Genomic DNA, 72,089 nt, shown 5'->3' on the forward strand with positions numbered 1-72,089 from the left:
TAGAGATTGTTTCGACCCCCACATACGTGGCAAACGTCAATTAGTAGGGGTCTCTATTTTATTCGTTTAATCAACAGGGCTAAAGCCCAATTTGCAATGTCATGGATCAATGTACAGGCCCATTAACTTATGTGGCTAAGGCTGAACCTTAGCCACATGGCTTGCCACTAATGTACATTGATTTATGTCCAGATTCGTTTATTATCAAAGAGATAATTATCAGTTGAGAGTTATATTCTATCACAATTACTCAAGCAACAAGATTACTTGAGCTACAAGGACTCTCTACTCTACCTATATAAATACCACATTATTTTTCATAAGGAACTACGTTGAAACTTGATCCCTAGAGAATAGATCTTGGGTACGTAGGCAGCCATTATTTGGTTCAGTTTCATCTCCCTCAACATCAAATTCCTCTGTTTCTTAGTGCGTTCTTTACCATTGCTCTCGTTGTGTTGAAGCAGTTTACTGCCGAAACATAATTGGCGCCGTCTGTGGGGAATTTAGAATTCATTATCACGTGAAACAATCAAGATGGTAAGCACAAGAAGCATACCAAATAGTCGACATATTCCTCCTGCTAATAATACTCGCAACCCTCCAAATTCAAATCGGCCAATGCAAGAACCATTGAACAATCAAGTTGATCCTAGTGGTAGGATCAATTCTCAACATCCGATCAGAAGAAATAAGAACCGCCACCGCCCGCCGTCGCGAAAAGGCCAGACAACCACGGCACCAACCCTAACAGCCTTGCAACAAGAAAATCGACAAGTCAGTAATCCTCCCTGCGGTCCGCCGTCTGTCTATGTCGATCCTTCAGTCGACATAGATATGAACGTGGACACTACTCTCACACCAACTAACGGAAAAGGTGATAGTAACAGCCAATTCACCCCTAATACGGTTGAGCGTGAGTTACGACGAGTCAAAAATTTAAATAGGAACTTGAGAAGGAAGTTGGCAAAGAGGCAAAGGCCGGTGGACGATGCTGCAAATTCAACAACATCAAGGCAACCACGAAGGGATGCAGGCCATTCCAGTGTATGGGACCGTCTTGATGATCCACTTCATCGTCCTTAACAATGTGTTATTTCTCAAGCACAATCAACCAGTGCGTGCTCTAAGAGTAATGACCCTATTACCCGTACTTATGGGGAGAATCGGATTGGCAGGGATAACTACTACCCTAGACATGTCCGATCTCAAAGGGAAGATTTACCTCTGAGAAGCAATTCCGTGGAAGATCGCCGTCCGAGATATGTTCGACATGACCGAAGGCGGGCATCCCGCATAAAGAGCAACCAAACATGGAGAAGCGGTATAATTATACCGACCACCCCGCCAAGGGTGACTACCGCCTAGACAGGCGGGTTACGTGGATAGACAAAGACAATCACCGGTCGGAGTCGATCGTATGCGTGCCAAAGATCTCTAACTCCAATAAGAGATAATGGAAGGTATCCTTCTCCATATGGGCACGACCGGAGACGTCCAGTTGTTCGAGCCAATACTTTAACTCTAACAGAACAACAGTTGAAAGAGTTGATTGCAAAAGAACTTAACGATAGAGAGTCAAGGGATGTAAGAATGAAAAACTTGACAGTCAATGATGGCGTACTTGATAAGTTTTCACTCGACATTCAAGAAGCTTACCACCATCCCGACTTCAAACAACCTGATTTTGAACTTTATGATTAGTCGGAAGGAGATCCTGGCTTGCATGTTCTATCGTTCAAAAATAAGTTGGTGTTATGGGGTGGAGATGATCCGCTCATATGTAAGCTCTTTCCATCAACTCTAAAGGGAGAAAGATTACGCTGGTTTAGTGAGTTGCCTTCAATTCACCAATTCAATGAACTAGAAAATCAGTTTGTTAATCGTTTTCGCCACAATTGCAAGACGCCAAAGGATATCGACTCACTTTTGAACATCAAGCAACAACGTGACAAAAAGTTACGTACTTCTGTTACTATATTCCGGAAGGCAGAAGCACCGCCGCCGCCGCTACCGCAAACGGCGATACAAATGCCTCCAAAAGAAAGCGTCACGGAAGAAAGTATAAGGAAAAAATTCATCCCAGATTGGACCGACCTGATAGGGAAGGCTGACCTCGCAGATTTGCGGAAAATCGCCATCCTAGACAGGTCCGTCCAGACAGGGAAAAAAGGCGTCACGGAAGAAAGTATAAGGAAAAACTTCATCCCAGACTGGACCGACTTGACAGGGAAGGCCGACCTCGCAGATTTGCGGAAAATCGCCATCCTAGACAGGTCCATCCAGATAGGGAAAAAAGGCGTCACGGAAGAAAGTATAATGAAAACCTTCATCCTAGATTGGACCGACCTGGTAGGGAAGGCCGACCCTCGCAGATTTGAGAAAACCGCCATCCCGCATGTGTCCGACTCAGCAGGGATGGAAGGTGTCACGTATAACTAGAGGGAAGACCACAATCCCGCACAAACTACCGACCTAGATAGGTTGGTTACACGCAAAGAAAAGACAATCTCCGGACCCAAAAGTGTGTACCGCTTTAAAATCTCTAACTCTTGTAAGAGGTAATGGCAAGTGTCATCTTCCACATAGGCTCCTCGACGGGGGTGTAAATCATTTAAATCTTCTGGGTGAAATGGATTTCACTCTTCAATACAATTTTTTCCGATCTGCTGGAAAAAATAATGGAGGCTTATATCGATGATATAGTCGTTAAATCGAAGGATACGGGTGATCATCTTTCCGATCTTCAACTTGTTTTCGATAGGCTTAACAAATATAACATGAGACTCAATTCCGCCAAATGTTCTTTTGGCCTCTCTTCTGGAAAATTTCTGGGATACCTCATGACTCGTAGAGGTATTGAGGCTAATCCTGATCAGATACGCGCCGTTATTGATATGCCATCACTAAAAAATAAGAAGACTTTAAAGAGGGCAACAATTTGAAATATTGATTGTGATATGGCATTGCAACAACTGAAGAAATACTTGGTCAGTCCTCCTATATTGACAAGTCCTTCAACGGGTCAACCTAGTGGCATATACCTAGCAGCTACAACTCAAGCTGTTAGTGCTGTTCTTTTCATTGATGATGTCGTACTACTGAAAAAGGACATGCTCTGGCTTCTTTGATAGCTGATTTTCCGATTGATGATTCTCCTATTGACGATTTATTGCGCTAGGAAGAATCTATGGCGATTATCTCCCGCCACTAACCGGGGCTTATTTAAGACCAACATGAAAACGCAATTCCTAATCCCATGACTTATAGATTGTTTACTCAGATGGCTCCCATAGTAAATCTGGGTCTGGAATTGGATGCGTTTTTGTTAAACCCGGCGGAGAAAAGATTGGGAAATCTGTGCGACTTGGCTTTGGCGCTTCAAATAACGAAGCCGAGTATGAGGCTGCCATTTGTGCCTTGAGAACAGCTTTGACACTGGGGGCGCGAAAGTTCCAATTATATACGGATTCTTGCCTTGTTGCCAATCAGTTTGGTGGGTCTTTTTAAGCAAGAGATGAGCGTATGGCGGCTTATCTTAGTTTGATACATAGTCTTGCTCAACAATTTGATAGCATCTCTATCACTCAAAGACCCTGAAATGACTTACGTCATGCAGATTCATTGGCTTATCTCTCCGCCGCCGTTAAAAGCGAAGGGTCAAGACACATCACTTTTGCAGTCATCTTTTCGTCAGTTTACGTTTGAACGTTTTTTACTCTCTCTTAGTTCATTACTATCATTACGAAAAAATCTGACGAAGTTACCACATTTAGCTTTGTTAGTTTACGTTTGAACGTTTTTTACGCTCGTTTAATCATTACTATCGCTACGACAAAATCTGACGAAGTTACTACTTTTAACTTCGCCAGTCTAAGTTTGAACGCGTTTACGCTCGCTTAGTTCGTTACTATTGTTCCGACAAAATCTGACGAGGTTATCACGTTTAGCTTTGTCAGCCTAAGTTTGAATGCTTTTATGCTCGCTTAGCCTAATTTTGCAAAGTTAAGTATGCATTGGGGGCGTTTTTCTCTACGTGGGGGCATCTCGTTCTATTTCATTTCAACTACATAAATCTACAACATTGTTAGTTTTCCGCAGGTATGTTGTCTGACACAACAACAATATTCAATAACAAACCCATCTTTATTTTTATTTTTCATCAAAAGAAGTTTTAGCTCTATGATATTACATTCACACAATTATCTAATCAATTGTCTCTGTCAACTGTCTTACGGTTGTTCGATTAAATCTTTATTTTCTTCTTCGAAATCTGCATTCGCTTCGCTTTTAGCTTTCGGTTAACTATTTTCCGCATCATTATTTTTTCTAAGGCATTGTGCGCTCTTTCTCAACTAAACTTCACGCCTTCTTTAATTCTTCTAATTTACATTAATTGTCGTCTTTTCGTCTAAACTTTTCTCCGTCGACTTTTATGAATATAATTTGCTCGTAATACCGCCGTTTCTCCGTGCGGCGAGAATTCGCATTACGTCACCTTTCTTCGCGAAAACTTTCTCCAGCTTCATTATTTTTTATAAGGCATTAAGTCGAACTTTCTGAACGAAAAACTTTCCGAGTTAAACTGTCTATCAGCTTTATTATTTTTCTAAGGCATTGTGCCGATCTTTCTATGAAAAATTTTCCGAGCAAAAATTTTCGTCAGCTGTCATTATTTTTTCTAAGGCATTGTGCCAATCTTTCTCCGAAAAATTTTTCCGGTTTAAAATTTTCGCCGCCTTCATTATTTTTCTAAGGCATTGTGCCGATCTTTTCTAAAAAATTTTCCGGTTTAAAATTTTTCGTCCGGCGGCCATTATTTTTCTATGGCATTGTGTCGATCTTTCTCTGTGCGTTCTTTACCATTGCTCTCGTTGTGTTGAAGCAGTTTACTGCCGAAACAGAGATGCAATATCTTGGTAAAAGGTAATGAATTTTGAGATGGAATCTATGGATTCTAATCAGATCTGGGAGCTTGTAAAGCCACCCAATGGTGTAAAACCCATTGGATGCAAGTGAGTCTATAAAATGGATGTCAAGACAGCTTTCCTTAATGGAAGTCTTGAGGAAACCATCTATAGATTCATTGAAAAAGGTCAAGAGCATCTTGTTTTGTACAAGAAATTTGATGGAAACGTAGTGGTATTTCTTGTGTTTTATGTAGATGACATCTTACTCATTAGAAATAATGTGAAAGTGTTGTCAGACATAAGGGTATGGTTATCAAAGCAATTTGATATGAAGGACTCAGGAGAAGCAGGTCACATCTTTGGGATCAAAATTATAAGAGATCGCAAGAAAAGGATGTTGTGCTTATCTCAGGCTACCTATATTGATAATGTGTTGACTCGTTCTAACATGCAAAACTCTAAGAAAGGTTTCATGCCTTTCAGGCATGGAGTTCCTCTATCAAAGGATATGTGTCCTAAGACACCAAAAGAGATAGAGGATATGAAAACGGTTCCTTATGCTTCTGCTGTAAGAAGCTTAATGTACGCCATGTTATGCACGAGGCCAGACATCTGCTTTGCCGTTGGCATGGTTAGCAGATATCAGAATAACCCAGGACAAAGGCACTGGACTGCGGTAAAACATATTCTGAAGTACCTAAAAAGGACTAAGGATTATATGTTAGTATACCATGCAGATAGTTTGGTTCCCTTAGGGTATACAGTCCACACTATCGTGAACTCCAAAAGTATTTCCATGAATGTAAAATGGTAAACGTCCACACTATCATGGCTTACTACTTCTCGGTGTGGAGGGTGTGGAAGGGTCAGATAGGGACAAGAGTAAGTATACCTTAGGTTGTGTGTTTACCTTGTGAGGTGGAGCCATAGTATGGAGGAGTGTCAAGCCAAAATGCTTGTTTGACTCCACCATGGAAGCTGAATATGTGGCAGCCAAAGAATCAGTTAGGATCCGGAACTTCCTGTAAGCATGTAAACACATTGAGCACAAGTACCACCTAATAAGAGGAGATGTTACTGTTACCAAGATAGCCTCAGAAGATAACCTAGCTGACCCCTTGACAGGCATGTTGAGGGGATGGGAATCAGATGTTTGGCAGCGTAGCTTTAAGTATAAGTGGGAGATTTGTTAGTAGTATACTAAAAGGCAATGCTTTGAGTATAAGTGGGAGATTGATAGGGTTATATACTAAAAGCATTACTTTTATATTAACTCTAATTCTTTTTATTTTGAATGAGAATCATATAGGCAAATGTTATGCATATTATATATGTTATTAGTTATATGCATGTGTCTCATACTTTATGTTGTAGATGATATGGTGTGAACACATAAAAGTTCATATCATCAGTGCCTTATAAAGTATAAGTAATCGTTCACAATGTAGATGGATTTGGACAAACCATTGGTACGGTTGTAGTATAATCTGGTATTAGTCTATCTTGACTATAGGATTACACTAGTACACTTTGTGTGTATTCAACTGGACCAGGTGAGGTTGTTTCTCTTTATACTGACTATATAAAAGAACAAATGCCTCTGTTATTATGGATGCTTGTCCTCTTAATCTGGATATAATAACATGTACTTATGTACATTGTACATTGCTTTAAATCATCAATGAGTGAGATTCATTTGTGAATCAACAAACTCGATGGATTGGGTAATGACATTGTATGTAAGGTGTGTTGTTGATTATAGAAGGAATCCGTGACCCGTAGGAAGTCGTGTTGATGATGTCCCCTTGGGGAGCTCAAAAAGATTGTCATGTAAACCCTGCAGGTGGATTTATTCCGACATGACAATGAGGTTGAGTGGTACTACTCAAGAACATAAGAAGTTGATTAATGTAGTTGTCAATAACTTGACTTAATCAACGGACATTCGATATCTTAAATACGGGAAGATCAACGAGCATATAATATGGAGCCCATAAACACTGACACGTAATTTGGGATTAGGGCGCTAGTGCAACAATGGCCTTTAGTGGAATAAGCCATTTGTTGATGGACTTGGGCCGTGTGTTCTGGGCAAACATGGGAAGCCCAAGCCCGTCAAGAGGCCTAACCCTAATTTCTCCTCATGGTCCCTGTTGTAGCCTATAAATAGAAACCCTTCTCTCCTGGCCGAAATACACTATTCATCTTGATTAAAAAGAGAGGCAAGAAAAGATAGATCCAAAATCGGTTCTAGCTTTGTGAGAAAGAAAGGGGTTGGTAGATCGTTGCCCACACAACGTCCAATCTATTGAAAGGAATATAACAGAAGATCAAAGGGTTGATTGTTAATTTCATAAAGCTTAGATTCTCAGAGATATCAAGAAGCCTGATTTACAGGTATGTTTTCCAATCCAAAATTGTGAGAACAATTAATTCAGTTGCACGTGGTTTTCACAGTTTGTAGAAATATTCATTCTGAAATAATGGTTCCTACAGTGTTTATGGCAGAGACGCTTCTCAAGGAGGTCAAAAACCCCAAGTCTCACTGCGTGTTTCAAAGTTCACTATGAAGGAATCAGTTGGCAATATCTCAGTGGACAGCCTACAACCTGCTAGGTTCAGCCAAGCCTTCTGACATTGGTAAGGTGATGCTCCATATTCTATGGATTCTTCAAGAGCAGAAGAATAGCTTCTGCATCGTCACCTTCGTTTAGGAGCAACTCTGCAAACCCAGGAGGTGCACCGCTCCTTTACCAGTGTTGGTCACCAAGATAATGCAGCACTGGGGTTTCGAAGCTACAGACACCCTAGTGGAGGTCAAGGACGCTACCACAGGTCCTATCTATGCCTACTGCATCCAGAAATTCTTGCTTCCACCTATAGCCAGAGCCACCGAGCAAGCACGCCCTACTAAGAAAGTGGATTACTTTGCTGAAGATGCCACTCGCTAGTTCACTCAGCCCATGGACAGAATTCACTTCCTCCATGGAAGCTAGAGGATTCTGCATCAATACATCCACCAGCTCAGGTAGACACAGGGAGTTATCATGGCGGAACAGCAGACCCTCAGAGAGGAGCAGTGGCCTTTCCAGCAGAAGCAGCGACGTTTTCAGCACAATGTCACTAGAACACTGCAGAATATTAAAGATGAGCCCCCGCACAGTGATAGACATGCTAAGACCCGATGTCATCAAGGAGAAGGATCTTCTAGACGCCGAGACGAGTCACGCACGGATTCTGACTAGGAATTTCCCTAGTGTTCGTATAGTTGGATATATTTATTTTTATTTTCCTTTCTTACGTGTATAACGTTTAGTGTAAGTTTAATTATATGTTCAATATTATCGGTTTGTTTTCTTGTGGAATTTGGCATATGAGTATAAGGTAATAAAGATACATCATGCCAAAATTTTCCATTTTTCCTTTATGCATTTCACATGTTTTCAAAAATAGAAAAACCCAAAAAGATATTCATAGTAGAATAATTATCCCTAGTACAATAAACTATATATTTCTTGTTCTATATCAAATAACCCACGCCCCAAACTTATTTGGGGGTTGCGTATTTTCATCATGAAGAACAGAATACAGGTGTATCGCAGTTTTTGCTCATGTTTCTATGGTAATCTCTTTCCCTATCTCTTTATAATTTGAGGACAAGGCATATTTCTATTTGAGGGTGGTATAGTAACATTTTGTGAAAACTAGGCAATTTTCTATAATAGATATAATATTATATTTCTTCCTTTATAAAAAAAATTTCGAAAAAGACCAAAAATATTTTTCTGTTTAGTATTAAAAATTCTTGTTTCATTTTTCTACGATGAATAAAAAGTTTAGAAGTCTCATTATAGCAATAGAGTAAGGATTTGTTCTCCGAACTTAGACTAATATACGTACAATAGTTTCTGCATCTTTTCATGAATGACATGCATCAGCATTTCTTTGTATATAGCGGTGAGTTTACAAGACCAAGGTTAGAATAATTAAGTTCCATATCCTGTGAGAATCTAGCAAAAAGCTTCATTTGAATGATTATTGAGTGATGACACAAAGGATGTCCGGATAGAAAGACCACATGTCCATTTGCTTAATCACCACGCCATATCCTAGGAGAGAATTTAGGCCCATTTTTGGATCGATGTAGCCAAATAAATGTTAAAAACCCAAAAACATAGTTTTTCCTCTAGTTACCCCTTTTGAGCTTTCACCATTTTCTAAAAGCCTTTTTATTCTTCACCAAAAATTCCTGAGCCGTTACAACACACAATAAAAAAAAGCTTACTCAGCTGATGAGTTGAGAACTGGATGGATATCAGAAAAATAAAAGAGAAGACATTGTATAAAAATAAATCAGTTAGTTGCTTCGAAAAAAAAAAAAAAAAAAAAAAAAAAAAAAAAATCCAAAACTCTAAAAAAATCGAATCTCCCAAAAGTTCAAAATCAAAAGGAGACGATATCAGAAACAAAAACAAAAAGAAACAAAAGCGAAGTTAGAACTCCCAAAATTCAAAATCATATGGAGTCACAAAACCAATGGGCTAAAAGAATGAATTCAGAAGCAAAGAACAAAACGAGGTTCTTCTCTGGTTACAAGTATCTTGAAGACCCAGTTTCTCAACTTATTAGAATTTTGTTTTTCCCTTCCTTTTTCTTTCTAGACCATCACCCTAGCCCTGTAACTCCTAATAAAAGACCTCTAGCTCAATTACGAATAGGATGGTGTGATAGTAAGTGCTAAGGGTGATCAATCGACCCAATTTCTTTAGACGTCATTTGAGTATATGAGGAATATAAGTGCCCACTTCAGTTTAGAGAACGAACCTTAAGTGAATCTATCAGAGAGTTGTGATTGCAACACATCCCTGTGAGAACCCACCTTAAGGAAGCTTTCCAAAAGTCTCGAAAACGACTCTGCTTTTGCATTTCATTGCTCATATTTTGCGCATTTATCCTTAGATGATTAAATTATTATACATATGTTATTCTAAGTTCAAAGAAGCTTGTCCTTATTCCCTGCTAATAAGATGTATGGACTTCTGAGAATAAATAAGGAAACAAGACCCTTTGTACTAAATAGAAGAAGTTTGTGAGTACCTTCACTGGAAAACTCTCACAAGGCTTAAAGCTCGTCCACTAGGGAATTCCTAGTGGTCTAAGGCAATCGCACTCCGCAAAACAAGATTAGTATAACTTATAATAAATCACTCATTTGTGATTTTATTTTTTTCTCTCATCCTTGCTTGAGGACAAGCAAGATGCTATTTGGGGGTAGTGACCAGCTCCCAAATGTGCATTTTATTACTCTTATATTACTGCATTATAGCCCTTCTTACGCTTAATGAAAAGATAACTCATAGCTTTTATTGTCTTTTTCAGGTTATAGAGAAATTCAGACCACTTATCATAAAAGCTACGTCTTAGCACCAAAAGGAGCCTTAATCACGCTTATTATAAAGACTGGAAGCTGATATAAAAAAGTACTAAAAAAGTCAAAGTCAAAGGTCAAAGGTCAAGGACTTAGAACCAAAGAGCTGAAAGTCAAGTCCCCAACTCAGAAGACCAGAGATAAATATCCTCAACTCAAAGGATGGCTTTCTCTAAAACATATCTTGATCAAGAAGAAATCAAAAAGGTAAAGGAAAAAGCAAAAGCATAAAGGAAAGGGTAAGGTGTCTCAAATGTAATGGAGAAGGGCAAATCAGTTATTTGCATAAAGTAGGGGGTATAAGAACTAAAAGTTAGGGAGAGAGAATGCACTTAGACTTAATCTAGTGTCATGTAGGATTCAATTTCTAGTCTTTTTTTCATTAAAGTTATTTACTTTATTGTTCTTCATTTCAATCTTGTTATTTGCTTTTATATTTCAATCAATCAATCTTCTTTCTTGTTGTTATTTCTTCAATCCATCAATTTATTTCATTGCTTTCAAGTTTATGTTCTTCAATCATTAAAACTACATAAGCTTTTCTTTCAATGTTCTTAATAAACTAGTAAACAACACTTGTCCTAAACTAAAGATCCTACCTTCCTTTCTTCAACTCCCAACCATTCAAACTCTAAACAATCTATGGTGAACCTCACTTCTACTCTTTTGAAGACACTCACAACTTACATAACTTCAATGCACGACATCGAACAGGAGGAAATCTTGGAAAATCACTCTCAGTCCTTGGAAAATCACGCTCTCCTAATGGAGAACCAAACTGTGTTTTCTTCCAATAAGGGGGACATGCAGTTTTAGCTCATCCAACAAATTGATCAACTAAACAGTCTTGTGCATGATCTGTGTCCACATAACCATCATCATTGTCATCCTGGTCCATGAAAAAGAAATAAAAAATAAAAAATAAAAAATAAATAAAAAATAAACTAAAAAAAATTAAGTTTTTCGTTATTTCTTAAGTCGTGTTCTCTAATAATCTAAATCTTTTGTTTTTTGTGCCTTCTTTTGGTTAAGATATGTTTAAGGAGTATGCCTACTAGGTTGTAATAATTCTAGTTGTTATTAATAAATAGTTATTTCAATCAAATTTTAAACTATTGTCTTAAATTTGAACACAAAAGGGGCCTATCTTCTTCCATACTCTTTCATCCATCCCGATAGACTTTATTAGATACTTCTCTTTGTATCACTTTATCCATTAGGCGTGGCAGACAGACTTGATTCCCTTATAGTGGGACCTTCTCGTTGGTTCACGCAACATGACTATTTCATTTTGGATGTTTCCTCACACTGATTGATAGTCTGTCACGACTCCCTGCCTTACCCCTCTATCTACTCCAACTGACCTATCTTCATCAAGCATGGCTACACCAAGAATCATTCCTGAGCAATCCTTCCAAGCTATGACAATGGATTCCAATGCTTATGGCCTTCATTTCCATGAATACATCACCAACATCAGGTGGTCTTCCCTAGTTCTTCAACCTGACCAAACTTATTCTCTAAGTTTGGCTGCATACTTTTATGCCAATATGGGAGACACACAAGCATTTAAACATGCCCAAGGCTTCTTCTTAGATAGGTTCACAATCCAAGTTGGTGGGACACAACATATCTTTTCTGAGCCAACACTTGCACTAACTTTGGATCTTCCCTATCACGAGCCGGCGACAACATGGCCATGCATCAACTAGAACTCTACCTGTTCCTTTTCATGGCCTGCTTTTCGTGGAACATATGATGATGGTCTTGCAATTAAAGAAGAAGGCATTGCACCTGGCAGATGCCCATACACCACTATTCCCTAAGCAAGCATGACCATGAATGTGGGGAATGCAATGTTGTTTATCCTTCCGAACATCATGGGAGATTGGCATTTTTCTACTGCCAATGATGCTACCTGTGTAGTATTTAATGTGCTTGCTCAAGGTTATACATTCTTTGATATCATAAACTATGTTATCACCAATCTAAAAAGAGCTCGCACTGTTCGGCATCAGTATGTACTTTTACCTATAACCGCTTGCCGAATTATGAGGACACATTTCCCACAGTTTTTGGCTACTTTTAACGACTTGGTTAAAGTAGATTCTATGTGCCCTGTGAATAGAATAATTCGTTCATTAAGGGTTCGGCAATGGCGTGATCGTCCTTCACGGTACCTGAGGTACGTTCATTGTTTCCCTGACAACGATGATATGTTGGAACATTTGAACAAATCGGGGGAACAACAATGGAGTACCATTTGTCAAACCATTACCTATTGCTGCGATGCTAAGGAAATACATTTAACTCAAGATGATGAGAGAACATCAATATCTTGTGGTTGGTAAATTTGAGTAGGCCACTGTGTACATATATCTAACTGTATATAGTTGTGTTTAGTGTGCTATTGTTTTTATTTATTTATTTATGTATGATATATTATGTTAGAATAATTTTCTGTTGCAGCTATCTAGCCCTAATTTTGCTCACGGTTCTCAAGTAATTTCTTTCTTTATCTATTCATAATTTGAGGACAAAGCATCATTCTGTTTGGGGGTGGGCTTTAATGTGTGAATTATGAGTAATGACACGGAGGAGTAGTTTTTCCGAATAGAGAAAATCACACATCTACTTACTTGATCATCATTCGAACCCTAGGCGAGAATTTAGGCCTTCTTTGGATCGACATAGCCAAAAATTCATACTTGTTACAAATGTTACCACTAGTCGCCCCACTGAACCTTCCATCAAACCTTTCACTTTCACCAACAATTCCTTACCCATCTATTAACCCCAAATAAAATAAACCCACCTAAATGATTAATATGAGAAATTGGATGAAAAGTGGAAAAATAAAGAGAGAGACTTGTCCCAAAATAAAAATCAGTTTCTAGTTAAAAAAAAAATTGAACTCCCAAAAATCAAATCAAAAGGAGTCCAAGAGTTTAAAAGTTTAAAGTATGGAAACTTATGTAGAAGTAGGAAAAGAAAACAAGAATTTCTCTAGTGTAAATATTTTGAAGACCTTACTCTCTCATACTTGTCATTTTTTTTTATTATTTCTATTTTCTTCTAGACCACTACCTAAGCCCCATAATACCTAATAAATACCTCTTGCTCAATTAGGAGTAGGATGGTGTGATAATAAGTAGTAGATGTGATTGATCGATGTCAGCTCCTCTATTTGTCATTTAGATGTGAGGAAAAGTGTGCCACTGCACACTAGAGTTAGCGAAACATGAGTGGAAAAATTATGAGCGAATTTGTGTTTCGACACATACCTGTGAGAACCTATTTAGGGACGCTCTCCAAAGGATCCATAAACGTCCCTACTTGTTCATTTCAATATAAGGTTCACTGTATGCATGTTCATATGTAGATGTTTTAATTATTTTATGCATATTAACTTGAGTTTCAAAGGAATTAATCCTCATTCCCCGCTAGGGAGATGTATAGATATATCTGAGATTAATTTAGGAAACAAGTTTTTGTTACTGAGTCATTGTAGTATAGATGAAGTTTGTGAGTATCTTCTCTGAAAAACTCTCACGAGGTTATAACTCATCCACTATGGAATTCCTTGTTGTTTAAAGCCTTGTTGCATACTGTCAATGCAACTGCACTCTGCTTTAGGATGACACATTTTTGGCAACTTATCTATTTTAATGTCTCTTCTTTGCTTTAGGACAAGTAAAGTGCTGTTTGGGGGTGGTGTGATAAGCACCCAAAATTGTAATATTAAACACCGTAGAGACATAGCAATTTGGTTAATTATGTGTTTAATAAGCATGAAATAATTAGATGATCGTACTTCTGCATGTTTTCGCAGTTAACGTGAAAATAATGGTTAAACCTGCATTAAAGCATGGGAATAGTGTATATATATGAAGTCTTCCTAATCAACCCATGTGAAGCTCAATAAAGCCGGATTAAAGCCCGGGAACTCAAATAGGACAGAATCAAGTCAGAACAGGATTACGTGCAGAAAAACATCAAACTTCTGAAGCTCATATCTCTTGAACTTGGACTCTGATTTCGCCGAGTAAGTTGGCTAGATGATCAGTGCGACAAGCTCTACCTCAGGTCAGATTTTATAGAAATCGACTTACCACTAGATGCAACACGTGGACCCACTTTGTGGGCCCACAAGAAGGGATGAGTCATCAATCATAGAGCAAGTCAAGACAAAAGTGCAAAATTATTGGCACAAATTGACACCTTGCATGTGATTAAATGCATTATTTTGACTTGTATGCTAAATAGTGCTTAATTTTGGCATGATTTGGTTTTGGAGATAAGATTGTAATAAATGTGAATAAATGGGGGGAGATGCTTTCACGTGGGAAATTAGAGAATGCTCTCATATGTATTGAATTTGGAATTGGGAGAATTCATTCCATTCATGCATGTGTTTTCATTTTTAGGAAAAGCTTGAAGTTATCTTGTAATAGTGTTAATGGTGGAAAGCTTTTGTTCCTTTCAAATAAAATAAATTTTCTTCAAGTAAATCAGGTCTTTCATTCCTCCTCATCATATCTTTTTCTTAACTTAGCATAACATCAATTTGCATAATCATTTCAATCCCATGAACATGAACTAAAACCATCCCAAGGTGGAGGGTTAATGATGCTCATGTGAGGATCAGACTATGTATTCTTATATTCCAAAATCACTACTTAGAAACTTAGGACTCATTCAACATCCTACCCCAAAATGGTAGTGTCCGGCCAAATTAAAAGCCTGGAGCTCGAGATGAACTTGCGTGCGAGACCCAGGTGACACTGGGGCTAGTCGCGTGCGCGAGCTTTGTTGATTTCAGATTCCTCTATTTGACAGGTTGGTGTAGGATAAATCCAGGAGTTAAGATGGTATTTCAGAGATGAAATATCACTTCAACTCCACATGCTAGTACGATGGACTAAGAGATGAGTATATCTTACTAGGGATCGATACTCGAGTCTGTTTACAGGTTTGTCTATGAACCTAAAACGAATTAGAGATGGTAGTACGTGATCATTTTTCTAAAATAAATACATAGTTAGACTTTGCATGAGTAGGACTAATCCTCTATCTTTCTCTCTTACTTTAGTTTTCTCATAAAGTTTTATCTATTACATTAACTTGCATGTTAAGTTATCTTAGGAAATCAAATTAAAAAGATCAACACCCTACTTACTTATTTCTCTAAGGTGCTAAGAGTTCACTTGTAACATCATCCTAGTATTTAGGTTAGAACGAAAACTTTTACTCTAACCATACACACGAAGACACATGAGTAAGGAAAACTTGAGTTTTGGTACGTTAACGGTTTTGAAACTATCATACTTATAAAACCGCCAAAGTGCTAACATCAGTACGCACGGGCATAAAAACTAGTTAATATTAAAGTTTTCACAATGGGTATTTTTCTAGCTCTCATAAAATTTCACGTCATCAACTTTTATTAAAATGTGAATTCCTCTCCTATTGAAAAAAAATTCTAGCACTTCTAATTAAAACGAGAATCGTTCTCCTATTATAATGGGAATTCCTCCCCTATTTAAAAAGAAAAATCTAGCACTTTTAATTAAAATGGAAATCAAACTTTTAAATTAAAATGGGATCCATCCCCCAATTAAAAAATGGGTTTTTAAAATTAAACTTAATTAAAACAATTTGTTGAGAAATTGAAATGGTTTTTTAAGACTCAATTAAAACAATTTGTTAGGAAATTAAAACGGGTTAGTGACGAAAACAGGAATCACAATTTTTAGAAAATTTCTATATGCACATGTCTACTTTCTAGTGTGTATATATATATATATATATTCCCATCCACTAATTTCCATTCTCATTAATTGATCATATCCCATGCAAGCTTTTAAAGCAAGGTTTTTAGAACTTTGACATGTTAGTTTAGTTTTTCATTGGTCATTTTATATAACAATTTAGTGAAATTGTTTATGCAAATCCATTGATCATGTCAAAGATTATAATATATGGTTAGATGTGGTCGGACTATGTATCAACTAATTTTGTGAAATAGTAAAGATGAATAAAAAACACACACGAGTTCTATCACCATAATAATTGGGGTATTTCTCATTATTAGTTTCTTCCACCAGTACTTTTTTTTATTAAAGCTTGTTCAAATAATGTTTTAGTTGTCTATCCTTGATGACTTATACTATTTTAATTTTGAGTTGATTTGTCATGCTTAGATAGCTTCTTATAATGCTTGAAGAATTTGAGGAGTAAAAACTAGCAAAAACCAGTTCATTGGTCAATTTGCTGGGCAAAGATGTAGTGGGTAAAGAGACGTTGAGGTATATTCCCCCAACAATGGTGAATGGCAAACCAGTTATACATGTCAAGAACTTTCAATTTGCACATGTTAATGGAAAATATGAGAACTTGGTGGTTGGGTACTTTATTGGGAAACGCCCTGGTTATGGGTATGTGAAAGAGGTTGTTAACAAGACATGGAGGGTGCAACACAAATTTACAATGCACTCACATGGGGAAACAATGTTCACATTCAAGTTTGATAGTGAGGGGGATAGAAGGAAGGTGTTGGACATTGGGTCATTCCATATTGCTAGCCGATTGTTTGTAATAAGGCCGTGGAAGTTGTTCATTGAATCGGAACTGAAGGAACTGAAAACGACACCAGTGTGGGTAATAATGAAGAAGTGCCCACTGGAGTTGTGGGACAAGGAGGGGTTCAACATGGTAGAGAGTGCCATTGGTATACCAATGTTTGCGGACAAGCTAACAGAAGAGAAAAAGAGGATGGCATATGCGCGAGTGTGCATAGAGGTTGACATTGATTATACATACCCTGAAGGAACTACGGTTGTGGTTGATCAGAAAAAGGCATTTGAGATTAGTTTTGAATATAACTGGAAACCTCCTCAGTGCTAAAAGTGTAAGGTGTTTGGGCACTCGGACTCACAATGCATTAAGCAACAAGAGAAGAGAGGTCATGTGAATCAAAGGAATGAGGTGTGGTTGGAAAAAATAGAAAGAAATCAGACCAAAAAGAATCGGTAGCAGCTAAACAAACAACGAAGAAAGGAACTGAATTAGATGACCAGGGAAAGGAAGCGGCCACTAGGGCTAAGGGCCTAAATGAAACTGAAAAGGGAGAGTGGGCAGTTCTGAGTAGGAAGCATTCTATAAAGCTAAGGCACCATATTTTAGAGGTAAAGGAAAACACTCTGGGGAAGGAAGTAACCCCTTATGATGATGCAGGGAGTGAGGAAGCGCAGGGTCCTCAAACTAAGCAGAAAGGAGAGTAGAGTATGTCGGATACAACCACAGAATGAGATAACAATGAGAAAGGGACACTGAGGGAGGGTGGAACAGAGGGGTCTAGGCCCAAAATGAAAAGTCCAAGTGATCCCAAAGAAAGTCACCAATAGGAAAAAGTGGTACACATACTCAAAAGGCTGGAGACTAGAGGCACAAGCAAGAAAGTAAGCACATGGAGTGGGTCTCAGTTTGTCCCCCTGGCCAATCAAAATTAATTTTATGATTAGTGTGGGCTGTTGGAATATTCGGGGGCTCAACAAGGGATTTAAATAGCATGAGATAAAGGCTATGATTAGGAAGTCAAAACTGAGTATAATGGGTATAGTGGAGACAAGAGTTAAGCAGGAGAATGTGCAAATAGTTAGAAAAGTGTCCTGCCCTGGTTGGGAAGTTGAGCATAACTATGAATATATTAAATTAGGAAGAATATGGTGTTGTTTGAAACCGATGAACTGTATTATGCGACTCATTGAGAAGAATGAACAAAGCATCACCATGGAGACTACTCTGTTGAATGGGAAAATGTTTGTAATCTCAGTAGTTTATGGCTCAACTAATCGAGAGAGAAGGAATGAACTCTAGAGGGTGTTAATTCAGCTATCTTACACTATCCAGAAGCCATGGATTGTCATCGGGGATTTTAACTCAGTATTGAATGCACAAGAGAGAGTGGGAGGAACTGAGAGATAGCCACAACACTTCTCGGATTTGATGCAATGTGTCACAATGAGTGGGCAGATGGACCTGAAACAAACAGGGAAATTCTTAACATGGAACAATAAGCGGGAACAGAGAACATGGAGAAAATTGGACAGAGTGATGGTGAATGATGAATAGGCGAGTGAGTATACAGACACCGAGGCACACTACAAGAGCCCCGGGGCAATTTCGGACCATTCATCTATTGTAGTGGCGTCAACTAAGAGTACAGGGAGCTACAAAAATCCTTCAGGTTCTTCAACTATTGGATACAACAAGAAGGATATACAGAGACCCTACAGGCAGCATGGAACACCCCAGTAGATGGCAACCCAATGTTCACCTTCATGCAGAAATTGAAACACACTAAGGAGGCTTTGATAAAGTGGAATAGAGACAGAGGTCGGGTAGCAACAGAGAAAGTGGAGGCAGAAAAGGCGTTAGCAGAAATTCAGGAGCTGTTACAAGCCCAACCGCTTAACTATGGGTACAGTGTCCAGGAGAAGATTCTAAAGGCTAAGTTTGTCAAAGCAGCGGTCGCTGAGGAGTCAGAGAGCAAATAGAAATCGAGGGATCAGGTGGTGACATTAGGGGACAACAATACGAAGTACTTCTTCAACTCTATCAAAGTGAGAAACATGACAAATAAGATAAATTGTCTCAAGGATGGGCAAGGAAAAGTATATGAAGAACTGGCTGACATTGGAAATGAATGTGTCAAGTATTACAAAAAGATGTACAGTCTGGATTTCCTAGAGACAATGGATTTTACAGATCTGGAAGGCACACAGGTTGAACCACTGGAAGGGAATATTCAGAATATGATGATTCGGGAGGTTACACAGGATGAAATTATTGAGTGCCTGGCTAACATAGAGGATGACAAAGCATCGGCAGTGATGGGTTCTCTACACTATTTTTCAAAGTAGGATGGAGAATAGTGGGGGATGATTTTGTAAAGGCTATAAGGAATTTTTTTTCGATCAGGCAAGATGTTACAGGTAGTGAACGCCACATGCATAACCTTAATACCGAAAGTGATTGCTCCTACTTCTTTAGGGGATTACCGTCCCATTGCATGTTGTAATGTGATCTACAAGTGTATTACTAAGATACTCACATTCAATATGAAAAGCTTTATGCCACAGGTTATATCTCTCAATCAATCCGCGTTTATAGCAGGTCAAAGCATTCAAGACAATGTGCTACTGTCACATGAGTTGTTACATAACTACCATAGAGATAAGGGCCCCCCGAGATGTGCATGGAAGATTGATTTAAGAAAGGCATATGACACTGTCAGATGGGAAGTAGTGAGTTATGCTCTGACTAGAATTGGGGTTCCCCCAGTGTTTTTTAATTGGATACAATGATGCATTGAAACACCGAGCTATAGCATTATGATTAATGGGACACCGTTTGGGTATTTCAGAGGCAGGAGAGGAATCAGGCAAGGGGATCCCATGTCACCATATTTGTTTGTACTGGTTATGGATTTTCTCACCCAACTGATTCACAGAAAAGTAGTACTAGGGAGATACCGACTACATCCCAAGTGCGTTAATCTGGAAGTGACTCATTTAGCATTCGCAGATGACCTTATTACATTTATGAATGGGGACTTGAACACAGTTTATGCACTCAAAGATTTTCTACACAGCTTACGCAAATGCTCGGGGATACAAGTAAATTTTCAAGAAAGCCAAATGTTTTATGATGGAGTAGATGAGAATGTTGTCCTACAAATGGAGGCGCTCATCAATTTTCTGAGAGGAATTCTGCCAGTAAAGTATCTCGGGCTGCCCTTGATAACCACTTGGCTGAGAGCAAGAGACTGTATGTCACTGATAGAGAAAGTAAGATAGAAGATTCAAGCATGGAGAGGGAGAGCATTGTCCTATGCAGGACGGCTTCAACTCCTTAAAGCAGTATTGAATGGCATGAGTGTCTACTGGACAGCTTCTTTCATTCTTCCTCAGAGGACTATAGAAGCTATTAACCAACTCTATTAGAATTTTCCTTTGGAATGGGCCGAAATGTGCCATATCATATGCACTCATTGGGTGGGATACCATATGTTTTCCATATGAAAAAGGGGGCTCAGGATTCGAAGTTTGAAATCACTGAATGTAGCGGAAAATCTGAAACATCTCTGGAAGTTGGTTAGCTCGAGTGACACCTTATGGACTAAGTGGGTAACTAAGAATTTGATCAAAGTGAAGAATTTTTGGCAGCTGAAGATTCCTAATGAGTGCTCCTGGGTTTGGCGAAACTAGCTAAAGCATAGGACAGAGGCCCAACACATAGTCCAACACCAAATTTGAGATGGAAAAGGGACTCAGGTATGGATGGATCCTTGGCACCCAGATGGTATCTTAAAAGACCAATTTCCACTATCTCTTATACATAACTCAACGTGTAGGCTGAATGCACACATGCGTAATCTTATAGAAGATGGCCAATGGTGCATTCCCATGCACGTCAGAAATCATATGCTAGACATTACTGCTTTCATAGAAGAGGAAATCAAGGTTGGGCATGGGTCTGATCGAGTGATATGGACAGCCACCCAGAGAGGGGACTACAAACTCTTAGAGACATATGATAGTATAAGAGCAATCAAAACCCCAGTATCTTGGCATTATTTGGTTTGGTTCTTGAACCGGATACCGTGACACTCCTTCCTAGCCTGGCTCACATTCTAGGGAGGGCTGAAGACAACTAGCAAGTTGAAAGAGTTGGGGGTAGTAACTGATGACACCTGCGTACTGTGCTAGAGGGAGAGAGAAACTGAAGTCCACATGTTCTTTGAGTGTACTTACACACAGTTCATTTGGCAGCATATATTACAACGTGCAGGCTACAACAAGGCATGAAGTGGGAACTGGTTGGAAGAAGTGGAATGGGTGCTCATGAAAACGAAAGGGAAAGGCATTCAACTGGATGCGCTTCGACTGATGTTTAATGGATTCATTTATCATGTGTGGCAAGAGAGGAATATAAGGATTTTTTAGCACAAAAATCAGATTGCCGTCCAGGTGAGTTTACTGATCATTCATGATGTAGTGACCAAACTCTCTTCTCTCAATACAGTAATGGATGAAGGGCCTGAAAGAGACAGTGTTATGTCAATATGGAATGTTATGGTGGAAGTAAAGCCGAGGATAGCTCGCTATTGCGAATGGGAGAAGCCAAATATGGGATCGTATTGCCTCAATACTGATGGAACACTCTAGGGAGAACAAGGGGGGTGGGCGGCTATGACAAGAGACAGAGAAGGAGTTGTTGTAGTAGCTGCACAGGGGAAATCAGAATATCAGACGATCAACCTCATTGAGTTATAGGGATTGGCCAGAGGATTTCAGCTGGCGGTGGAGAGAGGATGCTTAAATGTTAGAGCCCAGATGGACTCAACAATAGTAACTGCTTATATGAGGGATCAAGCCCATTATCCATGGCTAGCCCATTACCTTATGGGTGAAATCCACCGATTGAAAGCCCAACTTGAGAGTTTCACACTCAAACATGTATTTTGTGAAGCCAACAAATTAGCCGATATATTGGCTAGTAATATCCCGACAACAAGTTATGTAGTAATCACCCCTAGTTCATTTTTTGAAGATGTAAGGAAAATTGTATTCGATGATGCCACGGGAAAAAGATATGTAAGAGTATAAGCTATGTAACCAAGCTAATTTTTTTTTGTAATATTAATAAAACAGGGGTAAGGGACCTCTCAACAACCCTGCTTGCCTTTCAAAAAAAAAATAATAAATAAGAATTTGAGGAGATATTATTTTAAATGTTTTAAATGTGACTAGCGTCCATAAAGTGCATTGTTTTGAAAAATCACTCATAAAACTTGCAATTAGCGTTGGAGTTTATTTGATGAAATTCGCAATATAACAATGATGCGGTGTTTAATTAATATGTGTTTTAAACGTTTGGTTGCAAAAATTTGGAAGTCAAAAATTCGTGATATTATGTTAATAAATATTAATAATAATTGTCATTCTTTACAACATAACAAACATATCTAAACAATTTAGCTACAAAAACATTGAAACCAATTGAATGGTCCACATAGGTACCTTCATTTATTTGTTCTTGGATTGAAATTACCGTTCAAATTTAAAAATACACACACACGCTGACATGACAATTTAAATATTGCCCAAAAAGTATCAAAACAAAGCTTTTGGATTAATTTATTACTAAAAATGTAAGAGTGAGGGACTTAAAGTAAGAGTGAGGACATAAAGTATATAAAAAATAACAAAAATGCAACCGAATTTTCATTCATTTTATTTATTTATTTAGCCGAATTTTTTCAAAATTCGGCAAAAATTTGTATTATTCGTTTCAAAGCAAAAAATCACGAATTATTGCAAATCTTTCAAATATTCGGAAGTATTATACATTTTGCCCTTCAAAAATTTGATTCGCGAATTGCTAACAAGGCTCGGCTCTGACCCTCGTGGACGAAGTGTATAGTGTCAAACGGGTTAGAGAACTGGCGCATAGCACCAGTTGCAAAGTAGTCAACTACAGGTGGAGGAATATCCTCGCGAACGTGCTTAGCATCTTGTGCTACAGGTGGGTGCCACAGACGCTGAACGCAATGCTTGTAGATGGGGAGACAGGTAGTTTTCTTGATAGCTACAAGGTCGTAGGGTAAAGCAAGTAACATGCCCACTCTGCATGATCTTCGTCACGAGATTAGGAAGGGAGCTTGTGGTGCTCCTGGTCGTGACAAGCTGCTCCCAGAGAAAAGTGGTAATGCAAAACCCATCCTTCTTCTCTTGAAGCACCAAAGGATGTGGAGCATCGACCTACTAAAGCCGGATGGTTTTACAGAGCCTATTAGGTTGTAGGCTATCCACTCGGAGACAGCTAACTGGTTCTTCCTTAAGGATTTTTTTCTTCTCATAATGGAGCAAGAATTGTGCCCTCCCTCAATAAGCGTGTCGACAATCAACTCCTCGACACTCGATGGCCAGGACTCTGTTATCCAGGAATGTGAGCTCTCATCGGTATACCGAATACTTAACTAACTCTCTTGCAACTTAGATGAAACATGTTATCTCCAAAGTGGACAAAGATATTTCACTCTTCATCTAGATTTAAACCGCGGTAAAAAGATAGAACCAAATAAGGAGAGTAATGGGCACCATCTAGAAGCACAAGATTCTCCCAACATCTACAATCTCTACCTTGACATGGTGGAACATATCTGAATTGAAGAGAATTGAAAAATTCAATTTGGGTATGATATTTGTAATATGGGCCATTGGCTAAGAGATTTGTTGACATTTTGATGGAGTTGAGATGGGTGGAGTGGTAGAGGGTTGTGGTAGGAACAACTTTTTGTTCTGTGTAGATCGAGGGGCGGGCATAACTGGTTCATGAATTTAATAGCTGATTTTTGTTGGGAAAATGAATAGAGAGGGTGGCCTGGGTAAGCCACGTGTCGGTTTTTGGGTGGTTTAAAATTTTGGCTTGAGCCCATATGAATTTCAGGAATGATGAACATATCCATTTTGCTTTGGAAGGCATAAACTGCTCGGTCCAAATCTGACAAATGAGCTATCAAAAATGATCATCATGAGAAATTTTATCGAATGGTATATGATATCCTCACATCAAAGATTGGATGAAACGAAAGATAATGGATGAACGCCTCAAAGAGCGTGAATGACATGAGATGAAGTGTGAAAGGACCGAATTAGATTGTGGAAACACAAATCTAATCAATAAGAATGGTGGAAGGAAGAAGGAAAAAGGAATGAAAATATTTACAAACCAAAAGAAAATGACAAAACCTAATTAATTTTTTTTGTATTTTTAATTTTTAATACTGTAATTTTAAAAAAAGTTGGAAAAAGTGGGTAGTTTTTTTTAGTAAGATCCCCAAGACTTGGAAAAAGTTTTGAAAACTCGAGTCAATCCCAACTAGATGATTGGATGACCCATTTAAGCTGTTCACGAGAATAAATTGTAAAAACTGAAATTTCATTATGAGGTTGAAGACTGGGGAAAGTTGGTGATTGACAATTCAAGCACCATCATTCCCTTTTTGCATGTCCCTTTCGTTCAAAAGAATTTTTTCCTTGGCTAGGTTTGGTTCTAGGAATATGAATCCAAACCAGTTATTGCATCTCTTCTAGTAGAGTTGGACATAAATCAGAAAAGGTAGGTTTACGTCTCCATTAAGTACTGCTCGATGGAGTCGAATTGTTTGTTTTTTCAGACATTTTAGAGGGTTAGAAAAAGAAGAAAATTTTCAAGATTTAGAAAGGGAGGGAATAAAAAAGAATTTTTGAAAATGTTATTTACAAGGTTGAGTCTTTTAATGTCAGATTCTTGAGACAAAATAGAGAGGTGGATAAAAAAGATTGAAATAAACGTACAATGGTTTCACTTTGGGTTACACTATTGTGTTTAGTTCTCCTTTTCAGAATGCCTCATTTAAAAAAAAATGTCCTGATTAAAATCTATCTCTAGACATATAGAGAGGTTTTTCAAAAAGATAGAATTATACGTAGTCTGATTTCACTTTTGGTTACACCAGTATGTATAATTATCATTTTTTATATCCTCAAGTTTTTGGAAAACAATGTAGAGACATTTTAAATATAACTCATTCCAACATGGTGATTCCTAATAACTAATTTCAAATAAAACCTACTGAGATAATTCCTAGGAAACTTTCGTGTTGGTTCTGGAGCAAACGTAATCCAACCAGACTGTGGCTTTAGTTTTGTGCTTTGGGATTTTACTGCGCAAGACTTAAGAAGTTTTGACCCGTGCAAATAGTGCGGTGATATAGACGACCTTTAATAATGCAAAACTAATCCTCAAATTGCCCTTAGAAAAATAGAGATTGCGTACTTCTAAGGGTTGGTCCGGGTGGAATCCATTGTCGGTGTTTTAGAAATTCACATAACTATGGTGTATCAAGAATATTTCATTACTAGAATGGAGAAAAGCATTTTGAAAAAGAATGGAAAATAAAGAAAAGAAAAAGAGTATCCCCGCTCCTTACAGTAACACTACTTTAACAACGAGAAAAAGTGCTAGATTGGAATGTGTGAGATATACATGGACCAAGGTTTCGGCGTTTACAACCACACACTCCAAACGGAGGGTCCAGTTACCTTAATGATGCATTCCATTGAAATGTTGGAATAGATATGAGAGGGAACGAATACATCATGGAAAAAGAGATTTAATCCTCATAGATAAGATCTTGGAGAAAGATCTCTTCGACATCCGTAGACTGAATCTCATGAAAAGTTTCAGGTGTTAGTACTCTAAGTCGGATCACTGGTAATTTCGAAAGCTATGGTGGTGGTTTTTGGATTTGGTACTGCTTGACCTGGGAATGTTCCTTTTGTGTTCTTTTCTTGAGTTAATAGGTTAATAGATTGTTGGATTGATGCTAAGATTTGCGCTTATTGTTGCATTAAGGATAGCATGACTTTGTTGGTTTTATCTGATGGAGTAGTTGTGGGTGATCCCCTGGAACTAACTCTCGATGATTCTTCGTGGGTAGGTTTTGATAGTTCTGATTGTTGTTAACTAGGACCATGACTCTTTTTTTTTATTGATGTAATTACCTTGTCTTTGTCTATATTTGTTGAAAGTATTTGCTGGTCTAATATGATTTGTGAGACCTGGAGGTGGTTGGGTTTGTTGGGTGTTGGTCCATGTAAAATTTGGATATTGTCTCCATGGTGCATTTGGTATATTAAAGGCAGAAGCTTTTTCTGGTGGATGGGATGATAGATTGTAGAGCAAGGGACAAAATGTATCAATATGGTCTACACTGAAACATAAGTTATATGGGGAAGTATTGATGTTCATGATAGGATGAGTGATAACTGTAAATTGTATAGTCTACCTACGAAATGAACGATGAATTCAAAATGTAAGTAAACTAAAACTATCTTTTACTATCTCAATTATCAAAGCTTCTACTCTCGATGCGAATTGCACTAAGTGGAGTAGGAAGTTCGTTCCACTCCTAGTTCCCTAGCATGGATTGTCTTCTAAGTCTAAGTAAACAGCCTTAAGTCAATGAGAGCTTTACGAAATGTTATGCTAACAAGACGCGTTATTTTAAATAACTAGATATAATAAATAACAAGATAAAATATAAACTAAAGATAATCTACGAAGCTACGGAAATACGATTGTTGACTCTAGATAAAGAAATAGAGGGGAATTAAATCCACCTCGAATCCAACTTAATAACCTAGTATAGATTGTCGTATCTCGATTCTTACGTTTTCCGCGGCAGAATTTCGAGTCTAATCCCTAGTGTTCATGGCATTCCTACCGGATACTAACTAGCATGTGAGGTCGTCCACCCATTCTCATGGCTTAAACACGACCTTCTAGAGTGGAATAGATTCTACTACCAATTCTATACTAACCACTAAGTTTTCATCAAGGCTTCATCAACCCCTCTAATGGAGGTTTAGCCTTGAGTCATCAAACTAACATTTCCCATTGAATCTAAACTAAACATAATGTAAGAAATTGAGATTTACTTAATTAACAATAATGAATCTAATTTAATGGTTTGGAATGGAATAAGAACAAGAATTTAAATTAGATCTAGAATGGAAATGACAAGAACGAAATTGAATAATAACTATTTTATTTATCTAATCAATCAAGAACAATCATTCAAGAATTTAATCTAAAACAAGAATTGTAATGGAACTAAAACTTAATTAATTAATTAAAACTAGATCTAGAATTCTATATATTAATTTAGGTCTAACTAGCTACCATTAACAAAGAATGAAGCTTTTGTTTTTATACATCCAGATCCAAAAATCGTGCATGGGCTTGGAGCCATGTTTGGGGCCACAGAATCAGGCCCAAAACCCAATTCTTTCGGTCCAAAAAGGCCTTTTCAGCTGCAGTTCGCTTCAACAGACTTTTCGTCCACTTCTGCTCCTCTGATTGGGTCAAGGCTTGGACCATTGGAAAGCTCTTTCTGAGCCGGTCGTTTTGACATAAGGTAGGCCCAATTCCGAGGTCTGAATCTAAAGATATGGTCTTCGGAAGTTCTGTTGACTTTGTGCTTTTGTTTACTTTGCGTGGACTTTGACTTTTCATCTTTTGACCAGGCTTTACAAAGGCTTGGTCTTCTTGAATCTTGGCCTTTAATCACCGAACTCCTTAGTAACCAACCATTGCTCATTTATCTCATCAAAGTGACACATTCCTGCACATAATTGACTTTGAAGCCCGAAATACATAAAAAACACGAATCGGTCTTAACTCTTACTTATTACTCACATAATTGGTCTAAAAAGTATGATCGCTAAAGGGTTAAAACTACAGTTTTGGGCTCTTATCAAACCACCCCAAACACCATTTTGCTTGTCCTCAAGCAAAGATGAGAAATTAGAATAAGTGACCAAAAATGGAGTTCTAACTACTCGTTTGATTTGCGATGCGATTGCATTGACCATATGCAACAAGGCCTTAAACCACTAGGAATTCCCTAGTGGGCCGAGTTATAGCCTCGTGAGAGTTTTCGATGAAGGTACTCACAAACTTCATCTATACTACAACGACTAAGAAATAAAACTATTGTTTTCTCATTCATGTCTCAACTATCTATACCTCTCACTAGCAAATACATAAGAATAACCCAAATGTAACCCTAAGCTAATATATGCATAATAATCAATCATCTAAAATAAACATATAACAATGAGTAATACTATGAAATGTAATAGCAGGTCGTTTCTGAAAACTTCGAATAAGCGTCCTTAAGTAGGTCCTCACATAAATGTCAAGACAAAACCACTCGATTTTTCCACTCAAGTTTATTTGCTCCGATTAATGCGGTGGGCACACTTTACCTTACAATCTCAATGACAACAAGGAAGCCGGGTCGATCAAACACACATCGCCACTTACGATCACACTAACCTATTCCTAATTGAGATAGAGGTCTTTATTAGGTGTTGCGGGGATTAGGAGATGGTTTAAGAAGGAAGGAAATGGATATTCAAAAAGGACAAGTCTGAGATAATAGAGTCTTCATATTATGTAACTAGAGAAACCTTGTTATTTACTTTTGCTTCTACACTTTGTTTCCATCCTTAGCCATATTTTTCTTTTTCTTTTCTTTGGCTTTTGACTCCCTTTTATTCTATTTTTGGAGTTTTGATTTATTTCTATTTTTTTTCTTTTTCTTTGGATGGAAACTTCTTTTCTTTATTTCCTGAAGCAACTAACTAATTTTTATTTACACAGGTTTTTCTCTTTTTCTTTCTTCCTCATTCTATTCTCAGACTTATTCTAAAATGGGTAGGTTGATTTATTCTTTTTTTTTTTTTTTTTTTTTTTTTTTTGTAACAGGGTAAAGGAATTGTGGTTTATGGAAGGCTAAAGGAAGGCTCAGAGGAGCGACTAGCGGAAAATAATTCATAGGTTTGAATTTCTGGCTATATCGATCCAAAGAGGGCCTAAATTCTCGCTTAGGATATGGCATAGTGATCAAGCAAGTGGACGTGTGATTTCTCTATCCGGATTTTACTTCTCCCTTGTGTCATTTCTCAAATGTTTATTTCATATAAGGCTTTAGGCTATATTCTCACACAGGATTTGTAGAATAAGTACTCTAGCCTAGATTTTGAAACTTTCTTGCTAACAATCATAGATACACATGTAATAAATTTATAGATAGATGCAAAGATTATTACCTACATATTAACCTAAGTTTCTAACAATTATTCGATGCAAAAGCTATGTGAGACTTCTAAATTGTTAAGAGCATAGAGAAAGAAAACAATACCAATATTCCTAAGTGTATAGCATACTTTTTATTTATATTTTTGAATTTTTGAAATTTTAACTAGAAAACAAGTGCATATTATACATATCTATATCCTAACAGATGTCTTAATTACACGTGTTTCTATGCCCCCCAAATAAGAAGCATGCTTTGTCCTCAAAGCATTTAAATAAAAGGGTAGGAAAAATACCATTGAAGCGTGAATTTCGGGAACATCCGCAAAACAAAGTTAAAACATACAAATATAGTAATAAAAAAAGACGAACTCTATAAGAGTTCCACCCATTATGGGGTTAACGAGAATTAAATTGCTTGGGACATAAGCGGACACTAACTTAACTAAAAACTTACCTGCACCCCAGCATTTACTTGTCATCCTCCTCTTCTATATGAGGTTATTTCGCATCCCTGCCATGCCATAACAACTTGCCACGCGTCTTCCGTGGGTGTATCATCAACTAGTGCTAACCTCTCTACAGTGTTATTTGGTCCGATGGGGTGTAAGGGGCAACCAAATGTGGTTGAACCTGCCATCCCCGCCAAGTCATGGCTCGGAATGATCTTACCACCACGATTGGTGGGTCTCATGATTTCGACCCTTTCCCAATCTGTGTAATCGCGGTACGAGAATATGGGTAGGCAAGCGCCGCATAACGCGCAAACCAAGACAGGCATAAGAAGGTACTTATGCCTCAAGGTATGGCCTCGCCGCAGAGTAGCAACTAAAACTTCGGGGAATGTCATACCGACGACGTCCCTCAGCCTAAAGCAAAGGAAAACGTCGCCCGGCGATATTATTGGCGTATAAACCGCCGTTCCCCTAGAATGTTCATCATGATGAACAACATGGTTGTGCCTACATTCATGCAATAGGCTACTCGAGGCGATGTTATATTGGTCTTGGTCCATGATCTGAAACATCCCCTCCCCCATAATACTCATGGAAATAGGCATATTCATATAGGTATGAGTTATCTGTCATATATCCCCACGTGTGCATAGGGTCAGGTAATGGCAACCCCGAAACCAAAGCTATCAATTGCTTACTGAATTTCATAGTCGTGCCATCAATAGCAAGGGAAAATTTTTGTTCTCCTTCTTGGGTACAATAAAAAGTAATATTATTATAGAAGAATTCAGTTAGCTTAGGTGAAAAAGAGTCGTCATCACTCACCAGAAGATGCCGCCATCCTAACTGCACGATCCGCTCGCGGAACGATGCTCCATAGGTATCGGTTCCCATCAAGTCTTCAAATGACTGTTCGGGAATCACTATAGGAGGTGTCATCTCAAAACTACTCGTAGAACAATTTTGCGAAAAACCTGGAAGAAACCTCAGAAAATCGAATTTCGTGCTTACGGGAGGAGGAGGCTGGCGGCGCCGTATATAGGAAGAAGTCGCTCTTAGGTTTTGGAATTGTTGTGTTTGGCTGGTCGCGCTCTGCTTGAAGCTTGGCGCCGGGCTTCTGAGATTTTTCGATTTACAGTGTTTTAGGGCGAAGTCGCTCTGCTTGGGCGTGGCGCTCGACAAAAAATTTATGGAAGTGTATATAGAAAGCGCGAAGCGCTTCGTAAGTCGTAGCGTAAAAGCTTGTGTTTACAAGAAAAACAAGTTGAAAAAGCTTGGAGTGAAAGGTGAGAGATGATTGTGGGGTGTAGTGTGGGTTGTGAGTGTAGAATGATGGAAGTTTAAATAGGTTCTGGGTTTCCAAAACGAATCGGCAAGTTGCCAAATTGTTTTAAAGGCAATTTCGGAAATAGAAAACTGCCAAACCCGAAAACGGAAACTAACCATAGTTTTGATTTCCTAACAACCCTGGTATCTTTTAAACTTGGTTTAGAATAGTAACTTCTAAACTCTCCTACATATCATGCTACAACTACAAAAAATCATAGATATGCCGATATCGGCCTAATTTCCAACTTTGACTCCAAGACATCCTTACGAAAGATGATCAAAATAAATTATATTAAAATAATATGAAATCCAAGCAATCTAAAACAAACAACTTAATATTTAAATCTAACTACTAAAAATAAAATTCCACTAACAAAACAATAAAACAATGAAATAACAGGGACAACAGTGATGGTGAACACCTAGGCGTGTGAAGAAGATGGTCCCCGAGATGGAGATCGCTACGTGGTGAAGAATGGCTTGAGCCATCCGGCTGGCGGCGACGACGCTCATGCCTCTCGGACTTCGGTGAGGCGGACTCATCCACGAAAGTGGCATCGTCGCCGTAGCATCTCTATCCTGAACAAGCGCTGTGCTTCCATCTCAGTCTTGAGTACTGCATACTGGGCTTGGTGATTCTGGTGGATAATCTCCAAGTTAGACAAGATATCTTCCTGACCCCTTTCGAGCATTTCAACTCTCGTCTGAAAGTTCGTTTGCTTATTTCAAATTACAATTTGTCTATGTCGGATATCTTCACAGATACGATAACTGCATCGCAAACCAGTTTGCAGCATTATCATTCGTTCTAAATTAGAAGTATGACTATCGAAATTATCCTCAACCAACCATGTCATATCTTCGCCTTCATTATTCGACTCAACTTTATTCTCTGCAGACAACGGCCAAGTCTCTTGGATGCATTCCTTATAAATACTTGCATTAGAATGCAATTTGATCTTAATAGGAGCAGATTTAGCGACAGCTCTAAATGAGAGCATAATCTTAGTGATCAATATGGGAAGAGGCGTCATGCTCTTTCCCACTCCTCTAATCACATTCAAAATTACATCGAGGATGCAGAAATTACACTCATTCGTTTGCAAAATCCAGAGAACGTGCAGACACTGAAGTCCGATGTCGCTGACTTTGTCTTTGCCGAGGACGTTCCTACCAATCCACTGAGCTACAGCCAGTTGATTGGTTCTCAGGGTCGTCTGGCGAACGCAATGAGATATCGTATTGTATTCACCCTCTATGACCGTATCTTTCATCAAAGCAGAGGAACTGCAGTATACTGGGATTCCTGAATGGTCGTATCTAGGTTGGTTACAGGCGTGATTCCTAATAGCTCGACCAACAACCGTCACCGTTACTTCCTCCTCGTTTCTCGCTATCCTAATGAAAATCCTATTTCCCTCCAATTCGTTTCTTATAAAACTGTTCTACCAAATCATAGTGATAGAACTCATCCGCCGAATACCACGATCTGTTCCAATCCCTCGTAATCATATTGGCCGTAAAATGGTGCGAAATGGTCGGCCTCAAAGCGTGTGCTCCGCAACATTCTTCGTCGTGGCGCCATTGAAGTTTCTTAGATAACTAATGGTTTTGTAGCTTTGTGGGGGAGGCGAGTTTGATAGAAAACAACGAGAAAACAATGGTGGTGGCGGTGGTGGTTACGGTGGCAGGTTTGAAAACTTGAATTGGTGGGTGTTTTCTTGGTGGAAACGGTTGGAGATTGTGTTGGTGTTTCACAAAAAAGCGTGGGTGGTCTTTCTATTTTGATGTATTCTATTTTTTTTTTTTTTTTTTATTTTGGTTGCTAGGGTTTGAATTTAAATTTGTGACAAGCGGTTGGAGAAGATGACTCGCGATTGGGTTTTGGAAAGGGGCGGCTGTAGGTTGTAGGTGTGCTGAAGTTGGGCCCAAGCCCATTCGATTTTTCGACTTTCGTCGATTTTAAGCATAACTTCAAACTAAATTTCCCGCCGTTATTGGTCGATTTTTCGAATGAGATATGGAAATGATCAGGAGAGAATTTCCAATCCATTGATCCATAAACTACTCTATTCCGACCGTGGGTGACATATAAGATAGTGGAAAACGCCTCGAAGTGCGTGCATGACGTAAGTTATGCGAACGAATGAACACTAAATTAGATGACGTCAACCCCAATGAACTATACTAATGGACCTAAGCAACGCAAAAGGAAGGTTCGAGCAATCCGGATGCAAGGATCGACTGCCCACCCCCAAACAAATTTTTAAACACAAAATTTGTTTACAACGTGGGTCGTTTAAAGTCAGATTCCCAAGACTTGTTGGATTGCTATGTTTATGAGTTTAGATATATATCTATATCTAAAAATGAAAAAAAACAATTATTATTATTTTTTTTTTTTTATTTATTTATTTTTTTATTTTTTAATAAGCAAAAACATTAAGCAAATAAAGACATAATTCACACCATAGAGAAACATGACTCAAAAATCGAGAAAACATGCAAGAGTGGAAAGCGTGAAATATGTGAACCGTGGACTTAGGATCCGGTACTTCTGACCCACACACTCCATAGGGAGGGGCCGGTTACCTTAATGGTGTACTTACCATTAAATGGAAGTGAAAGGAAGTACACCAATGACAAGGGTCATTCCTCATATATAGGGTCTGTAAAAGGACTTCCTCTATATCGGGACGAAGTTACGTGAAAATGTTTTAATCGTTGACCGTTAACTTGAAAAGGTCTTGTTGTCCTTGGGATTTACCAAGGTAATTGCCCCGTAAGGGGTGACTTGATAACCAGAAAAGGACCGGACCAACGGGTTTTAGTTTCCATGGGAAAATATGTAGCGGGGAGTTGTAAAGCAAAACCTTTTGTCCGACCACAAACTCTTTTTGCGCGAAGATATGCTTATCATGAACACGTTTCATGTTAGCTTTATAATCCTTGGCGAGATCGTAAGAATCGCCACGGATTTCTTCAAGCTCATTTAATTGTAACTGCGTTTGACACCCCTCACATCATCAATATTGAAGTTAAGGCTTTTATAGCCCACAGAGCACGGTGCTCTAATTCAACGGGCAAATGACATGGTTTCCCAAATACAAGTCTAAAGGGAGACATACCTATAGGAGTTTTGAAAGCAGTTCTATACGCCCATAAGGCATCCGATAGGCGCCGACCCGGTCTTTCCTATCGGGGTTTCTTGTTGTTTCTAAAATCTTTTTGATTTCCCTATTAGAAACTTCTACTTGTCCGCTAGTTTGTGGATGATAAGGAGTTGCTACTTTGTGTGTAACTCCATACTTTTTCACTAGGGATGCAACAACTCTGTTGCAAAAATGTGTTCCACCATCACTAATGATGGCTTTAGGAATGCCAAACCGACAGAAAATATATTCTTTAATAAAAAATACCACGGTCTTATGGTCATTGCTCACGCAAGCTAGGGCCTCTATCCATTTAAACCGTAGTCCACGGCAACTAGAATATAAATATAACCGTGGGAAACAGGGAAAGGGCCCATAAAATCAATACCCCAAACATCAAAAATTTCTACTATCAAGATTGGATTTAATGGCATCATATTACGCCGTGATTAAGCCCAAAGTTGTTGGCAACGAATACACGTCTTTGCAATGCACTTGGGCATCCTTAAAAAAGGGTAGGCCAATAAAATCCACATTGAAGAACTTTAGCGGCTGTTTTCATTCCACTAAAGTGGCCCACCACACTCTTTGTCATGGCGAACGATAGGACTTCATTATATTCCCACGGGGAATGCAACGACGAATAATCGATCCCGCGACAATACTTAAAAAGGTAGGGCTCATCGGTAGTATAACTTGACTCACGGCCAAGAACTTCTACGTTCATTTCTTATCCAATTATAAGGCATAACATCAGCCGCTAAATAATTTTACGATGTCCGCATACCATGGTGATGAAAAAATAGCATACGATGCTCATCGGAAAAAGAATCCGGTATGGACTCGGAATCACTACTATCGTCATTTGTAAGTCTAGATAAGTGGTCGGCAACTACGTTTTCGACCCTCTTTTTGTCCTTTATTTCTAATGTGAACTCTTGCGGGAGAAGAATCCATCGGATTAATCTGCTTAGCATCCTTCTTTGCAAGAAGGTACCTAGCGGCTGCATGGTCCGTGTAAACTAAAGTTTTAGAACCAACCAAATAAGGCCGAAATTTATCTAAAGCATAAATGATGACTAAGAATTCTTTTTCAGTAGTTGTATAATTCCGTTGGCGTCGTTTAATGTTTTACTAGCATAATAAATAACAGTGGACTTATTATCTAGTTTACGTCCCAAGACGGCACCAAACCGCATAGTCACTAGCATCACACATGAGTTCGAAAGGTTTAGACCAATCGAGAGGTGTATATAATAGGTGCAAGTGGTTAGAGTGCTTTTAAGGTTTCAAAAGCCTGTTTACAGTTAAAATTAAAATCAAAGATTGCATCCTTCAAAAGCGAGGTTAGTTAAAGGCCTAGCTATTTTCAAAAATCTTTAATGAAACGCCTATAAAACCCCTGCATGGCCTAGAAAGGCTCTAATCTCACCGGACGGTCCAGGTGGTTTAGGTAGGTCGCTATCTTATCTAGTTTGGCTTTATCTACTTCGATGCCATCACTAGATACAATATGACCTAGTACTATGCCCTTTTTGACCATGAAATGACACTTTTCCCAATTTAAAAGCGAGGCTCTTTTCTTCACACCGTGTCAAGACCTTAGGCAAGGTTAGACAAACATGCCAAAAAGGAGTCTCCATAGATAGAAAAATCATCCATGAACACTTCCATAAAGTGCTCTACCATGTCACTAAATATATGAAGCATACATCATTTGGAAGGTACGGGGGCATTACAAAGGCCAAAAGGCATTCGTTTATAGGCATATGTTCGAAGGGACATGTGAAGGTTGTCTTTTCTTGGTCATCAATATCAATAATAATCTGAAAATAGCCAGAGTAGCCATCCAGAAAATAATAAAAGGCATGACCAGCTAGACGTTCTAGCATCTTATCTATAAATGGTAAGGGAAAGTGATCCTTTTGTGTCATAGCATTTAAACGTCTGTAATCAATACAGATTCTCCATTTCATAGGACCTTGAGTGACAACATAGTCACCCTTCCCGTTACGTACCATGGTAACTCCCGATTTCTTAGGAACTACATGAATGGGACTTACCCATTCGCTATCGGAGATTGGGTATATAATACCCGCATCGAGTAATCGCAAGACTTCTTCCCTAACCACCTCTTTCATGGCAGGGTTCAAGCGACGCTGAGGTTCGCGAGAAGTCTTCGCGTTATCCTCCAAATGGATACGATGAGTGCAAACATTGGGGTCGATTCCCTTAATGTCGGCTAGGGACCAACCAATCGCAGACCGATGTTCCCTGATCACCCTTATTAAACATGTCTCTTCATCCTTAGTTAACAGAGAAGATATAATTATCGGGTGACTACCATCCGGATCAAGTTGAATATATTTTAACTCCGGGGGAAGAGGTTTAAGCACTGGTGCGGACGGAATGTCCATTGATGTTTCATAAGTGTCCTTATCTTGCGTAATGAAGACTTGCTTAGGTAGCAAGTCTTCGTAATCAATATATGGAGCAACCGGCGGGTCTACAATTGGTGTGGACTCGGGGATGGTGTTGACTTCCTCTAAGTAGGAGTCATTTACAAAATCTGAAGTTCCAAAAGAAAGGAATTTGTACATATTGTTTTCGTGAAACGTGTTGTTAAAATAATCTTGAGCTAAACTCTCGATCATGCTAACCTCCCCATCTACGCACGGCCGGGTAACTGTTTCATCATTTTAAAACATTTTACCTCGACAGAAAGATGGCCAAAAGATAAGGACATCTTTCCATCGCGACAATTTATAAGCGCATTGGCGGTTGCCAAGAAGGGCGCCCTAAAATGATCGATGAGTCATTAGCGACTTCGTATCGAGGATAACAAAATCAGCAGGATAGTAGAAATCCACGAACCTTAACAAGCACGCGTTTTCCACTACACCTTTAGGATACTTAATTGACATGTCCGCTAATTAACGCGCGTTATTTTTGTAGGTTGCATTTCTGTAGACCTATTTGTTTATACAAGTATCACGGGGAGTAAGTTAACACTTCGCCCCGAGGTCTAATAAAGGCGGTCGTCGTGTGGGAATCTCCTAAGGTGCATTTTCTGATGGGGCGACCGAGGGGGTCCTTGTACTTAACAATTCCATTATTTTCGGATAAAGTTGGGAACCGTTCAGTTAAGGCGCGTCTTTAGGTATGTTGGTCTTACGCCTAGTAGTGCACAACTCTTTAAGAAACTTAGCGTGGTTAGGTAGCTTTTAATAGCTTCGAGAAAAGGAAGGTTTATCGTTAGATTCTTGAAAACGCGTTCCTAATTTCCTCAAAGTTTGTATCCCGGTTAGCATGGCTAATTTTTGAGGAACGGTGGTTTCGCTCTATATTTCGCATATGGCTCTACTTGCGTGTAACCTTGGCTTTCGGTTTCTTTGGTTGTGATTTAACCGGGTACCTCTACCGTGGTAGGCTCCTCGATTTCTATTGCGGTATCTAGTTCGATGTCCGGTGTAGGAGATAATCGATGGGGTAACTATAGGCGTAGTTACTTTTGTTATCAACCACTCTTCCAGAACGGAGAGTGGTGATGGCATTTAGGTCACCTACGATTGTAGTTTCCGTACTAGAATTACCGTTTACCTCAAAGGTGTGTTTTTGTTTTAGGGTTTGGTATTGCTTGTCCTGGAAACACGCCTTTTGGTTGGGCTTTCGCTTGGGATAACTGTTGTATGCCCTGATTTATGGATTGTAAAATCTGTTGGTTTGATTGAGTCATTGTCTAGAAAAGTTGTTGGGTAACTTGTATAAAGGCGTCGATACGATCCGGTTGTGTAGGTGTAGTAGTCACGGGTGGTGTGACTGGAACTATCTCTCGTTGATTATTTATGGGTGGGTTGTGATAGTTATTATTATTAACCGGAACGATACCTCTATTGGTATTATAATTATTATAATTATTCTGACCTTGTGCTTGACCTTGTCGTGGTTGCGCTTGGTTGTTATAATTATTATAATTCCCTTGACCTTGTCCTTGTCCTTGTCTAGGTGGAGCTTGGTTATAATTGTTTGCTTGCCTAACGTTTTGATTATTGTACCCTGGAGGTGTTACTTGTTGATTATTTCTCCAACTGAAGTTGGGATGTTGTCTCCAAGGGGCGTTAGGAATAGGATAGTTATTAATAGAGTAAACATTATCTTGTTCTGGTGGTTGTTGTTCATAAGCTAGAGGACAATAATAATCGTCAGGGTGCTCTGGACTCAAACAGAAATTACATGGGTTGGAGTTTACATTCATGACGGGGATAGGCTTTTGTTGAGCAGAAATAGCCTCTACTTTTTTAGTTAGAGATTCGATTAAATTTTTAAGTTCTGGATCGGTTTTCGTCTCAAACATACCGGCGGCCTTTACTGTTGAAGAAGAACTAGCTGAGCGGGGGATATCATCACTACCCCCCCAATTATTATTCCGTTTAGTTTGGTCTTCTAGAAATTTGTAAGCCTCCGAGGCTCCTTTACTTAGGAAACTACCCCCATTCATTATGTCAAGGACTTCTTTATGGTGGTGTAGAAGACCTTTGAAAAAGGCACGAACTAACGTGTCTTTCGCTAAGTTATGATGTGGACACTCTATAAGGAGATCGGTGAAACGATTCCATGCCTCAGAAAATGATTCATGAGGATTCTGTCGGAAAAAATGAATCTTGGAAAGCATTTCATCCGTCTTTAGGGGTGGGTAAAAATGTTCCATAAACAGCTGAACAAGTTTAGCCCACGAGTCCACAGAATTAGGCGCTTGGGCAGTTAACCAAGACGCCGCCTTATCGGCTAATGTGAAAGGGAATACCCTCAGTTTAATTTGTTCCGCACCTACCGTAGGATGATGGAATGTTGTAAGGACTTGTTCAATCCTACGCATGTGCTGATAAGGTTTTTCATGGTCTAACCCATGAAAAACGGGTAACAAATTAAATATGTTTGGGGGGATTCGAAAATCCCCCACTGGGTCTACTAGAACGATGCACGATTTAGGGCTATCGCTCAAGGCTTTGTAAAAGTCGGAGAGAGGAGTCTCTCTTTCTTGACCATTATGTGTCGTATGGTGGTGTGTGTGATAGTAGTTAGAGGTGTGTGGGTGGTGTACTAGATAGACTTGTTTGTTGTCGTGTAATTACGTTTGTTGTTTTTGTTCGACCAGACCTTAATCTCATGCAAGACTAAGTTGAGCTTAACTAAACATGCAACACTCCAAACAATTCTGATATACTAGTAGAAAACCTCTAACTGGAAATGCGAGGTATGGAAGAAAGGAATACCTGATTGCGTCATTGCTTCGCTTATGAATAGCGTCTTGTTTACGCTTGTTCAGTGTATATAGCAGGTTAGAACACTGAAAAATATGAAAGATCAAAGTTCGAATCAAACCTGTGGAAATCCGGAAATTTTAAATTGGAGGCGCTTCGCAAGGCCAAGAAGCCTTCGGCGCTCGAAAGTAATTTTCAGATTATGTGTTTTTAGTATGGTCGCTTTCGGTGAAGTCGAAGTTCCGGTGTTGTTTGAGCGCTGGTCGCGGTGAAGGCTGGTCGCGTGGTAGGCGAAATTCCAATTAACTTAGCTGGTCGGTCGCGCTCTCTCTCCTTATGCGGCATTCTCCGGTATTTTCTCGCGAATTTGTCACGCTTGAAATGGGCAACCACAGTATGAAACAAACAAGGGTGGGTGGGTTTAATGGGACTTAAAAATGACTACTTCTACAAGGAAAACAATGCTAAAGTGTAACTAAGATGGTAGCGGCGCCATTTGATAACTGTAAATTGTATAGTCTACCTACGAAATGAACGATGAATTCACAACGTAAGTAAACTAAAACTATCTTTTACTATCTCAATTATCAAAGCTTCTACTCTCGATGCGAATTGCACTAAGTGGAGTAGGAAGTTCGTTCCACTCCTAGTTCCCTAGCATGGATTGTCTTCTAAGTCTAAGTAAACAGCCTTAAGTCAATGAGAGCTTTACGAAATGTTATGCTAACAAGACGCGTTATTTTAAATAACTAGATATAATAAATAACAAGATAAAATATAAACTAAAGATAATCTGAAGCTACACGAAATACGATTGTTGACTCTAGATAAAGAAATAGAGGGGAATTAAATCCACCTCGAATCCAACTTAATAACCTAGTATAGATTGTCGTATCTCGATTCTTACGTTTTCACGGCGAGAATTTCGAGTCTAATCCCTAGTGTTCATGGCATTCCTACCGGATACTAACTAGCATGTGAGGTCGTCCACCCATTCTCATGGTGAAACACGACCTTCTAGAGTGGAATAGATTCTACTACCAATTCTATACTAACCACTAAGTTTTCATCAAGGCTTCATCAACCCCTCTAATGGAGGTTTAGCCTTGAGTCATCAAACTAACATTTCCCATTGAATCTAAACTAAACATAATGTAAGAAATTGAGATTTACTTAATTAACAATAATGAATCTAATTTTAATGTTTGGAATGGAATAAGAACAAGAATTTAAATTAGATCTAGAATGGAAATGACAAGAACGAAATTGAATAATAACTATTTTATTTATCTAATCAATCAAGAACAATCATTCAAGAATTTAATCTAAAACAATAATTGTAATGGAACTAAAGCTTAATTAATTAATTAAAACTAGATCTAGAATTCTATATATTAATTTAGGTCTAACTAGCTACCATTAACAAAGAGTGAAGCTTTTGTTTTTATACATCCAGATCCAAAAATCGTGCATGGGCTTGGAGCCATGTTTGGGGCCAGAGAATCAGGCCCAAAACCCAATTCTTTCGGTCCAAAAAGGCCTCTTCAGCTGCAGTTCGCTTCAACAGACTTTTCGTCCACTTCTGCTCCTCTGATTGGGTCAAGGTTTGGACCATTGGAAAGCTCTTTCCGAGCCAGTCGTTTTGACATAAGGTAGGCCCAATTCCGAGGTCTGAGTCTAAAGATATGGTCTTCGGAAGTTCTGTTGACTTTGTGCAACCTTTTTTACTTTTGCGTGGACTTTGACTTTTCATCTTTTGACCTGGGCTTTACAAAGGCTTGGTCTTCTTGAATCTTGGCCTTTAATCACCGAACTCCTTAGTAACCAACCATTGCTCCTTTATCTCATCAAAGTGGCACATTCCTCGCACATAATTGACTTTGAAGCCCGGAATACATAAAACACGAATCGGGCCTTAACTCTTACTTATTACTCACATAATTGGTCTAAAAGTATGACTGCTAAGGGGTTAAAACTACAATTTTGGGCTCTTATCAATGAGTTTATGATCATTTTTTTTTGCTGAGAGGGTATCTACCTTTTTGGTGAGAGATTCAATTAGATTTCTGATTTCAGGATCTAATTTTACCTCAAAAGTTCCATTAGGCTTATGATAAATAGTAAATTCCATTTTTGGTTTTACTTAAGTTCGAGATCTACAGTCTGAAGTCCAAAGTCCAAAGCCCGTTAGTCGTTCCATTAAGCTTATGTTGTTTGTTATGTGTGATCATATGGATTGTATATTAGGAGTATAAAGCCATTAATGAACTGTATAGAGTTTTGTGAAGAAGATGAACAGTTAACAGTAAACATCATTCCAAAAAAAAACTTGTATGCGCAGTTGTTTAATTCTGTTCCGATGGAGATCGTCCCGTTCTAGGATGTCTCTCAAATTTAATCCTTAGTTACCGGATACATTAAACTCTGACATATATAAATTTTAGACAGATCCAACGGTGGAGTTTCTGCCGAGGAACGCATAAGCGTGACTGGTCGTAGTATATACTACGCCAGAAAACTGCACTGCGCAGTCATAGGTTTAGGCATAGATTAAGGATGACCACAAATTGGATCTTCCTCAAATTGGATCTGCATATTTAAAACACACAGTAGTCATACCCATTAATATTGGAGGGAAATCCGACGGTGGGATGTCAGTCGAGGCATTGAAATACGAGACTATTGATTTTGGATAAAGTTGTGAATGAATGGAAAATTGTTAATCTATTGAATGGATTGCTGTTTATGATCATTGTGCATGATTTGCTACTGCTTGAAATTAGTATATTTACATAAAAAGTGTAACCTTGGTTTATTTGAATATAAACATGGTAATTGATTGAGTTTGTGCAAATTGTCACTCTTGGGAGTATGTTATAAGAAATATTGCCTGGAAAGTATTGTTGATTGTGGAAATTTATTTTGTTTTGTATAACATATATACTATATGGATGTGAAATCATTAGAAAAATTATGACACTATTAGAATAAGATGGATATTTCCCATACTCATGATATGATGATTATGCATTCCATCTCCAGGAGATGTGACGTGAATGCGAGTGGATACATTTGATGTCTTGACGCATTCCATCCTTGTGAGATGTGACGTAAATACGGGTTTGGATATATTTTATGATGCATTCCATCCTTGTGAGATGAGACATAAATGCGGATTTGGATATATTTTATGATGCATTCCATCCTTGTGAGATGTGACGTAAATGCGGGATTAAAATTTATAGCAAGGTTCCGTCTTTTAGGGGAGGAACTAAAGGTCTTTTGCCTCACTAAGAGATGTGACGTAAACCTTGGATATGTGGATTCATATGATATTTTATGACGCATTCCATCCTTATGAGCTGTGACGTAAATGCGGGATTAAAATTTATGGCAATGTTCCATCTTTTAGGAGAGGAACTAAATGTCATTTGCCTCACTAAGAGATGTGACGTAAACCTTGGTTATGTGAATTTACATGATATTGGTATTTCACGAGTTCAAAGTGCAGAAATGGGAAATGGTCCTTTAGGAAATATAAAAGATGTCTAAGATAATTTCATAAATCATGGGGGGAGGGGGTCTTAATTAAAAAGTGTATTAGTAATTTATATAATACTTGAGACATTATTTTTATATTTTATTGTTATCATTGAATTAACTCTATTTTTGTAGGAGGGTGGGCTACCTAATCCTTATTGCAGGGATGAAGCCCACTCTAGAATGTTAGGCGCTAAGGTAATGTACTGTATACTTTTTAAAATTATTATTTAGATAGTTGGTTATAATGTTATATTAAATTTTATGTATTATATTAGTATGTGCTACATGGATTGCACGTTAAGAGAAACTAGGTTTCTCTTGTCAGTTGGTGACAAAGGATCGATGTCTCTAACGTAGCCGAATGATATAGACGTGGTATACGTAACTTCATGGCAATAATGTGTATTGTTATGAACTATCATGAGCATTGCATTTAGGGCACTCACACCAGCATTTTTAATGCTGACCCCAATTTGTTTTGCATTCGGGGGTATGTTCCTTATGGAACCTAGACCCTTCGCAGGAACCGCAGCAGTAGTAGCTGTTTGAGTTGGAAAACCGTGGAGCTACAGTTAGAGTAGTTGGCTTTGCTTAGGAGCTGTTTTTCTTTAGAGATTCTACCTTTTTTTATTGTATGTTGGATTTTGAGTTAATAAGTTGAGACGTTCTTGTTTATCTTTATTTCGGTTTGACGTTCCTCGACATATCAGGATGATTGTAATTTGGAGGTTATTAATTTTGGATTTATGCAAGTATTCTTATTCCAATATTTGGTTTTTTTTGTTGGAAAATGCATGTTTATCAGAAAGGTATTATCTCGGTTCACACCTCGGGATTTGTAGGATTTGGATGACGTGGAAATAGAGTAAATATCTATTTGTTGTCGATTCGAATTCTACGAAAAATCAGGGTGTGACAATTTTTTTCTACAGTCCAAATCCATGGTTCATAATCTGTATTATCGTTTAACTTAATCGTGTGTATTTCACCAGCCAATCTCTTTAGTAAGTAAGTTATCACTAGCTTGTAGGCCCGTGCATATACACTTTCTCCTTTGAAAACTTGCTCAAGAATATATACAAATTTCATGACAAAATCGTATTAATTGTGCTTTAAAAACTAGTTTTAAAATGGGAGAGATCCCGTTGTTGTAATTTAGAATTGTAATTCTCATTTTTATTTTTTTAGTAGGAGAAGGATTCCCGTTTTAGTTTAAAATTGCTAGAATTCTCTTTTTTAATAGAGAAAGAAATTCCCGTTTTAATAGACGATGAGATGGAATTTTAAAAAAGCGTATGTCTTAGTTGCATTTCCTAACAAATCATTTTAATTGTGCTTTAAAAACCCCGTGTTTAATTGGGGGAGAGATCCCATGATTCCCATTTTAATAGGAGAAGAATTTCCGTTTTAATTAGAAATTCTAGAATTTCCTTTCCAAATAGAAATAAGGAATTCCCATTTTAATAGGAGTTGGATTCCTGTTTTAAGTTGGTTTCTTAAACTCGTTTTAGGTTGGTGATGTGGAATTTTAAAGAAGCTCGAAAATACCTTGTGTGAGCTTTAATATGAAGATAATGTACGCATGTGCATACACACCACCTCTTTTGAAAACTTGTTTAATGGTCATTACTATACATACTATACATACATAAAATTTCTAATAAATTGTTTCAGTTGGGGGAAAGGATTCCCTTTAGTTGCTAACAAATTGTTTTAATTAAGTTTTAAGAATCCGTCTTTTTATTGGGGAGAGATCCCGTTATAATAGTTGACTTAATTTAGAAGTGTAGTTTCTATTTTAATAAGGAAAACATTCACGTTTTAATTAGAAGTACTAGATTTTTCATTTTCAGTTGGGTGGAATTCCCGTTTTAATTAGAAGTGCAAGAATTTCCCTTTTTAATAGGGAAAGAATTCTCATATTAATAAGAGATGACGTTTAAAAGAGCAAGAAAAATACCTTTTGTACGAGCTTTAATATTAAGATATAGAATTAAAATGGAATTCCAAGAATTGTCTATAATAAGATCATATACAAATTTAGTGTTGTTATTTGGGGAAAGTGTCTGTCACACCCCAAATTTTCAAAAAATTAAAAATAGGAAATTATCCACACCCTATTCCATCTTCTGAAAATCCAGGATAAAACAAAACCCTAATAACCCATTAACAACCACGATATTAAAATATGAGATCAAATTAAAACCAAACGAACAACTCTTAATGTACAAATTCAAGAATTTACTAAACCACTATTACATCTATTTCAAATCAAGACTTATAATTCATAAAACTTATACCAGTAAGACTCCAAGAGTGAATCCCAATCAAGCGTCTTCATCCACTGCATTCCACCATCTATGTTCCCAATAACACACCCACATTGCAAAACAAAGCAAACATGGGTTAGCAAATTGAATTTGCTGGTATGAGTAGACTAACAACAAAATATATATAATAATCTTTCAAATTAATAAATATAACATTACCAACCATTTCAACTTGGAAGACAATATAGTTCTATTTTCCAAAACGGCGTGTAGTTTCTTCCCAAGTAAGATTTCAATCCCAATATACATTTCCAAGATAACTCATAACAGAAATACCACTTATTACATACACATATGATAACTTAATTAAATATTGGTTTGATACACATTACCTTTAAGTCACCACGACGTCTCAGGGTAGGATATTTACGTCCCTGCATAAAAGATTAACAGATCCTACCCTCTTGCTAAAACAGAGTTAGACAGCACTATAAACGGATTTATCTCAACCAGTCAAATTTTCATTCATCATCAAACCTCATTTAAGACATTGAAGTCTAATTAATACAACATAGTTCGTCCCGCATATTCGGGGAATACTACTTATCATACCACCTATATCAAGGGTAGTCATTCACATGACATTATTACGTCATAAAGTTTCCAAGTGCATAACTATATATCTCAGATTATTACAAGTCATTAATGCTTTCATAATAGCATATCATTTTAGAGTCATTCCACAATCACAGAAAAGATCACAAGCATTCAATAATATTATTCCCAGTCACACTTCACATCCATAACCTCACACAAACCACCTCTATATTTCTTTGTAAGAAAGCATATACATCATAATACATAAATATTCATAGGCAATAACTCATTCATACATAAAATCAATATTTCACTTTGCTTATTAATTATCTCGTTGACTCATTTATAAACAGACTCAACCCAACCTTTAGTTCCTACTCCACGATTTGCACTCCACACATTTGCCAAATCATACATACACGTGTGCCTCTCTCCCACCGAGTATCACTATATCACAGTCATCTCTGGGCTTTCCATACACATAATCACAGCCTCTTTGGCCATAAAATTTCAGGTCATTCATGGCACATTCAATAAATACCTTGGGTCATTCCCGCCACATTCAAGGAATACCCATCATAACACTAACGGGCCATTCATGACACATTCAATGAATGCCTTGAGTCATTCCCGCCACATTCAAGGAATACTCAAATCTACATTCCCGTACATTCAAGGAATACGACTAACCCGCAAGGCGAATACCTTAGTTCCTCTCTAGGGCAGTCCAAACTATTGGGTCATTCATGGCACATTCAATGAATACCCATCTATCATATGACATCACAAGTCATAATATCTCATTACCAAATCCTGAGGCGTGGAGAGTTCTAAAGATGTGGGCGACACATTAAAACATTATTATAATTTATAATTATACTAGCATTACTCATGTCAAAACAGACCACACATGCAGAGAGTCATTTTCGCGCGTCAAGGCAAATCAAGCACTTAAATATCATTGAATTTAAACAGACTTATAATCAAACAAATACAATTTACATAACCACACTCATATACACAATATCGTAAACAAATAGTTCATTAGCCCAAATTCAAGTCCACACACACTAATGTCCAAAACAGATCCACATATACTAAAGTCTATATTCATATACAACTTCTATCTCACACATATATATTTATGTAGTCTCAAAACAACTGTAATTTCTAACACAATCACATAATTATTACACAAACTAATATATATATAAAGTGCAGCCACTACACTACACTATATCTATAATAGTGTATATATATATATATATATATATATATATATATATATATATATATATATATATATATATATATATATATATATAGTGTAGTGTAGTGGCTGCACTTTTTGCTCAAAGTGCTTGCATTTATCCAAATCTTTCAAGATTGGAATCAAGCCTTCGTAGTTCTTACCAGTCACATAGTTAATGCTATAATTTTTCTTACATTCATCCAAATGACATGTAACTTAAATATTTAGAAACTAGGGTATGTAGATATACTTTTTCATGTAGAACTCGAAGTCCCAACCTCAGCCCATCTAGAAGAAAACTTAAGTTGAAAACGGTAAAAATCCTAATTTTTCAGCAAACTAGATTTCTGACAGACTATCTTCCAAATGACACAACGCTTTCCACAGGTGTCCAAATGTATCAAGGATTTTTGCGTTGAAAATCTAACACACAGAACTTACTTTCTTATGTCTTACAAAAATACTCAATCTCATTCTAAATGTTCAATAACTAAGCTCGAACACAGTGCACAGAAACTGATTTCTGACGCACTGTTTTCTGCCAGTCAAACTTCCAAACACCATAATTAATTCCACGGGCCTTGGAATGCGGTGAGGCCAATTGGAATAGAAAGCAGACTTCCAAATATTATTTTTTTATGTTTTATAAAAATTCTAACTTAAACTCTAACTAAATTAAAACTGGACTTGAACACAGTGCGTAGAAACTGATTTCTGACGCATTGTTTTCTGTCAACCAAACTTCCAGACATCATATCTACCACCACAGACCTCTGAATGCGACGAGGCCAATTGGGTTGGAAGAAGACACAGAAAACTCACTTTTTCATGTTTTGGTGAGAGTTTGAATCTGACCCTAACTATGTGAAAACTCTATTCCAAACTAAGCACAGACCGGATTTCTGAAATAAGAAAATTCTGACGTGCCAACTTCCGAACACCGTAACCATATCGACAAACCTCGGAATGCAACGAGGTTAATTGGGTTTGAAAGCAGACTTCCAGACCTTACTTTTTTCATGTTTAAAATAAAACTAGTTCAAACTCTAACTAAACCAAAATTGAGCTCGAAATCAGACCAGAACTAAGCTTATACTTTCTGACATCTAAAAGAGAATATCTAAAGTACTGCAAGTCAATTGGTATAAGGATTTAATACCGACTGTACCATCTAGATCGACCCATCCTCATATAATATATACACCAGTAGCCATTGTCAAATATTCCTTATCAAAATCCAACCTTTACTTATTATGTATAAGACATTTAAATGCAATAAAGCCAGGAATAGCTCACATATCACAAAAGGTCAGAAGCCTACAAAGACATGCAGAGAATACCATTATACCTTCTCATATCTAAAAGTCACATTAGAATCAAATAATTACTTGTTATGCCCTTCAACTACTCATGATAATATATCTGCGCCACTAAAAGCAAACAAGGTTTGACAATCATCAATGGATATAACAGACCCCCTTTTTATGAGAAACCAATCTCTAACATATAACAATTGCTCACTTCAATCAGTTGACCAACAATTTAATGAATTCCATATACAATTACCAATCAATACATAGATAACCAAAAGAACGCGTATGCGTCAATATGCGATTTAAGTCTTTGAGCACTTTAATAGATTTAAATCCCATAATTTCAAGTAAAACAATTCAATGGCTTAATTAGTAGAAATCAGTTAACAATCCATTAAAATTGATTTAAAACAAATTAAAATTTAGACTACTCACCGATATCACAAAACTTGAGATTGTATCTACTAGAGAAAACTAGAAAAACCGTCGTGCCAATACTCCTTAGCTTATTCATTCTTCCTCCAACTTTTATCTCTGTCTCTCTCACTCAAGCACTCTCCCGGAGTAAACACTCCTCTTTTTTTCTTGTACATCTCTATCTGTTTTTCTCTTGTATTTCAAAAACCAGAAAAACCAACAAAAAAGGAGAGTTCGGTTGTAACCAAACCCCTCTAACTCTCCCACGTTTTTATCTTATCTTATTTTATCTTTATCCTTTTTTTTTTTCTTTTTAATATTATTATATTTTTTTTTAAATCCTAATAAATAGAGAAAAATAAAGAAAATAAACGGAGTGTTATAGTGTAACTCGTTTGTTTGCAATGTATAAAAGGTATGCAATTGTACGTCCTCTTAGATATTTATGTTTCGACCATGTTTGACTACCATACAAGGAAGAAATTTGATCCCCTTTTTCATCTTGAACTCATGATTTTTTTTCCACCATGAGTAAGCTCCAGCTTTGACTTTAGCAACAAGAAAATTAGTGAAAGGGAAATATTTAGACAGATTTGGTTCATTCGGAGATGATCTTTCAACAAACTTTGGAAACACAATGCTTTGTGTTGAAAGTAAGAGTTTTTGAAACCGAGTCCTCCCAGCATTTATTCCTACTGAGATATGTGCTTTAGTATTACCTAAATCATGTACTCCCTACCCAAAATTAGCCAGGAACTTATCAATCTCATTACAATCTTGTTCAGAAAACGAGTTTGCATATTGTAGATGGGTATAGCAGCAGTTAAACTTTTGATTAAAGTTCTGTGACTAGCTTTAGAAATCAACTTATTTTTCCAATTTCCTAGTTTCTTTGAAATGTTTTTGAGATATCACTTTGATATTATGAATTAGAATATACCCCTCTCGAGCAATCATCAAGTATTCTAGACATGGGTGTCAATAGATCGGTTTGTATTGGATTTTAGAAAACCCATAACCGGACCAATAATATAATAGGGTATCCAAAACGGTGTAGTTTAAGCATGAATAGGCAGCAAATCCCTCTAAGAGCTTATATACTATAAATTGATGTATATTATAAATTTATAAACACAAATAATATAAAATAAAAAGAAATGAAAAGATTACAAGGCATGGACAAATATCAAGCGGAAACGCCCAAACAATATTATTGACAAGTCCCCATATTAATTATTTCTTTTTTCCTAGAAAATTGAGAAGTTGTCTTACTTTGACCCATCAAAAGGTGTCTGACTTGACCCATCGTCCTCAAGCTCTAGAATGAAGATATCCAGTGACCATTGAAATCCACAAAACCACATCCGGTTCACATAACTTTTCAAAAACTCGTAAAACATCTCCCATCTCTCTACACTTGGGAAATAATCTGAAAACAGTAAAATCAATCAATTCCTAAATTACATCAATTCATTTCAGCCACAAAATTTATAAATAAATATGCCAAAATAAATCATAAATAATACTCAAATGCCATTTTATCGAAAGTGGTTGGGAATCATATGGTTCCCAAACCAGTTCACAAACCAATATTTTATTGGAACAAAACTGAAACCGTTTTTTTATGGGTATGGTTTGGGTTGGTTATCACTTGTCACTTATCAGTCACGGTCGTTGCATGTAGAAGAAAGCGCGTAAAATCTTCTCAACAAAATGAAAACAAAGTCAATTCTTACAAATCCAATTTCTTCCAACCAGAATGAAAATTCTTTTCCATATTTACTTCCTTGACCACCACCTGCAAATCGTCCAATACATATCTTTCATTCTCATTTACAAGAGTGGAGGTAGCAGCATCGTTTGCACTTCTTCAAAGGATTACCATATTTTCTGCTTGGAAAGTACGTACACGTATGATCCCACCCCACTCTTAAATGAACATCTTTCTTTAGTGAATCGATTCTGCTTGGATTTTTTTTAATAAGGGCTAAATTATAGCCTTAGGCTGGTTCATTGTCTGAATCCTGATATCCAAATTCCGCTTGTTTTGCTTTCCAAACAGAGCACCAGGTTAGTTAATGAAGAAAGCTTTGTTTATTCTGGTCTTATGTCTACTAGTAGAGAAAATATTATCTCAACCCAGAGCTCAAGTAGTTGAATTCAAATGTGGAACACTACTTATGCACAACGCTTCTGCAGCTGTTTCCATCCTCGTTGCGGTAATGGAGAATTTAAGTGGCCTGATGCGGACCACTGGTTTTGGAATAACGAAAGGGGGCACTGGACCAGATTCGTACTATGGCCTTGGTCAGTGTTATGGAGACCTCAACTTGCTTGATTGTGTACTGTGTTATGCTGAGGCACGTGCTCGTTTACCCGGATGCTTTCCTTACAACTCTGCACGTATCTACCTTGATGGTTGCTTTATACGTCTCGCGAACCATACATTCTATGATGAAATCACAGGTCCAAAAGACAAGACCATATGTGGGAATACAACAACGAAAGACAATAAGTTCCAAGAGTCCGCAAGAAGAGCTTTGCAGGAAGCAGTTACAGCCGCACCAAATAATGAGGGATTTGCAAGGCCTAAAGTGTCGGTGTCAGGATCAAAGAATGAGTCAGCATATGTGCTGGCAAATTGTTGGAAGACACTGAATCCAAGCTCATGTAGAGCATGCTTGGATAATGCATCAGTGTCCCTTACGAAATGTTTGCCGTGGTCAGAAGGGCGACGTCTGAATACAGGGTGCTTCTTACGATACTCGGACAGAGACTTTTTGAATTCAATACAGCGTGGTGGTGGTTCAAAACGTAAGAAATCAAATTTACATCTGTTACAATTTATTACTTTTTTCAATACTGGTAAATAACATTAGAATTACTAAACCAATATCACTTGTCGATAGCTGAATCATGTTGGGTTCTCCGAGTACAGTACACTTTTACTAGAAGAAGTACTATTATATATGCCATTTCCTTATGGGAACTTACTCTTTCAATTGTTCCTATGTGCGATTACCTGATTATGTGTTTGCCTGAATCATTTTGCAGCCAGCAAAGGAGTAGTTATAGCTATTGTTGCGAGTTCTGTTGCTGTTTTCGTAATTGGGGCAGTTATTGGACTTACAATTAGGAAGAATATGATACTACAAAGGAAAAGAAGAGGTAAACACGTATTGATAGTAACTTATACGAATATCAAGGAACTCTATATTATTGCATTACAGCTGTGATTAGTGGATATCATGAGGTTGAGTTTACTTTGAGAAAAGAAAGGGTGGTGAGACAATATTCCTAATGCTGTATTGGAAAGCTTTGGTGCGACAAATAATCTCTATTCAATTCGTTATTTTCTTACTTTATAGGATCAAGTGACATTGTCAAAATGTCAAGAACCTTGAATGACAGTAGCTTGAACTTCAAGTTCTCGACACTTCGGAAGGCCACTGGAAATTTTAATGATTCAAATAAACTTGGCCAAGGAGGATTTGGAATAGTTTACAAGGTAATTTTTCCCAGTTACACACAAATAGATTCCAACTATTGTTATTGTTATCTTTCCACTGAGTTTAACACGATTTCCCATAGGGAGTTTTGGCTGATGGAAGGGAGATTGCAGTGAAAAGGCTATTTGTTAACAACAGACAGAGGGCTTCTGATTTTTATAATGAAGTTAACTTGATAAGCACCGTGGAGCACAAAAATCTTATCAGGTTGTTGGGTTGCAGTTGTTTCGGGCCTGAAAGTCTCCTTGTTTATGAATTCCTACCAAACATGAGTCTCGATCACTTCATATTTGGTAATTCTTCTCATGATTTTTAGTAGATGTTTTAACACGAATAGATCTAGCTAGTGAAAATTTGTTTCTGTCAGTTGACAATGGTTCCTAAGTACGTATATAATCTTAAATTTTTGAGCATTGAACATAAAAGGAGATAGGGTAACTTGTCTGGAAATGAATATTTTAGAGGCCAATATAATAGTTACTTATATTGCTAAGCAAATTGTGCTGCTCCCTGAGCCCGTCTTACTTCTATTTGTTTTCTTGTCATTTTTATCTTTTTTTTTTTGGGTTTCCCATAAACCCGACAGATGCAAACAAGGGTAAAATGTTAAATTGGCAGAGGAGATTTGACATAATCATTGGAGCAGCAGAAGGTTTGGTTTACCTTCATGAGAACAAAAAAGTAAGAATCATCCACAGAGATATAAAATCCAGCAACATTCTGTTGGATGCGAAATTCCGGGCTAAAATTGCAGATTTTGGATTGGCGAGGACTTTCCAAGAAGATAAAAGCCACATTAGCACTGTCATTGCAGGAACATTGTAAGTACTGAAGTAGTTATTTACTTTATGGTTTCATGTAAATAGAATGCTAAACATATGGCTTCTTGAAACATTCTTGTCACAATAAAAAGCAAGTGGCGCAATCTAGTGGGAATGTCCTATGCACTCATAGATGGTATATATCAATAGGCATACTAGTTCAATTTGCATTTAACTATAATATCTACAAAGATGCTTTCTAGAAATTAAATGTATGACTTGACCGGCTTTCGCATTTGTTCAAATTTGGACAAAATATACGACTAACTTTATTGTTTAAATCTACAGAGGGTATATGGCTCCTGAGTACCTAGCCTATGGTCAATTAACAGAAAAAGCAGATGTCTACAGCTATGGGGTGCTTATACTAGAAACTATTACTGGAAGGCAGATTAATAGAGTAAAAAACAATGAGTTTTCTGATAGCCTTTCTGATAGTCTTGTTATAGCTGTAAGTTTCTAAACTTCATTGCTCCAAAAGATTTGGATTTTGTCACTCCTGTCATTCACTCATTATTTGAAAACCTATTTATTTTTGTTTATATTTTTTTTATGCCATTTGATTGTGATAGGCATGGAAGCACTTCCAACAAGGAACAACAGAGCAAATCATCGATCCAAATTTGGGCAATAGTAATAGCGGCTACATAAAGAATGATATTTTGACGGCGTTGCATGTCGGACTTCTCTGCACACAAGAGGTTCCTTCATTGCGACCATTCATGTCAACGGTTCTAAAAATGTTGTCAAAGAGGGACGAACCACTTCCTGCACCCAGCAATCCTCCTTTCATTGATGAAAAGACCATGGAAGTTAATGACAATTTTGAATATTCATCGCACCCATTCAATGCCTCATTTCGTCCCTCAGTTGCTACTATGTCTCACAGTGCCTTCTATCCGAGATAAGATCAGAGATATGAATTTTGTCCATTTTTCAGTTGTACATGAGATGTAGCTACGTCCTTATATCGTCTTCTGTTGGAGGACAGCTTCATGAACCTCTTGTCCCATAGCAAAAAGAAAGAGGCAAAGACAAAGGGGCAATTGTATAGTAGTGTATAGTCTAGCATAAGAGGTTTCAGAGATTGCGATTAAAAGAAATTCATACAACCGAAAGAATGCACCATGCTTGCATGTGTTATAATTTTTTAATACTTCCTATTTCATGGAATTTGTTAGCAAATGAGCATGTGCACTCTGTAATCTGTATGTAAAGAATCAGGCTTTGGTTGTAGCAAAAATATTGAGTTTTCTTTTTTCTATGAATACATGAGAGCTACTTTAAGCAGTAACATACACGAAAAAATAAATTAAAGAAATTGTAGAGATGAGTTCTCTCGCGTATCCTTTATATAAGCTCCATTAGATTTAAGGAATACAACCCAAGAGTCTCAAGTTACAATTTAATTACATAGGTATACTAATGCCTCGGGGTTAGGAATACAAACAATCCTTCTGGTGGGCATCCACATGCAAACACAGTATAAGGGACATCTCACTAGTCACATGATGTGCACAAGATTCACATGCAACAACTTCTCCAATATAATGCGACCCACAGACATACGAGCGTCCGTCACACTCGCAAACAACTCCGAGCACTCGCTATATCAGAAAACTCGCATACTCAACAACTCAATGACTCATCACTCGATTCCATCTCGTGGCGTCATCACATGCCACTGTCATTATTACTATCTTTATCCTTCAGCCCCCTTTCTGCCGTAAGACATGCACCATTACAGCCATCCACTATCATTACGGAAAACACTATCATTATACCATCATTATACCCTATGCCCACTCAGATAAACCTAAACGCCTACTATCCACGTGTTTCTCATAGACACATGCCTCTCATCTTGACCGTACATCTATACTCATCAGTACACATGTCGCATCAGATGCACACTCTCAATGACTATAAAAGCCACCCTCTAAGAGCTATGTGTGGCTTGATTGCAATCTCACTAACACAGTGTTGGATATGTAGGCATCTTCTGACTCATGAAGAGCAGCCATTAATACCAAACAAAACCATTCCCTCTTTATTATCCCAACTTAAAAGCTAAGAATTAAGTCTTAACATTTGGTGTAAATTTAGACATTTACATTTGGTGTCGTATGTGTTTGATTCCTTGAGAATCTGACAACTCACTCAACTTTATCCCTACCAATCCCCTCCCTCCGTCCCCCCCCCGCCACCATCACAGTTGAACTTGTCGATCAATTATGATTACTACAGGAACAATACGATGCCTTTAAGGTGACTCACCCAGATTCACCCGCCAATGGTTCTGAAGCAGACAATTAGGCTGAAGCTGCCATTTTAGCTGCTGCCCCATGTCTCCCCACCATCACTGATTTGCATGGGAGCAAAGATATATCTCAGGTCGTCATGCACACCCTCCAAAAATTTGATGATTCTCCCCTTACCGAAGAGATCCAAGAGACTGTTGCCTCCTTACATTTCTAACAACCAAAGTTCATGATGTACGATGACTCTACTTGCCCTTTTGAGCACATCAAGAGTTTCCTCTAGCATTTGACAATGTACACGCACCTAGATGGGCTACTGTGCCGACTTTTCCCCTCCACCTTCAAAGGACTAGCTCTTAAATGGTTTTTTGACCTGCCTGCCACCTCCATCGCTAGCTTCTCTACCTTCAAAACCCTTTTTGACTAGGAATTTTATCATAATCGCCCCAAACAACCCACAATGGCCACCATTATAAAAACCCAGCATTGACCCTTTGAACCACACGAATCTTACCTCCAACGCTTCAAGAAAGTTGTTCTATCACTCGACCACTCCGCCCCGAGTCGGTCAGCATCATTGCCTTCTGGAATGGCCTCACCCCCACTTTTCCACTCAGCCGTTATTTGCTACAAGGCGTCCTAACCACTTTAAGTGCTCTGTATAAAAAAGTGGACCTCGACCCAAACACCCCTGGGACCCTGACAGTGATCTTTATCCCAGTCAGCCCCCACGCTCTTCACCAGCTCCTCGCACCCAGCCTCACGTGTACACACCTCTTAACCGTCCCTTGTCCCACATTTACAATCATTTCAAGAACGCCTACTGGTTCAAACCTGGTGTTCAACTTATCTGAGAAATTCCTGATCGCCCCTACTGTCAATTCCACGACATTTGTTCCCATCCCACCGACCAATGTCGCGGCCTGAAGAATTACATCTAGTACTTGATTGACCAAGGCAAGCTAGCTGAATTTGTTGATTACCCACAACACCCACTTGAGCAACTATTACTAGCCAATCGCCCCCGTCCGTGCTCCCTGGTCCATCAACACAATCCTGTCCCCACTCGTTGCCGCTCTCAGTCACCAAGGTGACGACACTCACTACCTCTTGCCTCAGCTATTCAACAAAATCACCTGCCTGTTCCTCTGACCCATGCAGATAACGACTGCGTCATCGACACCATCAGCTAAGCAGAAAAATCCACTCCAGCTTACTTTCACCGAGATAAACGCCATCAAATAGGCGACAAGAATCACTACTACAATCTCACTCACACTCAAACTTCCATAGTCCCTCCCATCAAAGGACTCAGCCAAGCCATCCTCTACTTCACCGATGACGACCTCAACAAAGTCTACACCCCCCACAACGATGCACTCGTTGTTCAATTGTGCATTAAAGGTGTTAGTGTCCACTGCATTCTTGTCGACCCTGGCATCTTCTCCGACATCCTTTATTATAGCACCTTTTAGAAACTTGGTTTACCCGACTCTGTGCTCATCCCAACAGGTGGCCCCATCTATGGATTCAACGGCCTACGTACCGACCCCAAAGGTGACGTCTTACTGTCCGTTTCTATCGTCGACCAAACAGGATATTGCTAGGGTTATATACTAAAAGCATTACTTTTGTATTAACTCTAATTCTTTATATTTTAAATGAGAATCATATGAGCAAATATTATGCATATTATATATGTTATTAGTTATATGCATGTGTCTAATACTTTATGTTGTAGATGATATGGTGTGAACACACATAAGATCATATCATCAGTATCTTATAAAGTATAAGTAATCGTTCACAACCTAGATGGATTTAGACAAACTATTGGTACGGTTGTAGTATAATTTGGTATTAGTCTATCTTAACTATAGGATTACACTAGTACACTTTGTGTGTAACAGGACCAAGTGAGGTTGTTTCTTTTTATACTGACTATATAAGAGAACAAACGCTTCTGTTATTATAGATGCTTGTCCTCTTAATCCGGATATAATAACGGGCACTTACGTGCATTGTATATTGCTTTAAATCATCAATGAGTGAGATTTATTTGTGAATCAACAAACCCGATGGATTGGGTAATGACATTATATGTAAGGTGTGATGTTGATTATAGAAGAAATCCGTGTCCCGCAAGAAGTTGGGCTGATGATGTCCCCTTGAGAAGCTCATAAGGATTGTTATGTAAACCCTGTAGGTGGATTTAATCCGACATGACAATGAGGTTGAGTGGTACTACTCAAGGACATAAGAAGTTGATTAATGTAGTTGTCAATAACTTGACTTAATCAACGGACATTCGATATCTTAAACACGGGGAGATCCACAAGCATATAATATGGAGCCCATAAATGCTAACACGTAATTTGGGATTAGGGCGGTAGTGCAACAATGGCCTTTAGTTGAATAAGCCATTTGTTGACGGACTTGGGTCGTGTGTTCTGGGCGAACATGGGAAGCCCAAGCTTGTCAAGAGGCCCAACCCTAATTTCTCCTCATGGTCCATGTTGTAGCCTATAAATAGAAACCCTTTTTCTATTGGCCGAAATTACTATTCATTTGATTTGAAAAGAGAGGCAAGAAAAGATAGATCCAAAATTGGTTCTAGCTTTGTGAGAAAGAAGGGGGTTGGTAGATCGTTGCCCACACAACGTCCAATCTATTGAAAGAAATACAACAAAAGATCAAGGGGTTGATTGTTGATTCGGATTCATAGCTATTGGATTATCAGAGTTATCAAGAAGCCGGGTTTACAGGTATGTTTTCCATTCCAAAACCGTGAACCCCATTAATTCCGCTGCACGTGGGTTTTCGCGGTTTGTAGAAATTTGCATTTTGAAATAACGGTTCCTATAGATATGAAGTAACCATGAGCACTCACTTCAGTGTCCTCGATATCCCTTCCTCTTACAACACCATTTTAGGGTGTCGCTAGATCCATAGCATGCGCGTTGCTCCCTTTACTTTGCATCAAGTCATTCGTTTCCCTAGTCCCAATGGCATCATGGAACTCCAAGGCGATCAGCTCCAAGCACAACATTGCAACCAAACTGACTCCAGCAGACACTCTGTACCACACGGTGTTTACCCTACTGATTTGGACGAATTCTTTGAATATTTAATTCTGTTGTCTAGAACTTGTCAATCAACAAAAATCTCAAAAATTGCTAATCAATAAAATATTATTAAAATAGCGGTAAGTGAGGTATCGATCCACATCTTGAAATGAATAAATGAGGGAGAAGAGATTTCATAAACCAATAGCTAACTTGGTAATTAATATTTAAACAATTATTGAGAATTTCTAATTTTTTTTTATCTAAACTAAAATAAAAAATAACTTGTAAGGAAATAATAACTAACTAAAACAATTAATTTTCAAAGATCAATTTATCAAAACCCTTGGTAGAAAGTTACTAACTCACCAACAATTCTTGCATTTCATTTTTATACCTCTTGTTAATTTCTCTGAAACTTCACTAAATCTTAAACTCTAGTTCTAGAATTAGTGGAAAATATAACTTTAAGAACATAATAAAACACCTCAATATTAAATTCAATCCTCTATTCTCTTTGACTCCAAATGATGAATTTTTAGGTATTCAATGTCCATAATAAGAAGTACAAAAAATCTCAAAAATCCCTTAATAACTAATAAAGTTGAGTCATCTAAAAGATTTTTAACAAAAAGAATAAACTAACAATGGAAAATGCCTCATATTTTCCACGGTAATAGAAACCATGCACATTTATTCTTAGTGTAAAAATCAATTAAAAAGAGATATCATTGGATTTCATGAAAAACATATATAGTAGAGATTCTAACAAAAAGGACAAAAACAAAATAACAAGAATTTCATGGAGAGCTTTCACTTTCCACCATGGGGTGGAAGCTTAGCCCTCCGATCCATGCTATTAATTAACATGAAAGAATAATTAAACACGAGATATAATGAATATTGAAACCGCCTTTATTGCTTTGATGTTGATCTTTGGAAAATTACATACTCTAGTCTTCCTCACTAATTAAATGAACTAGAACTACAAAGAAAAATTTATACTAATTGAATACTAGAATGGAGATAGAATGGGTGTCCCCTCAATGCCAATTCTCTTCTCTATTTATAGCTTCCACAAACAAGATCTTGGTGCATATAATATCTTCATACAAAATGAAAATAATCTATGGGATATGGGAAGAAAATAAAAGATAAAAGAATTTAGGAAATATAATATGGAAGGGACATTATCAAGGCATGAGAAAGGAATGGAATATAAATTGGTAATCAAATAAAAGATAAAATGGAATGATATGGTTTTGAATTAGGAATGGAGTGATTGACAAGAATATGGAGGATATGGGGGAATATATATGGTGGCAAAAATATAAGGTATTAAGAAATAGTTTGATATAATAAAATCAATTAAGGGAATAAATAATTAATGGAAATGGGGATATTTAATGTGATGAAAATGGTAAGAATATATGGTGGTAGTTGCAAGTATCCTTTCTTAATTGATTTCCTTCCATAATTATCAATTCTCTAACATTTCTTTCATTATTGATATCACAATTTATTCCATGAGCTCTCACTTATTGATTCTTTAAATGATCCTCTTTAGCTTATGGACTCGGGCTTTGATTGGGCTTTGACCAACATCTTTATTTCCTACAAAAATAAATATTAAACCAAATTAATAAAACATATTTTGCATGAGACTTTTCTAAATACATGCCACATATATGCAAATAATCCTTTATGACAAAAAAAATGTTCATAATGCCATGGAATAAAGCAAATATATGGTTTTACGTTACAAATATGCAATTAAGCATGAATAATATTATAAAGTGCCAATAAAACTATATATAATATATACAATTTTAGGCACTTATCAAACACCCCCAAACTTACATTTTGCTAGACCTCGAGCAAAACAAAATAAAACAAAATCCTAACTCAGTTTCGTAGGAATCGCAATTGCACTTGGCTTGTGCAACAAGCCTTTAAACCTCAAGGTTACCCCAAGAGGACGAGTTTTGTCTCGTGAGGGTTTGTAGAGAATATACGTGATAAGAGAAGAAAAGTAGATGCAAAAACAGTGTTTCTACATGCTAAAATCATGCTATCAATAAATATATTATACTTTCAATATATGTTGATATATGGGAGTAATCGTGTTCGATCCACTCTTGTGTGCACGTAATTGAATGTGAATCTAGACTAAACAAACGATTAACTAATGAGAGAGTAATATGAAATATGAAAATAGTAAACTAAGATGCTAAAACAGTGAATGAAATATGAGAGAAAGATATAAAGAGAGTAATAAATCCACCTAATGATTAGTTTCATGCAAGAATCGAATTATTCATTGAAAAATGATCGTCTTTAGGTTTTCATGTAATGATCAAACCTAAAGCCTTAAACCTTATCATCCCTAGCAACAACCTACATCTCTATAATTATTATTACTAGCATGTATGATTATCACAACTAAATCTCTCGACCTAATCATAACAATCCCTAGTTTAATTTATTGTATATTTATTTTGTAAATCATACAATAAATTAAACTCGTTGAAACACATACACAATTAAATAATTATTCTAAGCAATCTATTCCTTATTAGGCTTCATAATCACTCCCTCTAATGGGGGGATTAACCTTATATCATTGGATTAATTAAACTAAAATAATAAAAGAAAGACATAATAAAGTAGGGACAAGATTTAAATTTAACTAAAACTTGTATTGAATGGTTTTAATGGAGGCTACATACAAAACTTAACCCTAAACTACACTAACCTACTCTACACTAAAAAAATGGGAGCTAGAAGAGGAGTGTTAAGTTTAGTCTGAACTCTATTTATATAGGAGAGGGTTAGGGTTGCATTTTCGTGCATGGGCCAAAAAGGGGGACTTTGGGCCTCTAATGTGAGCCCAAATTCCATTAGGTTAAGTCTAAAGAGGCCACAACTGCTAGAAATTACTTCAATATCCTTTTCATCCACTTTTACAGCTCTGATTGGGGTAAAGCCAAATCCATTGGAAAGCCTATTCCAAGCCGGTCGTTTTGACATAAATTAGGCCTAATTCTAAGGCTCAAGTCCAAAGATATGCCCTTTTGAAGTTCTGATGGTTTTTTGTCCTTTTTTTCTACCCAAATTGACTTTGATTTAAATTCCCAATTTTGACTGGGCTTGAAAAGAATTTTTCTTCTTGATTCTTGGGTTTTAAACATAGAACTCTCTCAGCAATCATCTTGACTTGTTTTCCATGAAAAATGACATCTTTAAGCATATAAATAACTTCAAGACCTGAAATACACAAAAACATGTAAACAATACTAACTCTTATTTATTATAAATATAATTGGCCTAAATGTAATACTATTAAGGGATTTAAATTACACTTTTGGGTGTTTATTCATACCCACAAAATTCTTGTGTTCTAAATTAGACTACAAAGACTCAATTATCCAGGTTATCACCATAAATTATCTCTACAAAATCTTTTCATCTCTTTTGGCAATGAACTTCAATTCTCGTGACACCAAAGTTAATAAAAATGCAATAAACTCAAGCATTAAGCAATATAAGCACTCTGCTATGAAAAGATGCAATGTTATGTACGAGTGACTTCACTTCTGGTATCTTTAGAAAGAATCATGAACTTGGGTTTTCACCGGTTGTGTCATAGACACGTATCACTCATATTTATTGTAGTCTAAGTCAAGGTCTCTCTAGTGTGCGAGGGCACACTTATTCCTTACACTCTCAATGGGTAACCAAAGAAGCCGAGGTCGATCATCACATCATCTTCTTACTTTCACACCACACTTAGTCTAGGAAGCTAGAGGTCTTAAATGGGTGTAATGGGGGTTAGGTAGGGGTTCACTAGAAAAGGAATGGATATTTTAAAGAGCTATTATTACTTGAGAGAATAGGGTCTTCACAACTACTTAGAGAAACTTCAAACTTTAGTGTTTCTTCAAATTGTAACTTTCAAGGAGGCCCAAGATTTTGATATATATATATATATATATATATATATATATATATATATATATTTTTTTATTATTATTATTATTTTCTTTTTCTTTTTCTTTTTTTGGTGTGGAGGTGGGCACATTTGCTTGCCATTTTGATTTTTAATTGACTTGTGCCAAGGTCTTGAAACTTTGACTTTTCTGTTAAAGAAGCAACTGACTTTGAGTACACTTTCTTTATTTTCTTCACAATCATCCTAACTCTCAAGTAATAACGTAGGTAGGCTATATTATGGGTTAAAAGATATGGGTTAAGGAGTTTGGTTCACAAGAAAAAAACTTAATAGCAAGATTTAAAAAGGGCTTCTAAGAAAATGATATATATAGGTGGGATATATCAGGCTTAAACGGTCAAAGAAGGTCTAAATTCTACCTAGGTGTCTGTGTGGTGATCTAGCAAGAAGAAGTGTGCATCTCTCTACTTTAAAAAGTTTCATCCATGGTGTCATCACTCAAGAAAAATCACACAATGTAGACTTTTGGCTCAAACTCACAGGTTTTGTCTAGTTAATTCATCTGACTCTTGGATTCCAAAAGTTCATTATTCATGAATGCAATGCAAAATTCATGCACAGATACTCAAGAACTAATGCAAAGTCTATTATACTGTAATTAACTCGGATTTCTAAGAATCAAATCTTAAAATCAAAGTATGTAGCCAAATTGAGACTTCTAAACCTATTTCATCATCGAAAGGGTATCAAATCTTTATTATCATAAGAATCCCATAGTTGAAACCTAGAACACCATTTTTTATTATTAGTTTTATTAGTTTTTTTTAATAATAAAATGAAACCAAAAATCATAAACATCAAAGAGAAATTTTTAAATTTCAATAGCCCCAAACCTAAATGAAACATTGTTCCTAATGTTGAAAACTAAGCCACCAAAATGATAATAATGATGCTAAGGGAAAAATGAACGTGAGCTTGGAAAGAGAGAAATTAAAACATTTTACATTGTTTGATGCTTATTTACTAATCACATTTCCTGCCAATAAAATAAAAATGAAAGCACAAGGAAATGTAACTATCCTACAATGACTATATATACAAGTGCACCCCCAAACCTAGAGTTTGGAATAGGTACAAAACTTTAGGTTGCCTCCCAAAAAGTGCTAAGGTTTACGACGTTAGCCCGACGCAGTGATGGTCAAAGAGATGATCAATCCTAATAGACAGGATCTTCCAAAAGTACTTCCTCTACTTCTGGGGAACGTAACTCCAAAAATGGTTTCAAACGTTGACCATTGACTTTAAAAGTACTACCATCTTTTGGGTTCTAAACTGTGATTGCTCTATAAGGAGTGTCATGTGTGACTATGAAAGGACCAGACCAACGAGTTTTCAATTTCCCAGGGAACAAATGAAGACATGAATTATAAAGTAACACTTTTTAACCAACAAAAAAAATCCTTCCTCATGATTTGGTTATCGTGCACCCTCTTCATATTAGCTTTGTACTTTTTAGAAAGGTCATATGCATCATTCCTAAGCTCCTTAGGTTCATTCAATTGCAACTTCCTATGGTCACCAGCCTTGACAAGGTCAAAATTGAGGTATTTTTACGGCCCAATAGGCTTTATACTCTAACTTTACAAGCAAATGACAAGGCTTATCAAAGACTAGGTGATAAAGTGACATACAAATGGGTGTTTTGAAAGTAGTTCTATAGGCCCAAAGTGAATCAGGGAGTCTTAAACTCCAATCCTTCCTATCTAGTCGAACTGCCTATCCAAGGATTTGCTCAATTTCCCAATTGGAGACCTTAGCTTGGCCATTGGTCTGGGGGTGGTAAGGTATGGCAACCTAGTTAGCAACCTGATAAACGTAAAAACTTTAGTGTTACCTACTCTTAACTAGTTATGCTATGAATAAGTAAAACTAAATGCAGTTTACACTATTGATCAAAGTTCTACTCTAGTGAATCAGAATATAATTGGAGTAGAGAATTAATTATATATAAGAGTGATGCCTTAGTCCTCTTTATATAGAAGAGGGCTAGGTCTACAAATTTGTTCATGGGCTTTGGAGCCATGTTTTGGGCCATAAAATCGAGCCCAAAACTTGATTACTTCGGTCCAAAAGGGGTTTCTCTGCTGGAAATTACTGCAACAGCCTTTTTGTCCAATTTTTCTCCTCTGATTGGGTCAAGGCTTAAACCATTAGAAAGATTTTTACGAGTCGGTCGTTTTGACATATGGTAGGCCCAATTCTAAGGTCTGAGTCCAAAGATACAGCCTTCGAAAGTTCTGCTAACTTTTATGCACTATTTCTGTCCGCGTTGACTTTGACTTTTCATCTTTGACCAGGCTTTAAAAAAGCTTTTTCTCCTTGAATCTTGCCCTTTAATCATAAAATTTCTTAGCAACCAACATTTGCCCCTTTATCTCGCAAAAGAGAAATATTTCTGCACATAATTGACTCCAATGCCTGAAATACATAAAAACACTTAAACAGCACAAACTCTTATTTATTAATCACATAATTGGTCAAAAAACAATATTGTTAAGGGGTTAAAACTATAGTTTTGGGCTCTTATCAAACCACCCCCAAACAGCATTTTGCTTGTCCTCAAGCAAATATGAGAAATTAAAATAAGTGACCAAAAATGGAGTTCTAACTAATTTTGTTTCGCTGAGTGCGATTGCATTGACCATATGCAACAAGGCCTTAAACCACTAGGAATTCCCTAATGGATGAGTTATAGCCTCGTGAGAGTTTTTAGTGAAGGTACTCACAAATTTCATCTATACTACAATGACTAAGAAATATAACTACTGTTTCCTTGTTTATTCTCAGATATCTATACATCTCACTAGCAATGAATACAGAATAATCAAGCCGAAACCTAAGCTAATATATGCATAATAATCAATCATCTATGAATAAATATATATATAATGAACTATGCTATGAAATGCAATAACAGGTCCGTTTATGAAACTTTGGAATAGCGTCCTTAAGTAGGTCCTCACATAAATGTCAAGACAAAAACCATTATGATTTTTCCACTCAAGTTTATTTGCTCACTCCAGTGTACAGTGGGCACACTTTAGCTTACAATCTCAATGACACACAAAGAAACCGAAGTCGATCAAACACATCTACCACTTACTATTACATTAACCTATTCCTAATTGAACTAGAGGTCTTTATTAGGTGTTGCAAGGATTAGGATATGGTTTAAGAAGGAAGGAAATGGATGTTAAAAAAAAAAAGTTTGAGATGATAGAGTCTTCTTATTATGTAACTAAAGAAAACCTTGTTCTTTACTTTGCTTCTACACTTTGTTTCCATCCTTAGCCATTTTTTTTTCTTTTGGCTTTTGACTCATTTGATTCTATTTTTGGAGTTCTAACTCTTTATTTTCTTTTATCTTTTTCTTTTATTTTCTTTGGATGGAAACTTTCTTTTCTTATTTGAAGCAACTAACAAATTCTTGGTTTTAAAGGTCTTTCTCTTTCCTATTCTTCATTTCAACTCTATTCTCATACTCATTCAAAAATGGGTAGGCTGATTTTGATTTTGATTTTGTTTTGTACAAGGGTAAATGATTTGCGGTTTATGAAAGACGAAAGGCTCAGAGGGGCTACTAGCGGAAATAATTTCATATAGATTTGAATTTCTGGCTATATTGATCCAAAGAGGGCCTAAATTCTCACTTAGGATATGGTATAATAATCAAGCAAGTGGACGTGTGATTTCTTTATTCGGAATTTAATTCTCCCTTGTGTCATTTCTCAAATATTTCACTCATATAAGGCTTTAAGCTATATTTTCATAGGATTTGTAGAATAAGTATACTAGCCTAGATTTTCGAAACTTACTGCCAATACAAACATAGATGCTCATGCAATATATTTATAGAAAAATGCAAAGATTATTACTTACATATTAACCTATGTTTCTAAAAACTATTCTAATGTAAAAACTAACGTGAAACTTCTAGACTATTACCATCATAGAAAAAGAAATAATACAAGTATTCCTAAGTGTATATCATAAACTTTTTATTTATATTTTTGAATTTTTAAATTTTTTACTAGAAAATAAGTGCATATTGTACATATCTATATCCTAAAAGGTGCCTTAAATTACGCATGTTTCTATGCCATCCCCAAACAAAAGCATGTTTTGTCCTCAAAGTATAGAAATAAAAAGGGTAGGAGAATACCATGGAAATGGGTGAAATTTTGGAACATCTGTCAAATAAAGTTAAAACATACTAATATAGATAAATAAAAACAGACGCAACTCTATATGAATTCCACCCGTTATGGGGAAAACAAATATCAAATTACTTAGGACATAAGCAGACACGAACAAAAATAAAAACTTACCCCATATCCAGCATTTAGGCATTGTTAACCTCTTCTATAAAGAAGTGAGGTTCCTTCGCATCCAGCCATGCCATGATGATTTGCCAGGCCTCATGCCATTTATCATCTACAATCGCTAGCCTGTTAAGCGCCACTTGGTCGGATGGGGTGTAGGGGGCAACCCAATGAGGTTGTAGCCTCTACCCCGGCCAAATCATTGCACGGAAAGAACGAATAATACAATTGGTGGGTCTCACAATGTCACCCCCAACCCAATCCGTGAAACGGGTACAAAATGTAGGAAAGAAACATAGCATGATACGACAAACTAAGATAGGCATAAGAAGGTACTTATGCCTCATACTCTGGGCTCGTGCTAAACTAGACATTAATGTCTTGGGAAGGTCATTTAGCAGACATCCCTCAGCTAGAGCAAGGAAAACGTCGCAAGTGGCATCATTCACAGAAGAAAAACACCACTCCCCTAATATGTTTAACATGATAAAGAACATCACTGTGACCACGTTAAAGGACAAGCTACCAAGGGCTATATTATATTTCCCTTGGTCCTCTACACGGAAAACTCCAGCCCCATAAGTCTCATGCAAAAGCTCATAGTTGTAGGCAGAGAAATTATCAACTAAATAGCCCCATGAGTCTATGATTTTGGCAGGCATAGGAAGGTCAACAACAAAAGCCAACAAGAACTTGGTGATGTTCATTGTTTCATCATTAATGGTGATGGAGAACACCATCCGATAAAATAATTTACAATGTTCATAAAAATACAAAGTAAGTGTAGGAGAGTAAATTTCATCAAAACTTACCATTATAGATTGCCATTCTGCTTGTATGATCACTTCACGAAACCAAGATCTATATGTGTCGCTCGAGAACAAATCTTCGAAAGACTGCTCCGATATGAGTGCATAAGACTTCATATCAAACCACACACTCTAGAGCTGCTAGAAACAACCTCGAAAGGACCAACAAATAAAAATCATAAGTGCAAGTGCTGCAAAGGCCAAGGTACGGGGTGCGCTCGAGAATTGGCTTTGATGGGCGCGGGGTGCGCTCTTGTCTTACTCGACTTCTAGGCACTTTAGCACGGGGCGCACTTGGAATTTACCTATGAAGGGCGCGGGGCACGCTCCGTGTACTTTGAGTGCTCTGACTTGAAAAGTGAAAAAGAAAAGTGAGAGATAACAATGAGAGGTGCAAGGTGAGAGGTGTGGTGTGGAATGTAGAGTGGACCAAGTATTTATAGAGGTTTAGTTTCTTAATCAAGTTCCACAAGTTGCCAAGATTGTTAAGGCAACTTGATGGAAACATAATATTTCTAAAACCAAAATAGAAACAGACCAGATTTATTATTCCAAAAACAAACCTAATAGTTTAATAGTTTGAACTTAAAATAGCAACTTTCCAATTCCATTCCTTAAAATTTTCACCACTACACACTAGCTAATCTTAGCTCCACCAAATTAGTAACATTCTCACATAATCATATTCTCATGAACTTGCAACAAATACTTCCAAAATGGTGGATAGAGGAAACAAAACAATGCTGAACAATTAATGCCACCCCCAAACAGATCAGGAAGGTGGGATTCATAAAAAAAAAACAACAGCATGCCTGGATAAAAATTCAATTAAACTTAAAATTATACTAACAACCAAATATTCGACAGCAATTACATAATTCAAAATGAACTACTTAACTAAACAACTAAAAATAAAATTCTACTAAAAACAGGGAAAAATTCCTAAACACAAAACAACTAAACTACAAGCCACGAGATGAGGATGGTTTCGAGTCATCAGTCCTGCGTCGACGACGCTCATGCCTCTCAGACTCATCAAAAGTAGAACTCTGATAGGGTGGCAAGTGTCATAGAACTTCCACTTTGAATTTCTGATGACTCTCTAAATATGCGTTCATGGATTCCTCGCGCTCCTTATCACGTTGGACTAGGGTCTCCATGGTAGTCTGGAGCTCCCGATTACTCGCATTGAGCTCCTCAAAATTCTGATGGATGTTCACCTACCTAGTCTGCAGATCCACACAAATGGTATTAAGAGAATGCATGCCACGATGAAGCAATGCCATGCATTCTCCATCAGAAGTATCCTTTTCCAAGGCATAGGCCTCAAAACATACCGTATCTTTCTTATCATCATCCGAATCAACAACCATATCCTCAGGCAACCACCATGTCTTATGAACATATTCCGAATAAATCTTTGCATTTTAATGCAACTTTAACATAATCCGATCAGATTTTGGAACGGCTCCAAAATGCAACATGATCTTAGTAATCAAAATAGGGAAGAGTATAGTATGGATTCCAACGCCTCTAATAATATTTAATACAAAGTCGAGGATGCAAAATTAATACCTCTTCTCCTGTAATAGCCATAGAACGTGCAGACAGTTCAAGCTGATATCACTGACTTTTGAGGTGCCAATGATGTTCTTACCAACCCATTGAGCTATAGCCATTTGGTTGGTTCTCAGAGACGACTGTCGAACACAATGCGATCTCGCATTGTACTCGCATTCCAAAATAGTCTCTCTCATCAATGCCTCTATTCCACCCTATTATGATTCTTGTACTGTGACTATAGGGTGGTTGTTTGGCTCAATATCTAGCAACCTAGACAACATCCCCGTACACACTTCTCTCCTCACACCATTCACCTTAATAAAAATCCTCCGACCTTCGATCTCCTTCTTCTTGTAAAAATTCAAAACCAAAACCAAATGGTAAAAATCATTCTTTGTATACCACAACATCCGCCAACTCCTATTCCTCATCTCATCTTTGTAAAATGGTGCAAAATGGTCCGATGTAAAAACTTGTTCCGGGAGAATTTTTCGTTTTTGGGCCATTTTTTTTGTTTTTGATTTTGAAAATGGGGTTAGGGTAAGGTGGAGGAGAGGTATTGAAACAAGGAATTGAATTGTGGTTTGAATGGCATGGGTGCGTGATGGATGTTGGGTTTTTGGTGGTTTGATGGAGGTGGAGATGGAAAGGATGATTTGGAATAGCAAAATTGGAGTGGGGTTGTTAAATTGGAGTTCTAAGAATCGGTGTTTTTTTTTTTGGTTTGGTGTTTCGTTAATGGAGGCGTGAAGATGGAGGAGAACTTGCGAAGGGTTTCTCCTTGGTGGTGATGGAGAAACATGTGCGAAACACGTGCATACAAGGTTGTGGGCCCAAGCCCAAACAAATTCGAAAAATACCCATTCTGTCCTTATGCGCGCAAACTTAAAACTGAAATTTCCGATTCGTTAACGGTCCGATTTTTGCGAATGAGCTATGAAAACGATCAGCAGAGAATTTGCAATCCAATAATTCATAAAAAACTCCATTCTAACTGTGGTTGATATATAAGAAAATAGAAAATGCCTTGTAGTGCGTGCATGACATAAGTTATGTTATCAAATGAAATCTAAATTTATAGATATTGTTAACCCGAATCAAAATACGACTAAACGACATAAACAACAAGAATAGAAACTTGAGATATCAAGAAAAGGAAAGACCCAAACACCCCACCCCCAAACAAATTTTAGACAACATAGTTTAAAAAAATTGTTTAAAAATGTGGGTCTTTTAACGTCAGATTCCCGAGACTTGCTAGATTACTATTTTTATAGTTTTCTTTATTTTTTACTTTTTATTAATACAAATTATTAAAAGGGAAAATAATAAAGTAATAAAGACATAATTCACACCATAGAGAAACATGACTCAAAAACCGAGAAAACATGCAAGAGTGGAAAATGTGAATTATGTTAAACGTGGACTTAGGATCCGGTACTTACAGCCACACACTCCAGAGGGAGGGCCCGGTTACCTGAATGGTGCACTTACCAAAATATAAGATTGGAATGGAGTACACTGAAGAATAAAATGAGTCATATATATATAATGAACATGCAATTTACCATATATCAACAACTGAAATAGTTGTGGATCTTTCCATAAATAATGATCACAGGAAACACACCCAAACACAATTAAGCACCATGATTTCCCAAAACGTGACCTAGCAAGATAAGAGTTAATACTGGTGGATCTAGAACCTAACCTAGCATGCAAAGTCTTCTTTTTTCACCAACGAAAGGGTGGCCAAGTGAATGACCATGAAAAAATAGATGGTTGTGGAAGATATAGTGGATATGGATGAATTTTAGAAGTAAGGAATGGAAAAAATGAGAATATGGGTTTAGCATAAAACTCATTTGTGGCATGGGTTGGTATTATCACACATCTGAAAATGAAGATATCGGGTGGTAGTTTAGGTAGTAGTTTCTTACTAGGAGAGTTTAGAAAATAATGAAGCATAGGAGAAACAAGAGGATCAAGTGCAAACTCAAGGTTCCTTTGAAAAGGTGGAGGGCAGGGAACATTAATGGAAGGTAAATGAGTGACAAGATAATGTGAGGTGGGTGAATGGTGCTCGGCTAGAGCTCTCAGGTCTATATCTTCAGAAGTTTTTAGATATGCAAGACATTCTTCAATAGGTGGGTTAGAAGAATCACTGGGATAGTGGGTGAAAAATTCTTCTTCTGTCATGGCGTCAATGTTAGAACTTTCGAAGGAAAAAAATTGGTGCATCTGATTATCAGGAAACGTGTTGTTGAAATAATCTTGAGCTAAGCTCTCGATCATGCTAACCTTTACATCGATAGCTATATCTGAGAACTATTGTATCATTTTAAAAACATTTACCTCAATAGAAAGATGGCCAAAGGAGAAGGACATCGAACCATCGCGGCAATTTATGAGCACATTGGCAGTAGTGACACGTGCTCCTTTTTATGTTTATTGGATGGTATATGGATGATGTAGATAGATGATGTAGATGGATGATGGTCGTTGAAAAAAATAGAAGCGTATCAAAACCTAATTATCCCTCAATAAGTAAAGGATGAGTAGGGTATCGTTCCACTTTTAAGTGTATGTTATGTGAAGGACAGGACTGGAAAGGGAGTTTGAAGGATTAAAAACTATGATTGTAGAGATTTTAGATTCTAATACTAAACTAAACTAAACTAACTAAACTATTGAGAATTTATAAGAGAGGGAATTCAAGAGATTAGAATCTACCAATACTTTTGATCTATGACCTTTTGCTTCATGGTTGTTCTTACAAGTAGACTACAATTAGTCAATCGAGCGAGTGCCAATGCCCTCTTAGACAAAACATATATCGTTAACAATTAACTCTACTTAAGGTTGTTCCTATGTTTCTGCTATTAATATCTTCTTTAATTTTACGTAAGCTCGGGCAGCCATTCAATGTATTACCGAGAGCAACATCAAGGAGTACTTCCTAATAGGGCGGCCATTCAATGAATCACCACTTAAGGCAAGCACAAAGAATACTTCCCCTAGGCAGTCACTCCCTGAGCTACCCCTTCTAAGGCAACACAAAGAATACTTCCCAAACTTTAAAGAAC

General features: G+C 37.4%; 2 protein-coding genes, 2 long non-coding RNA genes and 1 other non-coding gene across 7 annotated transcripts; 3 read left to right on the forward strand and 2 right to left on the reverse strand.

The window, feature by feature from the left end:
- The first annotated feature begins 16,662 nt into the window (after positions 1 to 16,662).
- Positions 16,663 to 17,244, forward strand: LOC147497112 (uncharacterized). Its single transcript, XM_086562762.1, has one exon. The coding sequence runs from the start codon at positions 16,663 to 16,665 to the stop codon at positions 17,242 to 17,244; it is 582 nt and encodes a 193-aa protein (XP_086418888.1).
- A 21,312-nt stretch (positions 17,245 to 38,556) lies between these two features.
- On the forward strand, positions 38,557 to 38,660 carry LOC147497113 (small nucleolar RNA R71). Its single transcript, XR_015197288.1, has one exon. It is a non-coding gene; the product is annotated as a small nucleolar RNA R71 (small nucleolar RNA).
- A 6,125-nt stretch (positions 38,661 to 44,785) lies between these two features.
- Positions 44,786 to 48,887, reverse strand: LOC147497114 (uncharacterized). Its single transcript, XR_015195037.1, has 2 exons — positions 48,660 to 48,887; positions 44,786 to 45,150 (listed from the first exon to the last, which is right to left on the reverse strand). It is a non-coding gene; the product is annotated as an uncharacterized LOC147497114 (long non-coding RNA).
- Positions 48,888 to 49,851: 964 nt separating this feature from the next.
- LOC147497115 (uncharacterized) lies at positions 49,852 to 50,518 on the reverse strand. The gene is made up of 2 exons (XR_015195038.1): positions 50,378 to 50,518; positions 49,852 to 50,070 (listed from the first exon to the last, which is right to left on the reverse strand). It is a non-coding gene; the product is annotated as an uncharacterized LOC147497115 (long non-coding RNA).
- Positions 49,955 to 54,265, forward strand: LOC147497116 (cysteine-rich receptor-like protein kinase 2). 3 transcript variants are annotated; one of them, XM_086559826.1, is made up of 8 exons: positions 49,955 to 50,711; positions 50,841 to 51,455; positions 51,696 to 51,809; positions 52,010 to 52,149; positions 52,233 to 52,443; positions 52,737 to 52,971; positions 53,260 to 53,422; positions 53,544 to 54,265. In XM_086559826.1, exons 2-8 carry the CDS (start codon positions 50,864 to 50,866, stop codon positions 53,877 to 53,879), a joined length of 1,791 nt encoding a protein of 596 aa, XP_086415952.1. In that variant the 5' UTR covers positions 49,955 to 50,711; positions 50,841 to 50,863; the 3' UTR covers positions 53,880 to 54,265. The 3 variants fall into 3 exon arrangements, with proteins under 3 accessions (XP_086415952.1, XP_086415951.1, XP_086415950.1); XM_086559825.1 differs by having other exon boundaries at positions 50,417 to 50,542; positions 50,704 to 51,455; XM_086559824.1 differs by having other exon boundaries at positions 50,422 to 50,552; positions 50,704 to 51,455.
- Positions 54,266 to 72,089: the final 17,824 nt, after the last annotated feature.

Source organism: Coptis chinensis, chromosome 5 (assembly GCF_015680905.1).
Source record: "Coptis chinensis isolate HL-2020 chromosome 5, ASM1568090v1, whole genome shotgun sequence".
Lineage (NCBI taxonomy): Eukaryota > Viridiplantae > Streptophyta > Magnoliopsida > Ranunculales > Ranunculaceae > Coptis > Coptis chinensis.

Excerpts from the sequence above, each read along its gene's own strand:
- LOC147497116 (XM_086559825.1), top strand. The coding sequence starts at position 50,720 with ATGAAGAAAGCTTTGTTTATTCTGGTCTTATGTCTACTAGTAGAGAAA. Across the intron at positions 51,456-51,695 it reads GCGTGGTGGTGGTTCAAAAC|CCAGCAAAGGAGTAGTTATA; the intron begins GTAAGAAATCAA and ends ATCATTTTGCAG. Across the intron at positions 53,423-53,543 it reads CTGATAGTCTTGTTATAGCT|GCATGGAAGCACTTCCAACA; the intron begins GTAAGTTTCTAA and ends TGATTGTGATAG.
- LOC147497112 (XM_086562762.1), top strand. The coding sequence starts at position 16,663 with ATGGTGAATGGCAAACCAGTTATACATGTCAAGAACTTTCAATTTGCA.